At 44.3% G+C, this 57,009-nt stretch overlaps 1 protein-coding gene across 1 annotated transcript; it reads right to left on the bottom strand.

Annotated features, from left to right (window-relative positions):
- Positions 1 to 45,450: 45,450 nt before the first annotated feature.
- LOC143797389 (olfactory receptor 12D1-like) lies at positions 45,451 to 46,383 on the bottom strand. The gene has a single exon (XM_077281068.1). It carries the CDS (start codon positions 46,381 to 46,383, stop codon positions 45,451 to 45,453), a length of 933 nt encoding a protein of 310 aa, XP_077137183.1.
- Between the last annotated feature and the right edge of the window lie 10,626 nt (positions 46,384 to 57,009).

Raw genomic sequence — 57,009 nt, 5'->3', positions numbered from 1 at the left:
CGTTAGGAGTAGATATATGGTCAACCCAGTTACCACTGCCCTATGAGCTGGATTTTTGTATTCTGCAGACTTCCACGTACCTCTGAGACCCTCGCCATTGGGGTCATAACAGTTTGCCAGGCCAGTATTAAATGTTTAATGCGTTGCAGAAGAGGGATTATAAGAAAGAAGATTCTGAGTTTTTTTTTTTTCTTTCTTCTTCCCCTTTACCTCAGAGTGGCTATGCTTGCTGCAGACATGAATGTCCAGACCTTGATTACAAGTGTGGACCAGCTGGCTACTCGTGTGCAGGGCATACAAGACTATGTTATCAGAAATCCTAGGTCAGAACCTAAAATACCGATTCCTGAACTGTTTTCCGGAGACAGGTTTAAGTTTAGGAATTTTGTGAATAATTGTAAATTGTTTTTGTCCCTGAGACCCTGTTCATCTGGAGACTCTGCTCAGCAAGTAAAAATAGTTATTTCGTTCTTACGGGGCGACCCTCAGGATTGGGCTTTTTGGCTGGCGCCAGGAGATCCGGCATTGGCTGATATTGATGCGTTTTTTCTGGCGCTCGGTTTACTTTATGAGGAACCCAATCTTGAGATTCAGGCAGAAAAGGCCTTGCTGGCTATGTCTCAGGGGCAGGACGAGGCTGAAGTGTATTGCCAAAAATTTCGGAAATGGTCCGTGCTGACACATTGGAACGAGTGTGCACTGGCCGCTAATTTTAGAAATGGCCTATCTGAAGCCATTAAGAATGTTATGGTGGGTTTTCCCATTCCCACAGGTCTCAATGATACTATGGCACTGGCTATTCAAATTGACCGGCGGTTGCGGGAGCGCAAAACCGCAAATTCCCTCATGGTGTTGTCTGAACAGACACCTGATTTAATGCAATGTGATAGAATCCTGACTAGAAATGAGCGGAAAATTCATAGACGCCGGAATGGCTTGTGCTACTACTGTGGTGATTCTACACATGTTATCTCAGCATGCTCTAAACGTATAGCTAAGGTTGTTAGTCCTGTCACCGTTGGTAATTTGCAACCTAAATTTATTCTGTCTGTAACTTTGATTTGCTCACTGTCGTCTTATCCTGTCATGGCGTTTGTAGATTCAGGTGCTGCCCTGAGTCTTATGGATCTGTCATTTGCTAAGCACTGTGGTTTTACTCTTGAACCATTAGAAAATCCTATTCCTCTTAGGGGTATTGATGCTACGCCATTGGCAGCAAATAAACCGCAGTATTGGACACAGGTTATCATGTGCATGACTCCTGAACACCGCGAGGTGATACGTTTCCTGGTTTTACATAAAATGCATGATTTGGTTGTTTTAGGGCTGCCATGGTTACAGACCCATAATCCAGTCCTGGACTGGAAGGCTATGTCAGTCTCAAGTTGGGGCTGTCGTGGTATTCATGGGGATTCCCTGCCTGTGTCTATTGCTTCTTCTACGCCTTCGGAAGTTCCGGAGTATTTGTCTGATTATCAGGATGTCTTCAGTGAGTCTGAGTCCAGTGCACTGCCTCCTCATAGGGACTGTGACTATAGATTTGATCCCAGGCAGTAAGTTTCCTAAGGGAAGACTGTTTAATCTGTCGGTACCTGAACATACCGCTATGCGTTCATATATCAGGGAGTCTCTGGAGAAAGGACATATTCGTCCGTCTTCTTCCCCCCTTGGTGCGGGATTCTTTTTTGTGGCAAAAAAGGACGGATCTTTGAGACCTTGTATTGATTATCGGCTTTTAAATAAGATCACTGTCAAATTTCAGTATCCTTTACCGCTGTTGTCTGACTTGTTTGCCCGGATTAAAGGTGCCAAGTGGTTCACCAAGATAGACCTTCGTGGTGCGTACAACCTTGTGCGCATTAAGCAAGGTGATGAATGGAAAACCGCATTCAATACGCCCGAAGGTCATTTTGAGTACTTGGTGATGCCTTTTGGGCTCTCCAATGCGCCTTCAGTTTTTCAGTCCTTTATGCATGACATTTTCCGGAAGTATCTGGATAAATTTTTGATTGTTTATCTGGATGATATTTTGGTTTTTTCTGATGATTGGGATTCGCATGTGGAGCAGGTCAGGTTGGTCTTTAAAATTTTGCGTGAAAATTCTTTGTTTGTCAAGGGCTCAAAGTGTCTCTTTGGTGTACAGAAGGTTCCCTTTTTGGGGTTCATTTTTTCCCCTTCTGCTGTGGAGATGGACCCAGTCAAGGTCCGAGCTATTCTTGATTGGACTCAGCCCTCGTCGGTTAAGAGTCTTCAGAAGTTCTTGGGTTTCGCTAACTTCTACCGTCGTTTTATCGCTAATTTTTCTAGCATTGTGAAACCGTTGACGGATATGACCAAGAAGGGCTCCGATGTAGCTAACTGGGCTCCTGCTGCCGTGGAGGCTTTCCAGGAGTTGAAGCGCCGGTTTACTTCGGCGCCTGTTTTGTGCCAGCCCGATGTCTCACTTCCCTTTCAGGTTGAGGTGGATGCTTCAGAGATTGGAGCAGGGGCCGTTTTGTCACAGAGAGGCCCTGGTTGCTCTGTTATGAAACCTTGTGCCTTTTTCTCCAGGAAGTTTTCGCCTGCCGAGCGAAATTATGATGTGGGCAATCGGGAGTTGTTGGCCATGAAATGGGCATTTGAGGAGTGGCGTCATTGGCTCGAGGGTGCTAAGCATCGTGTGGTGGTCTTGACTGATCACAAAAATCTGATGTATCTCGAGTCTGCTAAACGCCTTAATCCGAGACAGGCCCGCTGGTCATTGTTTTTCTCCCGCTTTGATTTTGTTGTCTCGTATTTACCAGGTTCAAAGAATGTGAAGGCCGATGCTCTTTCTAGGAGCTTTGTGCCTGATGCTCCTGGAGTCGCTGATCCTGTTGGTATTCTTAAAGATGGAGTTATCTTGTCAGCTATTTCTCCGGATCTGCGACGTGTGTTGCAGAGATTTCAGGCTGATAGGCCTGAGTCTTGTCCACCTGACAGACTGTTTGTCCCGGATAAATGGACCAGCAGAGTCATTTCCGAGGTTCATTCCTCGGTGTTGGCAGGTCACCCGGGAATTTTTGGCACCAGAGATCTGGTGGCCAGGTCCTTTTGGTGGCCTTCCTTGTCAAGGGATGTGCGGTCATTTGTGCAGTCCTGTGGGACTTGTGCTCGAGCTAAGCCTTGCTGTTCTCGTGCCAGCGGTTTGCTCTTGCCCTTGCCTGTCCCGAAGAGACCTTGGACACATATCTCCATGGATTTCATTTCTGATCTTCCGCTATCTCAGGGCATGTCCGTTATCTGGGTGATATGTGATCGCTTCTCCAAGATGGTCCATTTGGTTCCTTTGCCTAAGCTGCCTTCCTCTTCCGATCTGGTTCCTGTGTTTTTCCAGAACGTGGTTCGTTTGCACGGCATCCCTGAGAATATTGTGTCAGACAGAGGATCCCAGTTCGTTTCTAGGTTCTGGCGATCCTTTTGTAGTAGGATGGGCATTGATTTGTCGTTTTCGTCTGCTTTCCATCCTCAGACTAATGGACAGACGGAGCGAACCAATCAGACTTTGGAGGCTTATTTGAGGTGTTTTGTCTCTGCTGATCAGGACGATTGGGTGACATTCTTGCCGTTGGCTGAGTTTGCCCTTAATAATCGGGCTAGTTCCGCCACCTTGGTTTCGCCTTTTTTCTGCAACTCTGGTTTCCATCCTCGCTTTTCTTCGGGTCATGTGGAGCCTTCTGACTGTCCTGGGGTGGATTCTGTGGTAGATAGGTTGCAGCGGATCTGGAATCATGTGGTGGACAACTTGAAGTTGTCACAGGAGAGGGCTCAGCGCTTTGCCAACCGCCGCCGCGGTGTGGGTCCCCGACTACGCGTTGGGGATTTGGTATGGCTTTCTTCCCGCTTTGTTCCTATGAAGGTCTCCTCTCCCAAATTTAAACCTTGTTTTATTGGGCCTTACAAGATATTGGAAATCCTTAATCCTGTATCTTTTCGTCTGGATCTTCCTGTGTCGTTTGCTATTCACAATGTATTTCATAGGTCCTTGTTGCGGCGGTACATTGTGCCTGTAGTTCCTTCTGCTGAGCCTCCTGCTCCGGTGTTGGTTGAGGGCGAGTTGGAGTACGTGGTGGAGAAGATCTTGGATTCTCGCCTCTCCAGGCGGAGGCTTCAGTACCTGGTCAAGTGGAAGGGCTATGGTCAGGAGGATAATTCCTGGGTGGTCGCCTCTGATGTTCATGCGGCCGATTTAGTTCGTGCCTTTCATGCCGCTCATCCTGATCGCCCTGGTGGTCGTGGTGAGGGTTCGGTGACCCCTCAATAAGGGGGGGGTACTGTTGTGAATTTGCTTTTTGCTCCCTCTAGTGGTTACTAGTTTTTTGACTCTGGTTTTTCTGTCATTCCTTTTATCCGCACCTGGGTCGTTAGTTAGGGGTGTTGCTATATAAGCTCCCTAGACCTTCAGTTCAATGCCTGGCAACGTAGTTATCAGAGCTAGTCTGCTGTGCTCTTGTCTACTGATCCTGGTTCCAGTTATATCAGCTAAGTCTGCCTTTTGCTTTTTGCTATTTGTTTTGGTTTTGTATTTTTGTCCAGCTTGTTCCAAATCTTTATCCTGACCTTTGCTGGAAGCTCTAGGGGGCTGGTGTTCTCCCCCCGGACCGTTAGACGGTTCGGGGGTTCTTGAATTTCCAGTGTGGATTTTGATAGGGTTTTTGTTGACCATATAAGTTACCTTTCTTTATTCTGCTATCAGTAAGCGGGCCTCTCTGTGCTAAACCTGGTTCATTTCTGTGTTTGTCATTTCCTCTTACCTCACCGTTATTATTTGTGGGGGGCTTCTATCCAGCTTTGGGGTCCCCTTCTCTGGAGGCAAGAAAGGTCTTTTGTTTTCCTCTACTAGGGGTAGCTAGATTCTCCGGCTGGAGCGTGTCATCTAGAATCAACGTAGGAATGATCCCCGGCTACTTCTAGTGTTGGCGTTAGGAGTAGATATACATTGCCTACAAGTAGTATTCAACCCCCTGCAGATTTAGCAGGTTTAATAAGATGCAAATAAGTTAGAGCCTTCAAACTTCAAACAAGAGCAGGATTTATTAATAGATGCATAAATCTTACAAACCAAAAAGTTTTGTTGCTCAGTTAAATTTTTATAAATTTTAAACATAAAAGTGTGGGTCAATTATTATTCAACCCCTAGGTTTAATAATTTGTGGAATAACCTTTGTTTGCAATTTCAGCAAATAATCATCTTTTCTAAGACCTGATCAGGCCGGCACAGGTCTCTGGAGTTATCTTGGCCCACTCCTCCATGCAGATCTTCTCCAAGTTATCTAGGTTCTTTGGGTGTCTCATGTGGACTTTAATCTTGAGCTCCTTCCACAAGTTTTCAATTGTGTTAAGGTCAGGAGACTGACTAGGCCACTGCAACACCTTGATTTTTTGCCTCTTGAACCAGGCCTTGGTTTTCTTGGCTGTGTGCTTTGGGTCGTTGTCTTGTTGGAAGATGAAATGACGACCCATCTTAAGATCCTTGATGGAGGAGCGGAGGTTCTTGGCCAAAATCTCCAGGTAGGCCGTGCTATCCATCTTCCCATGGATGCGGACCAGATGGCCAGGCCCCTTGGCTGAGAAACAGCCCCACAGCATGATGCTGCCACCACCATGCTTGACTGTAGGGATGGTATTCTTGGGGTCGTATGCAGTGCCATCCAGTCTCCAAACGTCACGTGTGTGGTTGGCACCAAAGATCTCAATCTTGGTCTCATCAGACCAGAGAACCTTGAACCAGTCAGTCTGAGTCCTCCAAGTGATCATGAGCAAACTGTAGACGAGCCTTGACATGACGCTTTGAAAGTAAAGGTACCTTACGGGCTCGTCTGGAACGGAGACCATTGCGGTGGAGTACGTTACTTATGGTATTGACTGAAACCAATGTCCCCACTGCCATGAGATCTTCCCGGAGCTCCTTCCTTGTTGTCCTTGGGTTAGCCTTGACTCTTCAGCCAAGCCTGGCCTCGGCACGGGAGGAAACTTTCAAAGGCTGTCCAGGCCGTGGAAGGCTAACAGTAGTTCCATAAGCCTTCCACTTCCGGATGATGCTCCCATCAGTGGAGACAGGTAGGCCCAACTCCTTGGAAAGGGTTTTGTACCCCTTGCCAGCCTTGTGACCCTCCACGATCTTGTCTCTGATGGCCTTGGAATGCTCCTTTGTCTTTCCCATGTTGACCATGTTTGAGTGCTGTTCACAAGTTTGGGGAGGGTCTTAAATAGTCAGAAAAGGCTGGAAAAAGAGATAATTAATCCAAACATGTGAAGCTCATTGTTCTTTGTGCCTGAACTACTTCTTAATACTTTAGGGGAACCAAACAGAATTCTGGTGGGTTGAGGGGTTGAATAATAAATGACCCTCTGAAAAGACTTTTCACAATTTAAAAAAAAAATAAACAAAGAAATAACATTCTTTTTTGCTGCAGTGCATTTCACACTTCCAGGCTGATCTACAGTCCAAATGTCACAATGCCAAGTTAATTCCAAATGTGTAAACCTGCTAAATCTGCAGGGGGTTGAATACTACTTGTAGGCACTGTATGGTCAACCCAGTTACCACTGCCCTATGAGCTGGATTTTTGTATTCTGCAGACTTCCACGTACCTCTGAGACCCTCGCCATTGGGGTCATAACAGAGTTCCTGCCTCTGCACAGAATCTCGAGCCATCTCCGCTGCGGTCTCCCATTCTTCTCCTGCCACAGTGGAGCCTGCTCAGCGGAGGCGTCGGTCCCAGCGTCATGCTCAGTCTGACACTGTGCGAAGGGTTACTGCTGCCTTTCCAGCTTCTGCCATTATAGCCAGTACTGGTCAACAGCGAGCAGACATCTTTGGGACTAAGTCCTACTTTTCCCCTTCTGAGCATGCCCAGGGTAAGATCTATCATTGGAGATCAAGGGTCACATGCTCAGGTACTGCAGCTATTCCCATTGGTACTCTAGGAAGGTCTTGAAGTTGCTCAAGTTCTGTGGTCTTGGTTCATTGGTCTTTTTCTGGAAGGTCCTGCAGTTGCTGCAGCTATAAAAGGTGCGCATGTCCGCACGGCCATGCTCTAGTATCTTTCTGAGTTATGTGCTTTGTGCCAGTGTGGTCATGTGAGATTGTATTCAGGGACCCGGCTGAAATAAGCCCCTAGAATACCGGCACCTCCGGTGAGGAGATTGTGTGCATGCATGACCACTGACTGCTCTCTGTTGGTCAGTTAGCCTGTGCTCCTGTGAAGTCTAACAGGGTGCAGTGCTTTCCTTTCACGGCTACTCTGTGAAGTAACAGAGCTAGGCTATACAGCCAAATAGTGCCACTATTTACTAGCAGCAGGTTCCCCTGCACGGTGGACCCCGGGCTGCGAACGCATCAATAATTAGCATCTATATTTACTCGGTGCATTCTGCTAGCCCAAACAGAATACTAGCGCCAGGGTCTGGCTAGTAAATGGCGGATAAACAGCAATCCTTGTGGTACATCCAGCAGCTGGAGGGTAGGTTGGCGGCTCTCAAGTTCTCAACCTCAGCTGTGGAAGTTACCGCAGTTGCTGTTCAGGCTGCTAGCGTGGCTGCATCTACCTTGTCCACTGCCACCCCTGCTCTGACTCTATCTCGCCTCCCGCTGCCATAGAAATTTTCTGGAGATAGTAAATCTTGTAGGGGTTTCATGAGCCAGTGCTCTATACATCTCGAGCTTCTGGCCGCACGTTTCCCCACAGAGCGGGAAAAGGTGGGATTTATTGTGTCTCTCCTGTCGGACAGGGCGTTGGAGTGGGCTACACCGCTGTGGGAGCATGACGATCATGTTTTGCAGAGTGCTCCGCTGTTCTTGAGCACTCTGAAACAGGTCTTTTTAGGGCCCTGAGTCACCCATGATAGGGCGCTCCAACTGTTGGCATTGACTCAGGGCTCATCCTTGGTCAGCCATTTTGCCATCCACTTCCGCACCCTAGCATCTGAGCTGGAGTGGTCGGATAAAGCCCTTATCCCTATATTTTGGAGGGAGCTGGCTGACCACATGAAGGACGCTATGGCAACAAGGGAGGTTCCCACCACACTGGAGGAGTTAATAGCTGTGTCTACCCGTATTGACCTCCATTTTCATGAGCGGAGGTTAGAGTGGGCCCAGTGTAGACAGAAGTTTCGGCTGGCTCCCACCTTCGCCAAACCTTTGGAATCTCCGGTCCTGGTTCCTGAGTCACATGATGCCAAGGAAGTGTCACGAGTGGGATCTAAGTCCCGGACCGCTCAGGCACTTAAGGTCTGCCATGTTTGCCAGCAGTCAGGACATCTTGCCACCAGATGTTCGCAGTGGTCGAGGAAACGTCAGCGTCTAGTGGTAGCAGGTGGAGGTACACTAGACATTGCGACGTTTGCCTCCAAATTGTCCTTTAAGGGGACAATTACAATAGGCTCATTCACTCACTCGGTAGAGCTCTGCGTGGATTCTGGGACGGAGGGCAATTTTATGTCTTCTGCCTTCACCCAACGTCATGCAATACGTCGCCATCTCATCAGGAGATTATATCTCTGCTCGTCATTTCTGAGGGAATTGATGAGGTCCTGTTAGGGATGCCTTGGCTACAGTACCACTCTCCTCATATTTAGTGGTCCACAGGCAGAATTTTGGGATGGGGTGAATCTTGTGGGGGTAGATGTCAGAGGGAGAGCGTTCAGATTGCTACAACAGAGGTACCCGCAGATCTTTCCTCTCTGCCCAAGCAGTATTGGCCCTATGCTGACGTGTCTCCCCAAAAGGGCTGCGGAGACCCTTCCACCTCACTGCCCCTATGACTGTCCTATTGACCTCTTGCCTGGTGCTAAGCCTCCCCGGGGTTGAGTCTATCTGTTATCTCTCCCAGAGACGGAGGCAATGTCTCAGTACATCTAGGAAAATCTGGCAAGAGGATTCATTAGAAAGTCAGTTTCACCTGCAGGGGCTGGGTTCTTCTTCATGCAGATGAAGAGTGGAGAACTATGTCCATGCATAGACTACAGGAGTCTTAACGCCATCACCATTAAGAATAAATATCCTCTGCCCCTGATATCTGAGCTTTTTGATAGGCTTCGGCGAGCAAGGGTGTTTACTAAACTAGATCTGCAGGGTGCTTACAACCTGATTCACATCCGTGAGGAGGACGAATGGAACATAGTAACATAGTTAGTAAGGCCGAAAAAAGACATTTGTCCATCCAGTTCAGCCTATATTCCTATATTCCATCATAATAAATCCCCAGATCTACATCCTTCTACAGAACCTAATAATTGTATGATACAAGATTGTTCTGCTCCAGGAAGACATCCAGGCCTCTCTTGAACCCCTCGACTGAGTTCGCCATCACCACCTCCTCAGGCAAGCAATTCCAGATTCTCACTGCCCTAACAGTAAAGAATCCTCTTCTATGTTGGTGGAAAAGCCTTCTCTCCTCCAGATGCAAAGAATGCCCCCTTGTGCCCGTCACCTTCCTTGGTATAAACAGATCCTCAGCGAGATATTTGTATTGTCCCCTTATATACTTATACATGGTTATTAGATCGCCCCTCAGTCGTCTTTTTTCTAGACTAAATAATCCTAATTTCGCTAATCTATCTGGGTATTGTAGTTCTCCCATCCCCTTTATTAACTTTGTTGCCCTCCTTTGTACTCTCTCTAGTTCCATTATATCCTTCCTGAGCACCGGTGCCCAAAACTGGACACAGTACTCCATGTGCAGTCTAACTAGGGATTTGTACAGAGGCAGTATAATGCTCTCATCATGTGTATCCAGACCTCTTTTAATGCACCCCATGATCCTGTTTGCCTTGGCAGCTGCTGCCTGGCACTGGCTGCTCCAGGTAAGTTTATCATTAACTAGGATCCCCAAGTCCTTCTCCCTGTCAGATTTACCCAGTGGTTTCCCGTTCAGTGTGTAATGGTGATATTGATTCCTTCTTCCCATGTGTATAACCTTACATTTATCATTGTTAAACCTCATCTGCCACCTTTCAGCCCAAGTTTCCAACTTATCCAGATCCATCTGTAGCAGAATACTATCTTCTCTTGTATTAACTGCTTTACATAGTTTTGTATCATCTGCAAATATCAATATTTTACTGTGTAAACCTTCTACCAGATCATTAATGAATATGTTGAAGAGAACAGGTCCCAATACCGACCCCTGCGGTACCCCACTGGTCACAGCGACCCAGTTAGAGACTATACCATTTATAACCACCCTCTGCTTTCTATCACTAAGCCAGTTACTAACCCATTTACACACATTTTCCCCCAGACCAAGCATTCTCATTTTGTATACCAACCTCTTGTGCGGCACGGTATCAAACGCTTTGGAAAAATCGAGATATACCATGTCCAATGACTCACTGTGGTCTAGCCTATAGCTTACCTCTTCATAAAAACTGATTAGATTGGTTTGACATGAGCGATTTCTCATAAACCCATGCTGATATGGAGTTAAACAGTTATTCTCAGTGAGATAATCCAGAATAACATCCTTCAGAAACCCTTCAAATATTTTACCAACAGTAGAGGTTAGACTTACTGGCCTATAATTTCCAGGTTCACTTTTAGAGCCCTTTTTGAATATTGGCACCACATTTGCTATGCGCCAGTCCTGCGGAACAGACCCCGTCGCTATAGAGTCCCTAAAAATAAGAAATAATGGTTTATCTATTACATTACTTAGTTCTCTTAGGGTACCGTCACACATTGAAATTTTCATCGCTGCGACGGCACGATTCGTGACGTCGCAGCGTCGTATAATCATCGCTCCAGCGTCGTAGACTGCGGTCACACGTTGCAATCACGGCGCTGGAGCGATGCCGAAGTCCTCGGGTAACCAGGGCTGTGCTCCGCTCTCACTGTACGGCTGCACTCAGAGCAGGAAGCAGACGGCAAGGGACCTGAAGGACACCGACGGGTGAGTATGTACTGTTTGTTTTTTTACGTTTACGCTTGTAACCAGGGTAAACATCGGGTTACTAAGCGCGGCCCTGCGCTTAGTTACCCGATGTTTACCCTGGTTACAAGCAAAGACATCGCTGGATCGCTGTCACACACAACGATCCAGCGATGTCAGCGGGTGATCAAGCGACGAAAGAAAGTTCCAAACGATCTGCTACGACGTACGATTCTCAGCAGGGTGTCTGATCGCAGTAGCGTGTCAGACACAGCGATATCGTAACGATATCGCTAGAACGTCACGAATCGTAACGTCGTAGCGATGGAAATTTCAATGTGTGACGGTACCCTTAGTACTCGTGGGTGTATGCCATCCGGACCCGGAGATTTATCTATTTTAATCTTATTTAGCCGGTTTCGCACCTCTTCTTGGGTTAGATTGGTGACCCTTAATATAGGGTTTTCATTGTTTCTTGGGATTTCACCTAGCATTTCATTTTCCACCGTGAATACCGTGGAGAAGAAGGTGTTTAATATGTTAGCCTTTTCCTCATCATCTACAACCATTCTTTCCTCACTATTTTTTAAGGGGCCTACATTTTCAGTTTTTATTCTTTTACTATTGATATAGTTGAAGAACAGTTTGGGATTAGTTTTACTCTCCTTAGCAATGTGCTTCTCTGTTTCCTTTTTTGCAGCTTTAATTAGTTTTTTAGATAAAGTATTTTTCTCCCTATAGTTTTTTAGAGCTTCAATGGTGCCATCCTGCTTTAGTAGTGCAAATGCTTTCTTTTTACTGTTAATTGCCTGTCTTACTTCTTTGTTTAGCCACATTGGGTTTTTCCTATTTCTAGTCCTTTTATTCCCACAAGGTATAAACCGCTTACAGTGCCTATTTAGGATGTTCTTAAACATTTTCCATTTATTATCTGTATTCTTATTTCTGAGGATATTGTCACAGTCTACCAGATTAAGGGCATCTCTAAGCTGGTCAAACTTTGCCTTCCTAAAGTTCAGTGTTTTTGTGATTCCCTGACAAGTCCCCCTAGTGAAAGACAGGTGAAACTGTACAATATTGTGGTCGCTATTTCCTAGATGCCCGACCACCTGCAGATTTGTTATTCTGTCAGGTCTATTAGATAGTATTAGGTCTAAAAGTGCTGCTCCTCTGGTTGGATTCTGCACCAATTGTGAAAGATAATTTTTCTTGGTTATTAGCAGAAACCTGTTGCCTTTATGGGATTCACAGGTTTCTGTTTCCCAGTTAATATCCGGGTAGTTAAAGTCCCCCATAACCAGGACCTCATTATGGGTTGCAGCTTCATCTATCTGCTTTAGAAGTAGACTTTCCATGATTTCTGTTATATTTGGCGGTTTGTAACAGACCCCAATGAGAATTTTGTTACCATTTTTCCCTCCATGAATTTCGACCCATATGGACTCGACATCCTCATTACCTTCGCTAATATCCTCCCTTAAAGTGGACTTTAGACAAGACTTTACATAGAGACAAACCCCTCCTCCTCTCCGATTTTTACGATCCTTTCTAAACAGACTGTAACCCTGTAAGTTAACTGCCCAGTCATAGCTTTCATCTAACCATGTCTCGGTTATTCCCACTATGTCAAAGTTACCTGTAGATATTTCTGCTTCTAGTTCTTCCATCTTGTTTGTCAGGCTTCTGGCATTTGCGAGCATGCAGTTTAGAGGATTTTGTTTTGTTCCAATCTCCTCACTGTGGATTGTTTTAGAAATGTTCTTACCTCCCTTCTGAGTATGTTTTCCTGGGTCTTCTTTGTTCGAGTCTAATGTTTTTCTTCCCGTCCCCTCTTCTTCTAGTTTAACGCCCTCCTGATGAGTGTAGCAAGTCTTCTGGCGAATGTGTGTTTCCCAGGTTTGTTGAGGTGTAGTCCATCTCTGGCGAGGAGTCCATCGTACAAGTGTACGAGTACGCTTGTCCAGTGTCGAGTGTCGAGTGTCCATCGTACCTGGTGTTAAAAGACTGCTTTTAACACCAGGGATGGGCACTATGAATCTCTAGTGATGCCCTTTGGGCTCTGTAATGCCCCAGCCATTTTCCAAGACTTTATAAACGATATCTTCCGGGATATGCTCTCCACCTCGGTCGTAGTCTATCTGGATGATATTCTCATCTACTCTACAGATATTGACTCCCACCGGAGAGATGTTTGCAGAGTCTTCGACCTCTTACGAACTAACTCCCTCTACGCCAAGTTGGAGAAATGTGTGTTTAAGCAGGAGTCTTTACCTTTCCTGGGCTATATCATCTCTGCCCAAGGATTGGCTATGGATCCTGCCAAACTACAGGCTATGATGGACTGGCAAGAACCCCATTCCCTTAAAGCGGTGCAGTGCTTTATGGGGTTCATTAACTATTATCGCCAGTTCATTCCTCATTTCTCAACTTTGGTAGCTCCCTTGGTAGCCCTCACCAAGAAGGGAGCAAATCCCAAATTGTGGTCTGTGGAGGTCTCCAAGGCTTTCACTTCTATTAAATCTCATTTTGCTAGCGCTCCCATTCTACATCGCCCGATGTAGATAAGCCATTTATAATGGAGGTGGATGCCTCTTCTGTTGGTGCTGGAGTAGTCCTCTTCCAAAAGGATGCTCAAGGTCGGAAGCATCCTTGCTTTTTCTTTTCCAAAACCTTCACACCAGCGGAGAGGAATTATTCCATCGGGGACAGGGAGTTGCTAGCAATGAAGTTGGCCTTCTCAGAGTGGAGACATCTCTTGGAGGGGGCTCGTTTTCTATTCCAAGTTTTCACAGACCACAAAAATTTGGTTTATTTACAGACCGCCCAGCGTCTAAATTCTCGCCAGGCCAGATGGTCCTTGTTCTTGTCTCTGTTCCACTTCACCCTCCATTTTCTTTCCGGGGAGAAGAACATTCGTGCCGACGCTCTCTCTTGCTCCGTTGTATCATCTGAGGAGGAGGAAGAGGAGCCTCGGCTTATTGTCCCATCCTAGAGCCTGAGAACTGTGGCCCCGGTTTTGCTAGAGTCTGTGCCTCTGGGCAAGACTTTTGTACCATCCAGTTCACGTCCAGAGTTTCTCTCTTGGGCTCACTCGTCTAGGGTGGGTGGACATTTTGGGACCAAAAGGACATCTGAGCTACTGGCGAGGACATATTGGTGGCTGCATATGGCCCGTGATGTCGCAGACTATGTTCGGGCATGTGTCTCCTGCGCCAGGAACAAGTCTCCTCGTCAATGGCCAGCTGGGTTGCTTCGTCCCCTGGGAGATGGTCGGGATGGATTTTGTGGTGGGCTTACCCAAGTCTCATAGCTGCACCATTATTTGGGTTATCACCGACCATTTTTCCAAAATGGTGCACTTGGTGCCTCTTCCACGGCTACCTTCTGCACAGGCTCTGGCGGCGTTGTTTATCAAACATATATTTCGCCTACATGGTATGCCGGACAAAATTGTCAGTGACTGGGGTCCCCAGTTTGCGTCTCGATTCTGGAGAGTGCTTGGTCGTCTACTCAGCATTGAGTTGAATCTCTCCTCAGCTTATCATCCCAAGACGAATGGGTTGGTAGAGAGGGCCAACCGGACCTTGGTCACATATCTGCAACATTTTGTCTCAGCCAGGCAGGATGACTGGGCATCCTTGCTTCCGTGGGCGTAGTTTGTGCTGAATAACACCATAGCCAACTCCACCGGACAGACCCCATTCCTCCTAAACTATGGTCAGCATTTGCGGGTACCTGTGCCTATGCCCGTGTCTTCCGCAGACTCCAGGGTGGCAGACTGGGCTGTGGAGGTGTGGGACATTTGGGACCGCACTCAGGATGCCATTCGGACCTCCAAGGAGAGAATGAGGTCCTCCGTCAATGCACATCGGCACCCCGCTCCGACTTTTGCTCCTGGCGACTTAGTGTGGCTCTCTGCCCGTAACATCAGGCTGCGAGTTGAGTCCACTTAGTTTGCTACTCGCTACTTGGGCCCCTTCAAGGTCCTCAAACAGGTTAATCCAGTGGTCTACCATCTGGCCCTTCCACCACATCTGGGTATCACCGACACCTTTCATGTGTCCCTCTTGAAGCCCGCATACATGTCCCAGTTTTCCAAGTCATCTGCCAGGACATCAAGTTCGTCTACGGACGATTTTGAGGTGACTGCTATTTTGGGGTGCAAGGGGTCCGTGGCAAAAAATTTTATTTGGTGGACTGGAAGGGTTATGGTCCTGAGGACAGGTCCTGGGAGCCTGCTGAGAATATTCAGGCTCCGCCGCTCATTGCTGCCTTCGAGCATGGCGAGGTCCAAGGACGGAGGGTAATGTTAGGGTTCGAGTTCCTGCCTCTGCACAGGGGGAATCTCGAGCCATCTCTGCTGCGGTCTCCCATTCTTCTTCTGCCACAGTGGAGCCTGCTCAGCGGAGGCGTCGGTCCCAGCGTCATGCTCAGTCTGACACTGTGCGAAGGGTTACTGCTGCTTTTCTAGCTTCTGCCATTATAGCCAGTACTGGTCAGCAGCGAACAGATGTCTTTGGGACTAAGTCCTACTTTTCCCCTTCTGAGCATGCCCAGGGTAAGATCTATCATTGGAGATCAAGGGTCACGTGCTCAGGTACTGCAGCTATTCCCAATGGTACTCTAGGAAGGTCCTGAAGTTGCGCAAATTCTGTAGCAGCTTCCCTTGGTCCTTTTTTGGAAGGTCTTGTAGTTGCTGCAGCTATAAAAGGTGCGCATGTCCACACGGCCATGTGCTAGTATCTTTCTGAGTTATGTGCTTTGCGCCAGTGTGGTCATGTGAGATTGTATTCAGGGACCCGGCTGAAATAAGCCCCTAGAATACCGGCACCTCCGGTGAGGAGATTGTGTGTTTGAGTGTATTCAGGGGCCTGGCTGAAATAATCCCTTAGAATACCGGCACCTCCAGTGAGGAGATTGTGTGCATGCATGACCACTGACTGCTCTCTGTTGGGCAGTTAGCCTGTGCTCCTGTGAAGTCTAACAGGGCGCAGTGCTTTCCTTTCACGGCTATTTTGTGAAGTAACAGAGCTAGTCTATACTGCCAAATAGTGCCACCATTTACTAGCAGCAGGTTCCCCTGCACGGTGGACCCCAGACTGCGAATGCATCAATAATAACAAACATCTATATTTACTCGGTGCGCTCCGCTAGCCCTAACACCAGCATACTCCCTAATTCATCTGCAACTTTTAACTATTGGGCCTCAAAGCTGTACACCTGGTATGAGCTGTCCCTCTATGCCTTGGTTGTGTTGTGCTGCCCTGCCTTTAAACACTTGTCTGAGCAGGTTTTTAGTGCCGCCAAGGGGTCATAACAAACATGCACTTTGATCTGTCAACAGAGAATGCAGACAGGCTCATTCTCACACAAAAGAACAAAGCCTTGATTATTCCACACTTTTCCACATCACCAGAAGACAGCAGCACATAAAGTGTTTTTAATCCTCAATATTTTAATGAGGCCTGTCAGTGTTTGCCTTTCAGGGGCCTATGGAAGACCCTCCTCATAATTTCTGTATGGCTTTGGACTTTCTGCAAACCCTTTATGACTGTAGCACATCAACTACACATTAAAAATATTTTTGTTCAAATTTTTTTTTATGGATTCAATGATTCATCCATACAGTTTAACACGGTTATTGTTGCATTACTGTGGTATGTAAAAATTACAGAAAGAATAGAAAAATATTTCAGGATTAGATTACTCATGCATGCAGTATTATGTGCAGTCTGTCATAGTTTGGTGGTGTATAACAGTACAAAAAATCTTTTGAAAATTTTGCTTCGTTGTTCACATTTCTTACCCATATACTATTCCGAGTTCTGGGGTACATGTTTGTGATATATAATACTTAAAAAAATTGTTTATAAATTTTCCATGGTTACGTTTCTCAGCCATACAGTATTACATGTTCTGGAGTAGATTTCCTTGGTATATAACCTTCAAAATCCTTTTTCCAAATTTATCGGTATTATATCTTCTTGGGTACATTTCATTGCTTTGAAAGCCTCAACAAAAATTGATTAAAACTTATTGGTATTTTATTGCTTACCTATAATGTATTACATCTTCTTCTGTACATTGTTTTGCTATAAAAGCTTCAAAAAACTTGTTAAAAAATGTATCGTTATGAAATATTGCTAATCCATAGGGTACTACATATTCTTGGGTACAGTTCGTTGCTAAACAACCCTCAAAAAAATTGTCCAAAAATTTAGGCTGTGTGTACAAATTGCAGATTTGGTGCATTTTGTTGAAGCAAAACCTGATGACAGCAAAGTGAATGAGAAACCTGAAGTGTCATGCACACGCCGAAAATTTTTATCTTGCAGATTTGATGCAGAAAATAATCTGCAACATGTCAATTCTTTGTGTGTTTTTGCTGCTGCATTTTTCAACATTCATGTAACTTCTATCAATCAAAAATTGCCTGGAAAGTGGATTGGTCATCATGGGCCAGTTGAATGGCCACCAAGGTCTCCCAATCTCAGCCTGAAGACTTTTATTTTTGGGGTCATTTTAAGGCAAATTTCAATGGTGTGAAGATACGAGATGTGCAGCATCTGAAACAGTGGATACTGGAAGCCTGTGCTAGCATTTTTTCTGCGGTCTTGCTATCAGTGTGTCAAGAGTGGGAGAAGAGGGTTGCGTTGACAATCCAAAACAATGGGCAGAACTTTGAACACATTTTATAACTGGTCATAACCTTGTAAATAACTCATGAAATAGTTAAGTTACGTTAAAACCAAGCACTCCATTGTTTTTCTTGTGAAATTCTCAATAAGTTTGATGTGTCACATGACCCTTGTGACGGGGTGTACGGCAGAGCAAGAAGGGACAACAGGTCAAGGGATGATTCCACAGATTTATTATCCAGAACGCTGGAACAACACATGCAGGTAGATCTACAGAGTCCACAATTAGTCCACCGGAACCGGTTCGGGGGCACTTCCCGATAATCCTTGTGCCAGCTAACAAAACAATAGTCCACACGAGTCCAAGGGATCCCAAAAAAATCCCACAAACGACGAGATATGTCCTCAGCTCAAGTCTCGCCCCATTCGCTTCCACAGTCACAGATGGACATGGGGTCTTGCCTCAGCTAAGAATCCCCACTCCTCCTTCAAAGATCAACTCACATCTGATCTCAAAAATAAGAATGGCTTGTCTGAGCTCCTGGGATCCGCCCATGAAGGGGGTAGGGGTCACACCTTCTATTCAATGGTTGGGTCCATCAGAAGATTCTATTCTGGTCGGCTCCGCTTAGTCTACATAGTATGTACATTTGACTAGCCACCTGCTGTGAGGAAGAATGGCTATTCCTTCACTAGTTGACAAAACTTAATTACATTAAGGCTGTGTGCACACGTAGCAGATTTTTTGCGTTTTTTTCGCGGTTTTTCGCTATAAAAACGCTATAAACCGCGAAAAAAACGCTAACATTAAGCATCCTATGTAACAGATTGCAATCCTCATTTTTTGTGCACATGCTGCATCTTTTTCCTGAGCGGAATCGCAATCCAGAAAAAAACGCAGCATGTCCATTAAAATTGCGGAATCGCGGCGATTCTGCACACATAGGAATGCATTGATCTGCTTACTTCCCGCACGGGGCTGTGCACACCATGCGGGAAGTAAGCAGATCAAGTGCTTTTGGTACCCAGGGTGGAGGAGAGGAGACTCTCCTCCATGGACTGGGCACCATATAAGTGGTAAAAAAAAAAAGAATTAAAATAAAAAATAGCGATATACTCACCTTCTGGCGGCCCGACCTTCTCAGAGGCTTCCGAGGTGTGTGTGAAGGACCTGCGATGACGTCCCAGTCACATGACCGCGATGACGTCGCGGTCACGTGACCGCTACGTCAATGGAAGGTCCTTAACACACAGCATTAGGAACGGAAGCCGCTGAGGTGAGTATAACCTTTTTTTTTATTTTTTTTATTATTTTTAACATTCTATCTTTTACTATAGATGCTGCATAGGCTGCATCTATAGTAAAAAGTTGGTCACACTTGTCAAACACTATGTTTAACAAGTGTGACCAACCTGTCAAACAGTTTTCCAAGCGATGCTACAGATCGCTTGGAAAACGCTAGCACTCTGCAAGCTAATTATGCTTGCAAACCGCTAGTTTTCTGCTGGTATATGCATGCAAATTCTGCATGCGATATACCCGCGGCAGGAGGCGCAGAATTGCCGCGGAAATTTCCGCGGCAATTCTGCTATGTGTGAACTCAGCCTTAAGCTTAGGGCTGCAAGTATTGGGGGAAGGAGACATTGTTACAGGTGACTCTCAGCACAAGAAAATACATAAATTACAGCTAATAGAAACCAGAGAACAGTTACAAACATCAAATGGTATATTTTCAAATACAGGACAGGGCAAAAGTACATATCATGACAACCCTCTTCCCATTGAAAAAAATAACGTTGGATCCAAAATGCCTGACTTCTAAGTGGCCGCCATGGTCACCACCCATCTTGAAAAGTTTTCCCCCTCCCATATACTAATGTGCCACAAACAGGAAGTTGATATCACCAACCATTCCCAATTTATTTAGGTGTATCCATATATATGGTCCACCCTGTATATTATTGCTTACACACTGTTTGAGATTTGAGCAAATCTGAGTTACATCACTCATTTCAAAACATCATAATTTCATCAGATGTACAGAGAAAGTAGGAGACAAGACAACATGACCGTTATCCTTTCACAATCACCCTTCCACATTTACACTGAGGGGTGTTTTGGTTTTCATGGAGACTCCAGTGACTCATTACTAGAGATGAGCGTACATGTTCGGAAAACGTTCGCCAATCTAAAATTCGGCACAAACATAGCACATTCTGATTCGTGTTCGCTTTAACAAGCATTTTTACTCAAAGTCGGCAAAAGTCGGTCACAGTTAGGTAAATCATCATGTTTCCACTAATGCTTTTGTTATTACTTTGCTTTGGCTAGGATAGTGATGCTGTATGATGAGCATTGAGGATGGGGACACGTGTTTGATGAGGGGAGGGTGTGCTGAGAGGTTAGATGAGCGTATGCAGAGGTTACAGGAGTGGCGCAAGTTTTTTTTCCCCTTAACTTTGTGTGCTGATTCCGGCAACCAATCAGGGTGCAGAAACCATCCACAATGTCATGACACAAGGTCTTCTGTGATTGACTGCCAAAGTCCCATGTCCCTAGCTATATAAAAAGCAGACATCTTACTTTGTTGACACATTTGCTCTGTGTGACGCATCGCAGAGAGGTTGCACCTGCGCTAGTGCTGGGGCTAAAAGTGAACTTGTCAGTGAAAAAGATAGTATCCTGTCCTCTGTGAAATCGATTTTCCAGCATCAAAATAGATTGTACAAATACTGCGTGGCAGTCGCCGGAACCCGCATTTGCATCTCCAAATTGTTTATGCTAAAACTGTTTCAGTAGCAAATCAGAAGGCCAGATTTCCACTTCAAAATCAATAGGCCTAAAACTGTGGTTCAGCCATGAGGCCCAATTAGCTGCTCCAAATGGTTTTACTTAAAACTGTATGTTAGAGACAAATAATAAGGCCAGATTTCTAAGTAAAACTCGTTAGGCCTTATATAGCGGTGCAGCCACGAGGCCCAATTACCTACTCCAAATCGTTTGTGCTGTAATTGTATTTCAGTGGCAAATCAGAAGGCCAGATTTCCACTTAAAAATCATTAGGACTAATATTGGTTGCAGCTTGGAGTGCCAGCTAGCTATTCCAAATAGTTTGTGCTGAAACAGTGTTTCAGTGGCAAATCAGAAGGCTAGATTTCAACTTAAAAATTGTTAAGCATGACAGTGTTGTTCAGGCATGCTACCTAAAAAAATAAATAGTGATTGGTCATTTAGTGACAGGTGACTGATGGTTGTGAGCCTAAGGTTGTGAAACAGCAGAGTGCAAGAGGAAAAGGTTACTTACAACATGAGTGGGAAAAAGTGATATCGTAGTGAAAGGGGGAATAAGCTTGGTGTTCGACGTGTACGTGGGTTAGGTGTTAAATGTGAATAACAGCTCAACTGAACAAACACTGTCTTGTCCTATCCAAAGACCACTGACCACAACTGTTACTGTCACGGTCCATGTTTGGATCTGTGGCAGATCTGGTTTCCCCTCAGATTAAGACCTTTTTCTTTTCAGGTCATTGGGGGTTAAGGCAGTTTTCCCCCGGTGGCCGCTGGTGTAACTACATTGCTGCCTAGTCTGCTGATGTGGTTGGTGACCACTCCCACCATCCTCCTTTAAAAGGTCGCCTGATGCATCAGCTGACTGTTGGTTATATAGGTCCTATTGGAGACCAACCTGGCTGGGGAAGGAGCTTGCTGAGTGCTGTGGTTCTTCAGCTGAATTCTCATATCTGATGCCTTACTCTGCTGTTCGGTGCATTGCAGCAGAGAAAGCTAAGTGTGGTGTTATTGTTTTTTTGTCCCTTTGTTGTCTTACCTTACCTTGTGTTGTATTAGTGCAGCGGTGAAATAAATGCTCTCACCTGTCAGTTCCCTATTTAGGGATATGTGCAGGGCAAGCGAGGGCTTAGGTATCCTGCTCGACGACAGGTTGGAAAAACCTATATAGGGACGTCAGGGATATCAGGGCACATCCTTAGGAGAATGCAGGTGGTGTCCATTTCCCCGTTCCTTATCACAGGGCCCACTGTTGTTATTGTGTCCCCGGTGTACCCTTGTGTGTTTCACCGTTTGGTGACCGTCCACTTGTCGGGTCATGTCACGCCAGGATAGTCGCTTCATGACAGTTACTGGCCGGGTTACTCAACTCCCTTTCACACAGTAGTACACTTTGTAGATGAGACTCAGAAAAAGCATGTGCTCCAGTTGATGGCAAGCACTGCCTCAAGTGGCCTCTCTTCCTCTTCCTCCACCTTAACATCACACATAGTATAATCCACAGAGGTGACACCCCAATTACCCTTGTTTCCTCCAGCATCAGAGATTTCCAAAAGCCAAACTTTCTGTGGGGAACCTCAGATGGGCTATTCTGAAGAGCTATTCACACATTCTATTCCATGGGCATCAGAGATCACAGAATCCAGAGGAGGAAAGCATCTGCACCGATGCTCAAAATTATTTATTGTTGTATCTGGGGCCAAATGAAGCAGGGTCCAAGCAGAATCCACACCTTCATCATCAGACTTTTGCCACCAAGGCTGGAGGTGATCCTGATAAGACTCAGATACTAGAGTCACACATGGACTGTACTGTGGTGTCTGGACAGGAAAAGGAGGAGGATGACTCTCAGGATGAGGTGTGAGAACAGAGAGGATGATGATGAGATTGTAGATCCCATGTGGTGTCAACACAGAGGTACGCAGCTGAGTAGCTCAGCAGAGGAGGTGGAGGAGGAGGAAGATAAGGAGGTTAAATTACAGATTACCACCCAGACACGAAGTGATGCAACGATGACAAGCACTGCATCCTCACCCCCCCAACTCTGGCTGTGGCCTGCACCAGTGGCAAGTGTGCAGTTCACCGGGGCAGCAGGGGTTGACTAGCCTGGGCGCTTTTTGAGACCACAAGGGATGATCCAACACATGTTAACTGTCAAATTTGCAGAGAAAACTCAGTAGAGGCAAGAATTGCAATAATTTGACAACTACATATATGAACCGGCACATGTGCTATTAACATGCCTTAGTGTTGGAATCTCACTGTGCTAAAAGGCAGATTAGCGGGCCTCACCATCCACCAGCAATCCCCTCAACCCCATCTGTTAGGTTCTTTCTCCTCAATCACCATTCCAAGTCTTCACACATATGTCTCTGGCCACAGAAACTAAAACTGTTTACCCACCACTGTCGGACTGAGTGAGAGCCGGTCAGCTGCTATGGAAGTAGACATGACTGCTGCTTTTGTGTCACATAGCACAACATATAATTCTCAATCCACAATAACATCTCTGCCTGCACCTCACTCACAGTCCAGCAGTTTGTTCTGTTTTCAGAATTTCACCCTCTCTCAGCATAGCAGTCAGCCCTCGGTCCCGCAGTTGTGATCATGTAAAAGAATGTTTCTTCCTACACATGGCAAAGCTGAGAGCTTGAACTCCGCCATCTCCAATCTGTTGGTCACAGAAGTGTTGCTTTTCCGCCTGGTAGATACAGACAGTTTCCAAAAGTTGACGGCCCTGGCAGTCCCCCAGTTCCAATTGCCCAGTCACCCTTACTGATCTAAGAAAGTTGTGCCTGTGCTACACCAGTATGCCACCGAAAATATCACCCATTGCCTGAAAAAATCTGTGTCTGCCAGGGTGCATTTCACCACTGACACCTGGACGAGCAAACATGGGCATTGAGTTACATCTTGCTGATTGGGCACTGGGTAACTCTGGTGGCTATGAGGGCAAGCAGTCTTTTTGCTGATTCACAAGTCTTGGAATCCTCAAGACTTGTGGGAAAAACCTCTGTATCTATCAGTTCCTCCATTTCTTCTGCTTCATCCACCTCTAGGGCTTCCACCTGTGCCCTCAAACTCTCTCTTAAACAGGCACGCCTTTAAACAGTGCAGATAGATTTTTCCCACCTCTGTACTGCGCAGCCATGGCTCACCGCAATCAGGCAGTGTTTAACTTTTTATGCCTTGGAGATTGCAATCACGCAGCTCAAGAGTTGTGGACAGGTATCCAGGCCAAGTTAGAGCAATGGCTGTCTCCACTAAACCTGAAGCTAGGGGAGGCTGTGTGCTATAACGGTGCAAACATGGTGGTGGCCCTACACCATATCAACCTCAAAAACGTGCCTTGCATGGCTGAAGTCCTCAACCTGGTGGTACAGCAATTTCTCTGTCACTATCCAGGCCTGGATGCTCTGATGCAGAAACCACAGTCTCTGTGTGTTCACTTCCGATGACCTCACCCTACAGGTCATCGACTTTCATCACTACAGAAGTCTTTCAGCCTACTGGCTAACCATTTGGTTGGCGATGTTCCAACGTGGTGGAATTCCACTCTGCACATGTTGCAGCAGCTGTGGCTGCATCAATAAGCCCTGGTTCACTATGTACTGTTGCATAGTCTGGGACAGCGCAGTGGTGCAAATCACGTTTGCAGAGTGGGCACAGGTGAAGGACCTCTGCACCCTTGTGCACAGTTTTGAAATGACTACTAAGATGGTTAGCGCTGACAATGCCATCATCAGCATCATTATTCTGGTCATCTACATGCTGGAGCACACTTTGAATAGTCTCCATGAGGAGGTGAATTGGAAGCAGAGGAGGATGCGGAAGGGATAACAATATATCAAATATCCAGACTGTCATCGCACAGACAGGTTCCATGGGAGGGTGGCTTACAGTGATCAAAGAGGGCTCATTGTACCGGACAAACTGTTAGTGAAGATGCAGATGCCAAGGAACAAATGGAGCAGGCTGAGGTGATGGATGCAAAACAGTCAGGAGATGAAGAGGATAATGATCCACTCTCTGTTGTCTGTGGTTGGTGAGGGGGGGGATGGAGGAAGCAACCTTGAGTGTTACCCCATCACCAACACAGCATGGACTTGGACCTCATGGAAGAGCCCGACATATGAGTGTTTTCTTGCTGCTCTATATTCAACATGCTGCCCGTATTTTTAGGGTTAGAAATAGTGCTGAATACTGGGTTGTGTCAGGACTCTGAAATTTTTTTATTACGTTTTGTGCATTACTGCCCTTTTCCAAGATCGCGTCTTTGGTCTCATGTTCACTGTGTCTTCCTGCTATAAACTCCACCCCAGCCTTCAGTCTGTGCTAGAGTATTCTGCCTTGCATCCAGCTTCTGACTCTGGTGGCTCCCTGACTATATACCTGCTCTTGTGAACCTGTGTGGTGACCCTGCTACTCTGCTCTGAGTTCCTGCTGCATACACCAGTTTCCAGTAATCTTCCTTCATCTGCTGCTTGTGTTTTCTTTCATCTGCATTTGTTGGACATGTAAGCTGTTGCTGCTCTTCAAAAACCTGAGACTATTACCCAGGCCTTCCTGGTTGAGCTAAGATATTATTTGAACTGCCTTTAAGCATATCTATCTGTGTTTGGACTAATCAAGGACTTATTCGTGTCAAGTATCCTCAAGAATAATTGAGCTTCATAGACTTACTGCGTGATTGCATTTTCCTCTGAAGTTCCCTATAGACTGTTAAGCTGCATTTAATACTTACACCAAGTGTTGTGGACTTGAGTTTCTCTCTGCACCTGTTTGAATCACCATGTGATAATATAGACTTTACCACTTATAAGACTGTGTCCTGTAGTTGTCTTGTTCCACGCAAAGAGTCTCCTGAGTTATCCCCTATAATTATTACAGGATACTCTAGCCACAAAGGAGGAGACTGCTGGAACAATGACTTGAGAAAGCAGATTAGAGCAGGTGTTTTCCATAATTAGATCACTGCAGAAAGATGTGGAAGGTCTGCAAAAGAAGTTTGGAAGCATTGAACACAATCAACAAGTGTTTGGACAAACTTTGCAGGACTTAAGCACCCGCATGGCAGCCCAGGAAAACAAACTTGCTGGCATAGAGTCCCAGTATGGATGGGCGTTTCAGGACATAAGCAAGCAAATAGCTGCACAAGCGACTTTACCCTCTGGGCAACCGCCACCAGCTAGCCCACCTAAGTTGCCCCCATTCAGATTTAATGGTGATTGCGACATATTTTGTGGCTTTGTGAATCAATGTATGCTATATTTTGATGTGCATGTTGACCGTTTTCCTAGTGATAGATCCAAAGCATTATTTGTGTGTAATAATGCTGCTGACCGCACGAGCGCTCGCCTGGGCAAATCCAATGATTGAGTCTCGTGACCCACGGTTAAATAACTTGTATGATTTCTTGGCCGCTATGGCATTAATGTTTGATGATCCTAATCGTCGTGCAACCGCTGAATCTGCTTTATTGTCTTTACGCCAGGCTAAACGTTCTGTTATTGAGTATGCCACTGAATTCAGGAGATTAGCGGTAGATACTAATTGGGACAGATATGCACAATTGCCTATTTTTAAAAAGGGGTCTGTCTAGTATTGTAAAAGATGAATTAGCTCACTCTGAGTCACCACAAGAGCTAGAAATGTTTATACAGCATTGTGTGCGCATAGATATTCACCTTACTGAGCGTAGGCAGGAGAAGTTTGCTGCCTGTAACCGTATCTCTAACTTTTCCCTTCCTTCCAAAGAGCCTGCAGGAAAAACATCTCGGAAGGTGGAGGAGGTGCCCATGCAAATTGATTCCGTTCAGAGGCGCAAGATTAATGAGCGCCGGGAGCATCGCCTTCGTGAAAGTCTATGTTTCTACTGCGGTCAGTCTGATCACTTTTTAATCAACTGTCCCAAGTGTCCCAAGCGGCCTCACAAGGTGCTAGCAGCGGTAGGGGAGTATGACAACTGTGATGATGAATCTGACATCTCTGAATGTAGCCTGCCTTTAAACGCTGTATTCCATTCACTTTCTATGACTTCACCCCCCAAAGAGCTTAAGGAAAAAAACTCTCACTGTTCTCTCCCTATTAAGATCCTGTGTTCAGGACAGTGGATTTCCAGTGCAGCTATGATTGACTCTGGTGCAGGTGGCAATTTCATGGATATCGCATTTGCCAAGGAACATGGTATTGAAATTCAGCAAAGAGCCTCTCCAATTACCATGGAAACAGTGGATGGGTCACCTTTAATCTCTGGGCCTATGCATCAGGAGACCGTACCCCTTGAAATTTTGTTGGAGCCTAATCATCAGGAGCAACTTTCTTTCTTGCTAATTCTTCTCCTCATTTTCCTGTGATTTTAGGCATTCCTTGGTTGCGTTCTCAGAACCCAATTATCAACTGGGAGACCAAGGAGATTATCTTTCCAACAAGGAGCAACTCAGCATTAACAGAAGCTGTCCCTGAATCCACGGCTACGGAACCACATGTACAGGTATTTACTTTACCTTCAGCATATAAAGAGTTCGCTGACATCTGTGACAAGAAGAATGCAGATCAGCTTCCTCCACACAGGCATTATGACTGTCCTATTGAGCTGCTTCCTGGGGCAGCTATTCCTTTTGGTAACGTATACCCTTTGGCGGCACCTGAGCTTCAAGCCTTAAAGGAGTATATTGATGAAAATCTGGCCAAAGGCTTCATACGTCCTTCTTCCTCACCAGCAGAGACACCTATATTTTTTGTAAAAAAGAAGGATGGGACCCTGAGACCCTGTGTTGACTATCGGGAACTCAATAAGGTAACCATACAAAACCGTTACCCTTTGCCTCTGATTCCCGAATTACTGGAAAGAGTCCGCCATGCTAAGGTGTTCTCTAAACTGGATCTTCGTGGGGCTTATAATTTGGTGCGTATTCGTCCAGGGGATGAGTGGAAGACAGCATTCAGATGCTGGTATGGACACTTTGAATATCTTGTGATGCTCTTCGGGATTGGTAACGCCCCTGCAACGTTTCAACACCTTGCTAATGACTTTTTCAGAGATTTGTTGGACCAGTTTGTGGTGATCTATTTGGACGATATACTAATCTTTTCTGACTCTCTACAGGAACATGAAGAACATGTCAAAACTGTTTTAAGACGTCTGAAAGAGAACCATCTGTATATTAAGCCGGAGAAATGCGAGTTCCATCGCTCTGAGATACAGTTCTTAGGTTATATCATCTCTCCCCAGGGGTTGAACATGGAATCTGGTAAAATTCAGGCTATCCTTGACTGGCCGGTACCCAAGAACGTTAAGGAGGTCCAACATTTTAATGGTTTTGCAAATTTCTACAGACACTTCATTCGAAATTTTCCTGATATTGTCCGTCCCTTTACTTCCTTGACAAAGAAGGAAAAGCCCTTTAAGTGGTAATTACAGGCTCAAGAAGCTTTTGAGCGGCTTAAGATCTGTTTCACCTCAGCACCGCTGTTGATACACCCAGATCCAACACTTTCTTTCATTGTGGAGGTGGAGACTTCTGATAATGCTTTGGGGGCTATTCTCTCCCAAAGCACTGGAGAGAAGGGTCTGCTACATCCTTGTGCTTTCTTTTCCCGTAGACTAATCTCAGCAGAGATGAACTACGATGTGGGAGACAAGGAATTGCTGGCTATTATTATAACTTTCAAAGAATGGAGGCATCATCTGCAAGAAGCTGCACAACAGATCATAGTCCTAACTGACCATCGCAATTTAGAGTTCCTTGGATCCGCTAGATGCCTTTCTCCTCGTCAGGCTTGTTAGAACTTATTTATAAATCAATTTAACTTTGTTATCTGGTACCGTCCAGGTTCTCGTAATGGGAAGGCTGATGCTTTATCCCGAATCCATTCTGCGGATTCCGCACCTGGAGCACCGTCCAAGACCATTCTATCTGATGCCAATTTCATCTGAGTTATCCTCGATCAGGACTTGTGGAAGGAGTGCAGGGAGGCTTATGATGGTGATGTATTTCTGGCCAACCCACCTGTGAATATTAATCTTGTCTTTAAGGGTGGCATGTGGTTCAGAGATCGACGTATCTATGTCCCTGACATCATCCGTCTGCAGTTCCTCAAGTTGGTACATGACTCCAAGTTGGCTGGTCACAGGGGGGTACAGAAGACACAAGAGTTCCTGAGCCGATTCTTCTGGTGGCCAACTTGCCTGAAGGATACCAAGGACTATGTTCTCTCTTGCGAGGTATGTGCTTGTTACAAGACTCCTCATGTGGCACCTACGGGTCTTCTACAACCATTATCTGTTCCGTCCCGCCCTTGGGGTCTATATCAATGGACTTTATTGTGGAGCTGCCTATATCGGGGGGCATGAATACAATCATGGTGGTAGTTGATTGCCTAACTAAAGCTGCTCATTTCGTTCCGTGCACCGGCCTCCCCTCAGCGAAAGATACAGTGAACTTGGTTATACAGAATGTCTTTTGGTTGCATGGGGTCCCGGATGAGATCATCTCTGACCGTGGAGTACAGTTCACTTCAAGATTCTGGAAAGGGTTTTGCTCTTCACTCAATATTAATGTCTGTCTCTCTTCCGCTTACCATCCCCAGACAAATGGTCAGACTGAGCGGACCAACCAGACACTGGAACAATATCTAAGATGCTATGTCAGCCATCTCCAGGATGATTGGTTGGAGTTGCTGCCGTTAGCCGAATTTTCATATAACAATTCTCAGAGCGCCTCCACTAAATTTACACCTTTTTTTGCCAATCTGGGTTATCATCCTTGTATCTTACCTAGGTCTCCAATTAATTCTCCCGTTCAGGCAGTGGAGGAAAGGCTGACTGCGATGAAGCAAAATCTGGACGTTCTGAAGGAATCCCTGACCACAGCTCCAGAACGTTATAAGAGATCGGCTGATAGATTCCGTAAACCTGCACCCATGTTCAAGGTAGGAGATTCCGTGTGGTTAGCAACTAAGAATCTGAAGTTAAACGTTCCTTCACAAAAACTTGGACAGAAATTCATTGGCCCTTTCAAGATCAATGGTATTGTGAGCTCTGTGGCCTGCCGGCTGAAGCTGCCTAGGACTATGAAGGTACACCCAGTTTTTCATGTATCTTTACTAAAGCCTGTATCTCCAAATACCTTCCAGGGACGTGTTGTGCCACCTCCGCAGCCTGTGGTGATTGATGGGCAAGAACAATTTGTGGTGGAGGAAATTATTGATTCAAGGATTCGCAGGAATTGGCTCCAATATCTGATAAGATGGCAGGGATATTCCCCTGAGGAAGACTCTTGGGAACGTGTGTAAAATATCAATGCCCAACAGAAGATTTCTCGTTTTCATCAGAGATTCCCTGAGAAACCAGGTCCAGGATCGTCCTGAGGCCGCTTCTAAGGAGGGAGTAATGTCAGGACTCTGAACATTTTTTTATTACGTTTTGTGCATTACTGCCCTTTTCCAAGATGGCATCTTTGGTCTCATGTGCACTGTGTCTTCCTGCTATAAAACTCCACCCCAGCCTTCAGTCTGTGCTAGAGTATTCAGTATATACAGGATTATATACCTGCTCCTGTGAACCTGTGTGGTGATCCTGCTACTCTGCTCTGAGTTCCTGCTGCATACACCAGTTTCCAGTAATCCTCCTTCATCTGCTGCTTGTGCTTTCTTTCATCTGCATGTGTTGGACATGCAAGCTGTTGCTGTTCTGCAAAAACCTGAGACTTTTACCCAGGCCTTCCTGGTTGAGCTAAGATATTATTTGAACTGCCTTATAAGCATATCTATCTGTGTTTGGACTAATCAAGGACTTATTTGTGTCAAGTATCCTTAAGAATAATTGTGCATCATAGACTTACTGTGTGATTGCATTTTCCTCTGAAGTTCCCTATAGACTATAAAGCTGCGTTTAATACTTACACCAAGTGTTGTGGACTTGAGTTTCTCTCTGCACCTGTTTGAATCACCGTGTGATAATTTAGACTTTACCACTTATAAGACTGTGTCCTGTAGTTGTCTTGTTCCACGCAAAGAGTGTCCTGAGTTATCCCCTATAATTATTACAGGTTGTCATCCACGGTACCAGAATAAATTTAGCCAGATGCTTTGAAAGGATCGTGCTGGAGTATCTGGAGCACAATATCAATACCGTCGGGGGGGTTGGACATCATGATATGGCAATTACAACAATAGGGAATGATTATCCCTTTAGAGAGCTCTTGATAGAAACTGACATAATTTGCATTTATCTGCATGATCTGAACTGTGATAGATGCTGTGACTGATAGCCTTGTCTATGGCTATACAATGAATGTGGAGGTTTCTGTCCTGCCACATATTTGTCCTGTACTGTAGTGGTATCTTCTACAATCACATCTATTGACCACCTACTGTGTGTATTGCCATCTGTGATAGGAGCTGTGTTATTACACCATTGAAACCAACTCCTTCACAGAAGGATAGCAGCTCCATTAAAGGTACCTTCACACTAAGCGACTTTGCAGCGAGAACGACGACGATCCGTGACGTTGCAGCGTCCTGGATAGTGATCTCATTGTGTTTGACACGCAGCAGTGATCTGGATCCCGCTGTGATATCGCTGGTCGGAGCTAGAAGTCCAGAACTTTATTTCGTCGCTTGATCACTGGCTGTCATGGCTGTATCGGCGTGTGTGACGCTGATACAGCGATGTGTTCACTTGTAACCAGGGTAAACATCAGGTTACTAAGTGCAGGGCCGTGCTTAGCAACCCGATATTTACCCTGGTTACTTTTGTAAAAGTAAAAAAAAACCAGTACATACTCACCTTCTGATATCTGTCATGTCCCCCGGCGTCCACAGGGTTACGCGCTGCTGCAGAGAACTTCCTGCACTGAATGTGTCAGCGCCGGCAGTAAAGCAGAGCACAGCGGTGACGTCACCGCTGCTGCCGGTGCTGACACATTCAGTCAGTGCAGGAAGACTCTCGGCAGCAGCGCGTAACCCTGTGGACGCCGGGGGACGTGACAGACATCAGAAGGTGAGTATGTAGTGTTTTTTTTTAACTTTTACAATGGTAACCAGGGTAAATATCGGGTTACTAAGCGCGGCCCTGCGCTTAGTAACCTGATATTTACCCTGGTTACCCGGGTGCTGCAGGGGGACTTTGGCATCGTTGAAGACAGTTTCAACGATGCCGAAGTCGTTCCCCTGATCGTTGGTCGCTGGAGAGAGCTGTCTGTGTGACAGCTCCCCAGTGACCTAAACAGCGACGCTGCAGCATTCGGCTCGTTGTCTATATCGCTGCAGCGTCGCTGAGTGTGACGGTACCCTAACACATGGGATGCCAGGCACTTAGCTATGCATTCAGCATCTGCCTTAGTGCCTCAGCCATATGTTCTTTCACCCAAGAGGTTACGACTCCATTAACACTTGGGGTGCCACCTATTCTTTCCCTTATATACAGCATCATTATCTCTTCAGTGCTTTAATCTTGTGCTTCATTGACAGTCTCTGTAATTATTTTTGATGACACCTAATTGTGCTTACTGTTATCGACTATAAGAGCTGCGCTGTTGTATACTGCACATGTTTATACTTATAAACACAATGACTTCATTACTATGTGGGATGCAGTCATGTACACACTTCTCAGCATATGACATAGAGCGTGCCAGCATTGTTTAATTTATCTCCTCTCACTTATTCCAGTGCTCAATTTTTGTTTTAGGCAATAAAGTGGGCAATAAAGAGAGCAAAAATCTCACCCCGACACATTTAGCACACCCAAATTTCCTAACACGCTGCCAACACTCATAAAACACACAGGGTAATGAGTCCCCAAAATATTTTACTGTCAAACAATCAAAAGGTCGCACTCTCTGAAGGCTATAGATTCTTTTAGAGCATACACGGGTCAAACTTCTTAACTCTAGAATGCATGACGTTAAAAATATACATATTAACGTATTGGGGGCCTTTTAGGCCCCCATGCACATAATGTAAAAAAACACACTTAAATAACTTTCACAAGTTTATCTAAAAATTGCTCAATAAAATATGAATAGTAGACAAAATTTTAATTATAATTTTTCACAGAAAACTAGTGTTGAGCGATACCGTCCGATACTTGAAAGTATAGGTATCGGATAGTATCGGCCGATACCCGAAAAGTATCGGATATCGCCGATACCGATACCCGATACCAATACAAGTCAATGGGACACCAAGTATCGGAAGGTATCCTGATGGTTCCCAGGGTCTGAAGGAGAGGAAACTCTCCTTCAGGCCCTGGGATCCATATTACTGTGTAAAATAAAGAATGAAAATAAAAAATATTGATATACTCACCTCTCCGGAGGCCCCTGGACATCACCGCTGGTAACCGGCAGCCTTCTTTGCTTAAAATGAGCGCGTTTAGGGCCTTCCATGACGTCACGGCTTCTGATTGGTCGCGTGCCGCTCATGTGACCACCACGCGACCAATCACAAGCCGCGACGTCATTCTCAGGTCCTAAATTCCTAGAATGAGGAGTTTAGGGCCTGAGAATGAAGTCACGGCTTGTGATTGGTCGCATGGCGGTCACATGAGCGACCAATCAGAAGCCGTGACGTCATGGAAGGCCCTAAACGCGCTCATTTTAAGCAAAGAAGGCTGCCGGTTACCAGCGGTGATGTCCAGGGGCCTCCGGAGAGGTGAGTATATCAATATTTTTTATTATAATTCTTTATTTTACACAGTAATATGGATCCAATACCGATTCCCGATACCACAAAAGTATCGGAATTCCGATACCGCAAGTATTGGCCGATACCCGATACTTGCGGTATCGGAATGCTCAACACTACAGAAAACACCAAAAAATCTTTTTTTTCCCAAATTTCACACAAAGACATGAAAACACACAAAAATGCATAGAAATCTATAGCAAACTAGCTGCAGCTACATTTTTATTCTAACTTTCTTTTCTATTATATTAGGCTACGTTCACATTTGCGTTGTGCGCCGCAGCGTCGGCGCCGCAGCGCACAACGCAAACGAAAACGCGGCAAAACGCACGCTAAAACGCTGCGTTTTGCGCCGCATGCGTCCTTTTTGGCCGAAAGTTGTACGCAAAAAAAATGCAACTTGAAGCGTTTCTTGCGTCCAACGCTTGCGGCCATGCGGCGCAAAACGCAGCACAACGCATGTCCATGCGCCCCCATGTTAAATATAGGGGCGCATGATGCATGCGGCGCCGCTGCGGCGCCCGACGCTGCGGCGCTGGCCGCAAATGTGAACGTAGCCTTAGTCTTCCAAACAATTGTGACGTGTTATTTTTTCAGAAGAGTGTTCTTTGCAAACAGTTTCCTTACAAGTGGAACAATATCGCTCAGTTTTCCTCTCTATGTTTCTTGGACACATGAAACAACGCTTTCGTTTTCTTTCTCCTGGCTCTGGAATAATCTGAAACTGTACGCCACACCGTTTCATTGCTTCTTTAGTTTGCTTTGGCAAGCATTTCAAGTCGCTTCGCTCTATCATGTGAGGCATTACAAGTTCAAGAATATGCGTCTCCTGTCCTTCCTCTGCATGAAATTCTGGATGAGTTTCTGTATAAATAATGAATGAATTTAGGGCTGCTACATCAAGCATATTTGAAAATAGTACTACAGGCCATCGTTTTGTTTGCCTCTTACACGAATATTCTCCCACCATCTCATCCATTTTACCTACACCTCCTTTTGTTGTATTGTAATGCAGGATGATTTCTGGTTTCAATTTTTTGTCATTGCTGTCAACACTGCCATCGTGATGCATGGTATTGAGTAAAATTACAGATTTCTCCTTCTTCGCCTTGTAAGATACCAAAGTCGCTTTGTTATTGAATCCAAAGACACTCTCATAAAGTGCTCGCTGACGATTGTGTTTCAGTGCTGCTGGAATTTCTCGTCTGTTTTTCTTTATAGTACCAACAAGTGTAATAGCTTTTGCAAGCAGAAAATTGCCTAGTTCAACATTGGTGAAATATTTGTCCATGGTAATGTTTCTACCTGAATTGAATATTGGAACAGCAAGAGTTTTGACTATTTCAGACCCCAGATCCTTCTGTACTGGTGCACCAACCTCTTTGCCACAGTAGATTATGCCATTTATGCCATAATAATTTGCAGAATCACACATCCAGAAGATTTTTATTCCGTACTTGGCTGGCTTGCTGGGCATGTATTGTATGAACTTGCAGCGTCCTCTGAACGGTACAAGTTGCTCATCTACAGTAACATTAGTACTAGGATTGTAAAGTTTTGTGCAAGTTTTGATAAATGTGTTCCAGATATAACTGATAGGGGCTAATTTGTCTGTTTCAAACCTGGCTGCACCAGTTCGCTTATCATCAAAGCGAATGATTCTTCTAATTTCCTCATATCTGCCCACTGACATTGTCGCCTCTAGCCGTTGCAAGCTTCTTAGAAACAGAAACTGAAAATGAATCAGATTTCCTCTCAAAAGCTTATCTTATCACAGGTCCTTCAGCAATTAGCTCACAGTGTATACTGTCCTCAGTACTCTATACACAGCTCACTACTGTGTTCCGAAGGACCTGAGGTGATGTCATGGCCTTATCACTCCCTCCAAAAATCACATGACATTCTCACATGTTATTATCCACACCCTGGCCCCTCCACCAGCATTACTGAGTACAAATAAAGTAACTTGAGACACAAACACTACTGAGAACATGATAAAAATAGCGGGGGCCTAAAAGGCCCCCAATTCGTACAGATGTAGTTTTCACCAAACAAGCATTGTTACACCATAATGCCTATGAAAAAAATTATATGAACAACTGGATATTATCAACAACGATATACTTGAGGAATACATGGAGTTTCAAAATTCTAACTAATGTAATTTTGCAGATAATAGCAAAAATGTAAGCATGGGGGCCTAAAAGGCCCCCAATATGTGTTCTAGGGTTAAAGATTTTAAGTTTAATATAAAAATATTCAGTACTTACAAAAAATGTATAAAAATGAAAAAATAAAACAACACTCAAATACGCAAAACAGTTATAAAATAAAAACGGAGAAACAACAGGAAAACCTAAACATTTTCATCTGCAGTTATCTTCTGTTTTCCTTGAGAGAAGGAGAAAGGAATTATGGATTGCATAAGGCTTTCATGCAGCCCTCACATGTGAACCCTCTCTCTTTGTGTCACCTGGTTTTTTATAGTCCTGATCATAGGCTCATATTTCCAGAATTACCTGGATTTGCCTCTTTAAAAGACAGCTTTTGTGAGTAGAGGATGGGCAAAGCTGTGGCATTTAAAATATCCTGTGTCTCTGTCTCCCTATACAGACAATAGGAAATATTCTTTCCTATCTACAAACAATCCACATCTCTTTGAAGCTCAGGATCCAGGAGCTAAGGTGCCATGTTTAACACCTCCAGCAAAAGTTCCTGTGTGCTTACAATACTGGTATATCCAGTTTCAACCTTTAATCAACTAAATGTAACTCTACTGTTGTTATGCTTTCCCTTGTTGATTATATATTTCCTTCACAGATGCTGTCTGCACTTAGTACTGTGCAAAGTCCTTAGTTAGCAGGTCAGACTAATAGCACCATTTGAGAACACTTCAAGTGACTTTTATTGAGTGGAAGGAGCATTAGATCTTATTTATACCTATAAGTGCACTGACCCTGCCGCCAGGTGATCTCAAACTAATGGATCACTATTTTATTTAATTATAGTCATTGTCAGCTTAATCTTCTATAAATTTAATAGAAATATCAATCCATATTTGTTTGGTTTAGTTTACAACAATCTAATCTAACTGGCTGGCTATCGGTTAATTTATGGCTTATGTATCCACTTTACATTAATGTGACAGTGGCTTGTACCACGTGTAGATTGACAAAACATTTGTATAGTCATCTATGAGATTATACTGAGAATTTGTGTAATTAATACGGCAGTTTGAGTAAGCCAATGATTGTATATATTAAACAAATTCAGCAACCTGTTTTATTAATCATATTATGTAATTAATAAGTTATATTTGAATTCACATTCTTTTTCCTCATTTCCCTTTTTCCTCACTTTATACAGTACCTTGCGAAAGTATTCGGCCCCTTGAACTTTTCAACCTTTTTCCACATATCATGCTTCAAACATAAAGATACCACATGTAAATTTTTGGTGAAGAATCAATATCAAGTGGAACACAATTGTGAAGTTGAATGAAATTTATTGGTTATTTTAAATTTTTGTGGAAATTAAAAAACTGAAAATTGGGGCGTGCAATATTATTCAGCCCCTTTAACTTAATACTTTGTTGTGCCACCTTTTGATGCGATTACAGCTGCAAGTCGCTTGTGGTATGTCTATCAGTTTTGTACATCGAGAGACTGAAATTCTTGCCCATTTTTTCTCGGCAAACAGCTCCACCTTAGTGAGGTTTGATGGAGATCGTTTGTGAACAGCAGTTTTCAGCTCTTTCCACAGATTCTCGATTGGATTGAGGTCTGGACTTTCACTTGGCCATTCTAACACCTAGATACGTTTATTTGTGAACCATTCCATTGTAGATTTTGCTTTATGTTTGGGATCATTGTCTTGTTGGAAGACAAATCTCCGTCCCACTCTTAGGTCTTTTGCAGACTCCAATAGGTTTTCTTCAAGAATGGTCCTTTATTTGGCTCCATCCATCTTCCCATCAAATTTAACCATCTTCCCTGTACCTGCTGAAGAAAAGCAGGCCCAAACCATGATGCTGCCACCACCATGTTTGAGAGTGGGGATGGTGTGTTCAGGGTGATGAGCTGTGTTGCCTTTACATCAAACATATTGTTTGGCATTGTTGCTAAAATTTTTGATTTTGGTTTCATCTGACCAGAGCATCTTCTTACACATGTTTGGTGTGTCTCCCAGGTGACTTGTTGCAAACTTTAAATTACACTTTTTATGGATATCTTTGAGAAATGGCTTTCTTCTTGCCACTCTGTTATAAAGGCCAGATTTGTGCAGTATACGACTGATTGTTGTCCTATGGACTGACTGTCCAACCTCAGCTGTAGATCTCTGCAGTTCATCCAGAGTGATCATGAGCCTCTTGGCTGCATCTCTGATCAGTCTTCTCCTTGTTTGAGATGAAAGTTTAGAGGGATGGCCGGGTCTTGGTAGATTTGCAGTGGTATGATACTCCTTCCATTTCAATATGATCGCTTTCACAGTGCTCCTTGGGATGTTTAAAGTTTTGGAAATCATTTTGTATCCAAATCCGGCTTTAAACTTCTCCACAACAGTATCACGGACCTGTCTGTTGTGTTCCTTGGTCTTCACTATGCTCTCTTTGCTTCATACAGAACCCTGAGACTATCACAGAGCAGGTGCATTTATACGGAGACTTGATTACACACAGGTGGATTTTATTTACATCAAACATATCGTTTGGCATTGTTGCTAAAAATTTTGATTTTGGTTTCATCTGACCAGAGCACCTTCTTCCACATGTTTGGTGTGTCTCCCAGGTGACTTGTTGCAAACTTTAACCCCTTCATGACCCAGCCTAGTTTGACCTTAATTACCTGGCCATTTTTTGCAATTCTGACCAGTGTCCCTTTATGAGGTAATAACTCAGGAAAGCTTCAACGGATCCTAGCAGTTCTGAGATTGTATTTTCGTGACATATTGGGCTTCATGTTAGTGGTAATTTTAGGTCGATAATTTCTGTGTTTAATTGTGAAAAAAATTGAAATTTGGCGAAAATTTTGAAAATTTTGCAATTTTCACATTTTTAATTTATATTCTGTTAAACCAGAGAGTTATGTGACACAAAATAGTTAATAAATAACATTACCCACATGTCTACTTTACATCAGCACAATTTTGGAAACAAAATTTTTTTTTGCTAGGAAGTTATAAGGGTTAAAATTTGACCAGTAATTTTTCATTTTTACAACAAAATTTACAAAACCATTTTTTTAGGGACCACCTCATATTTGAAGTCAGTTTGAGTGGTCTATATGAAAATACCCAAAAGTGACACCAATCTAAAAACTGCACCCCTGAAGGTGCTCAAAACCACATTAAAGAAGTTTATTAACCCTTCAGGTGTTTCACAGCAGCAGAAGCAACATGGAAGGAAAAAATGAACATTTAGCTTTTTAGTCACAAAAATGATTTTTAGCAACAATTTTTTATTTTCCCAAGGGTAAAAGGAGAAACTGGACCATGAACGTTGTTGTACAGTTTGTCCTGAGTACGCTGATACCTCATATGTGGGGGTAAACAACTGTTTGGGCGCACAGCAGGGCTTGGAAGGGAAGGAGCGCCATTTGACTTTTTGAATGAAAAATTATCTCCATCGTTAGCGGACACCATGTCGCGTTTTGAGAGCCCCTGTGTGCCTAAACATTGGGGCTCCCCCACAAGTGACCCCATTTTGGAAACTAGACCCCCCAAGGAACTTATCTAGATGCATAGTGAGCACTTTAACCCCTCAGGTGCTTCACAAATTGATCCGTAAAAATGAAAAAGTACTTTTTTTCACAAAAAATTTTTTTAGCCTCAATTTTTTCATTTTCACATGGGCAACAGGATAAAACGGATCCTAAAATTTGTTGGGAAATTTCTCCTGAGTACGTCGATACCTCACATGTGGGGGTAAACCACTGTTTGGGCGCACGGCAAGGCTCGGAAGGGAAGGTGCGCAATTTGACTTTTTGAATGGAAAATTAGCTCCAATCATTAGCGGACACCATGTCGCGTTTGGAGAGCAATTTGACTTTTTGAATGGAAAATTAGCTCCAATCATTAGCGGACACCATGTCGCGTTTGGAGAGCCCCTGTGTGCCTAAACATTGGAGCTCCCCCACAAGTGACCCCATTTTGGAAACTAGACCACCCAAGGAACTTATCTAGATGCATAGTAAGCACTTTAAACCCCCAGGTGCTTCACAGAAGTTTATAACGCAGAGCCATGAAAATAAAAAATAATTTTTCTTTCCTCAAAAATGATTTTTTAGCCCGGAATTTTTTATTTTCCCAAGGGTAACAGGAGAAATTGGACCCCAAATGTTATTGTCCAGTTTGTCCTGAGTACGATGATACTCCATATGTGAGGGTAAACCACTGTTTGGGCGCAAGGCAGGGCTCGGAAGGGAAGGCACACCATTTGGCTTTTTGCATGAAAAATTAGCTCCAATCATTAGCGGACACCATGTCGCGTTTGGAGAGCCCCTGTGTGCCTAAACATTGGAGCTCCCCCACAAGTGACCCTATTTTGGAAACTACACCTCCCAAGGAACTAATCTAGATGTGTGTTGAGCACTTTAAACCCCCAAGTGCTTCACAGAAGTTTATGACGCAGAGCCATGAAAATAAAAAATAATTTTTATTTTCTCAAAAATGATTTTTTTAGCCCGCAATTTTTTATTTTCCCAAGGGTTCAGTTTCTCCTGAGTATGCTGATACCCCATATGTGGGGGGTAAACCCCTGTTTGGGCACACGTGGGGGTTTGGAAGTGAAGTAGTGACGTTTTGAAATGCAGACTTTGATGGAATGCTCTGCGGGCGTCACGTTGCGTTTGCAGAGCCCCTGATGTGCCTAAACAGTAGAAACTCCCCACAAGTGACCCAAATTTGGAAACTAGACCCCCAACGGAACTTATCTAGATGTGTGGTGAGCACTTTGAACCCCCAAGTGCTTCACAGAAGTTTATAACGCAGAGCCATGAAAATAAAAAATAATTTTTATTTTCTCAAAAATGATTTTTAGCCCGCAATTTTTTATTTTCCCAAGGGTAACAGGAGAAATTTGACCCCAAAAGTTGTTGTTCAGTTTCTCCTGAGCATGGTGGTACCCCATATGTGGGGATAAACCACTGTTTGGGCACAAGTCGGGGTTCGGAAGTGAAGTAGTGACGATTTGAAATGCAGACTTTGATGGAATGCTCTGCGGGCGTCACGTTGCGTTTGCAAAGCCCCTGATGTGCCTAAACAGTAGAAACTCCCCACAAATGACCCCATTTTGGAAACTAGACCCCCAAAGGAACGTATTTAGATGTGTGGTGAGCACTTTGAACCCCCAAGTGCTTCACAGAAGTTTATAACGCAGAGCCATGAAAATAAAAAATAATTTTTCTTTCCTCAAAAATAATTTTTTAGCACGCTATTATTTATTTTCCCAAGGGTTACAGGAGAAATTTGACCCCAAGAGTTGTTGTCCAGTTTCTCCTGAGTACGCTGATACCCCAAATGTGGGGGTGTGGGGGTAAACCACTGTTTGGGCACACGTCGGGGTTCGGAAGGGAAGTAGTGACGTTTTGAAATGCAGACTTTGATGGAATGCTCTGCGGGCATCACGTTGCGTTTGCAGAGCCCCTGATCTGCCTAAACAGTAGAAACCCCCACAAGTGACCCCATTTTGGAAACTAGACCCCCAAAGGAACTTATCTAGATGTGTGGTGAGCACTTTGAACCCCCAAGTGCTTCACAGAAGCTTATAACGCAGAGCTGTGAAAATAAAAAATAATTTTTCTTTCCTCAAAAATAATTTTTTAGCCCACAATTTTTTATTTTCCCAAGGGTTACAGGAGAAATTGGACCCCAAAAGTTGTTGTCCAGTTTCTCTTGAGTATGCTGGTACCCCATATGTTGGGGTAAACCACTGTTTGGGCACACGTCGAGACTCGGAAGGGAGAGAGCACCATTTGACTTTTTCAAAGCAAGATTGGCTGGAATTAATGGTGGCGCCATGTCGCATTTGGAGACCCCCTGATGTGCCTAAACAGTGGAAACCCCTCAATTCTAACTCCAACACTAACCCCAACACACCCCTAACCCTAATCCCAACTCTAACCCCAACACACCCCTAACCCTAGTCTTAACCCTAATTCCAACCCTAACTCTACTTCCAACCCTAACCCTAAGGCTATGTGCCCATGTTGCGCTTTACCTGCGGATTTACCGTGGATTTCCAGTGTTTTTTGTGTGGATTTCACCTGCAGAGTCCTATTATGGAGCAGGTGTAAAACGCTGCGGAATCCGCACAAAGAATTGACATGCTGCGGAAAATACAACGCAGCGTTTCCGCGCTGTATTTTCCGCACCATGGGCACAGCAGATTTGGTTTTCCATAGGTTTACGTGGTACTGTAAACATGATGGAAAACTGCTACGAATCCGCAGCGACCAATCCGCTGCGGATCCGCAGCCAAATCCGCACCGTGTGCACATAGCCTAATTCTAACCCTAATTCCAACCCTAGCCCTAATTGTAACCCTAACCCTAATTGCAACACTAACCCTAATTCTAACCCTAATTCTAACCCTAATTCTAACTCTAGCCCTAAGTGCAACCGTAGCCCTAAGTGCAACCCTAGCCCTAAGTGCAACCTTAGCCCTAAGTGCAACCCTAACCCTAAGTGCAACCCTAACCCTAAGTGCAACCCTATCCCTAAGTGCAACCCTAAGTGCAACCCTATCCCTAAGTGCAACCCTTAACCCTAAGTGCAACCCTAAGTGCAACCCTAGCCCTAAGTGCAACCCTAACCCTAAGTGCAACCCTAGCCCTAAGTGCAACCTTAGCCCTAAGTGCAACCCTAACCCTAAGTGCAACCCTAACCCTAAGTGCAACCCTAAGTGCAACCCTAACCCTAAGTGCAACCCTAACCCTAAGTGCAACCCTAACCCTACCCCTAACCCTACCCCTAACCCTAATGGAAAAACAAAAATAAATATAATTTCTGTATTTTATTATTGTCCCTACCGATGGGGGTGATAAAGGGGGGGTTTATTTACTATTTTTTTTTATTTTGATCGCTGTGATAGGTTCTATCACAGCGATCAAAATGTACCTGGAAAGAATCTGCCGGCCGGCAGATTCGGCGAGCGCACTGCGCATGCGCCCGCCATTTTGGAAGATGGCGGCGCCCATGGAGAAGACCGAGGACACCGGGAGGGACATCGGAGCTCGGTAAGTATGGGGGGTGCGATCGGAGCACGGGGGGCAATTGGAGCACGGGGGAGCAGACAGGAGGACGGGGGAGCGGACAGGAGGATAGAGGGGAGCATGGGACATGACAGGACGGAGAGAAGGAGATCGGTGGCAGTGGGGGGGGGCAGATCGGGGTCTCCAGCCATGGCAGATGCTATTGCAGCATCGGCCATGGGTGGATTGTAATATTTCCCCAATTTTCATAGGTGAAATATTACAGATTGCTCTGATTGGCTGTTTCACTTTCAACAGCCAATCAGAGCGATCGTAGCCACGGGGGGGGGGGGGTGAAGCCACCCCCCCTGGGCTGAAGTACCACTCCCCCTGTCCCTGTAGGTCAGGTGAAATTGGAGTTTAGCCTTTCACCCGGCCTGCAGGGACGCGATCATTCTGTGATACAGCATATGCGTCACAGGTCGGATTGGCACCGACTTTCATGACGCATACGCTGTGTCACAGGTCGGGAAGGGGTTTAAATTACACTTTTTATGGATATCTTTGAGAAATGGCTTTCTTCTTGCCACTCTTTTATAAAGGCCAGATTTGTGCAGTATACGACTGATTGTTGTCCTATGGACTGACTGTCCCACCTCAGCTGTAGATCTCTGCAGTTCATCCGGAGTAATCATGAGCCTCTTGGCTGCATCTCTGATCAGTCTTTTCCTTGTTTGAGATGAAAGTTTAGTGGGACGGCTGGGTCTTGGTAGATTTGTAGTGGTATGATACTCCTTCCATTTCAATATGATCGCTTTCACAGTGCTCCTTGGGATGTTTAAAGTTTTGGAAATCATTTTGTATCCAAATCCGGCTTTAGACTTCTCCACAACAGTATCACGGACCTGTCTGTTGTGTTCCTTGGTCTTCACTATGCTCTCTTTGCTTCATACAGAACCCTGAGACTATCACAGAGCAGGTGCATTTATACGGAGACTTGATTACACACAGGTGGATTTTATTTATCATCATTAGGCATTTAGGACAATATTGGATCATTCAGAGATCCACAATGAACTTCTGGAGTGAGTTTGATGCACTGAAAGTAAAGGGGCCGAATAATATTGCACGCCTCACTTTTCAGTTTTTGAATTTCCACAAAAATTTAAAATAACCAATAAATTTTGTTAAACTTCTCAATTGTGTTCCACTTTTGATTCTTCATCAAAATTTACATTCAGTATCTTTTTGCTTGAAGCATGATATGTGGGAAAAGGTTGAAAACCTTGTCGTCTGTTTTTCTGTTTTGTTGCTTGGTCCTTTCATATTTTTTTATTTTCCTTTTGTTCATTGTAAAAGTTAGATGCATCTACCCACAAACAATTAATGATTTTCGAGAATGTTCATGTCTAGTTTTCCCATTCAGCAGGTTAGCATGCCCCTATGTGCATGAGTATCTGCATAAGCAAGAGCCAGCATCTCACACATTTGTGGGATTTTCTTTCCTACATGTTATTGTGCTTCTGAAGCTGGATGTATGCCTTCCGGCTTCAGGGGCACACTGCGCATGTCTGGGAGCAAAGAAGAAGCCAGATGTCAGAAGAACAAAGCTGACAGTGAATCTGTGACTGATATTTGACTCCTCCATGGACGCCAGGCAATGTCTATTTGCAGTGTATTCTGTGTATTACCTCTATCTCTGTGATTGAGTTCTTGTCCTCTCTGTTATTCACATTCTTCACAACATGACAGCATCTCTCCTGCTTGTGCTTTTATAGTGGCGATGAGTATTTGAAATGCCCGCCAGGGCCATGGGGTACTCGCTACCAGGTCCGGTACTTTAAGGGATGTGTCACAGCAGCTTCGACCCGGTCCGTGGCCCTGGGCACCCATGTTAAAGTGACAGTCTTTAAAGAGATTTGAGAGATAATAAGAGTTCGTGATGCCATCTGTGGTATTCGGTCAGGGATGACCGACACTGCTTTAAGGGGTCCACTGGGGTGATGTTATGGCAGCTGGGATGGTGTAGCTTCCCACAGGTGAATCTGGGTCCCCAGGTCTCCTGGTGTAGTAGATGAAGATGGTGAGTGGTGCGATAAAGAACGGAGGACACAGATTTGCAGTCTCTTTACCTGATTTACTGATGGCAGCAGGAAGCTCCAGTACAGGGCACCAGATCACAGGTACAGGCAGGGTCTGGCCGGCTTGGAAGCGAGTTCAGTGTCCCCTTTAACCAGGTGGAGTTAAAAGCCTTCCTTTTAGGGCAGTGGTATTGTTGTCCCTTGCTGCCTAAGGCTTCTGGCAAGGTCCTCTCAGTTCTCTCTGTCCCCCTTTAGGTAGGACTCAAACCCGTATGACAGGTGACTCGAGCCTTTTTACAGGGTCTCTATCATGACCTGGGCTCTATGTGTCACTTTTTCTACTGGGTGTTAGGGTGGGCAAGTTATATGTAGTCTAGTTGTCCTACCGGTTTCTGCTGTGCCTCCTAGAGTATGACACAACCTCGGTCTTCCGGTTACTGGTTATTTGCACTCTGTCAGGGAGGTAGCCCAGTCGCTGCTATTCTCCCTTGTTGTCACTGTCCTGTGCTTCACTCTCCGACACGTTTGCTAGAAGCTGTTCTTCCTTCTGTATCTTGCTATCTAGGGGCTGCAGCATTTCAGGCTACATGGCCCCTCACTCGTCCTTCTGCCTCAGACTGCTTCCATCTGCTGTCTGGCACCAACTGTCAACTCTTCCTAACTGCCTAGCAACTGCCTAGCAACTAACTCCTCCTCCCGACCAGAGAGAGCAGCTCCCCTAAAGTAGGGAATAGAGCTCCCCCTTCTGGCCTGGAGTCAGAACAGTGTTGCATATGCTAAATACCTGTGAAAAGGAATCCTTCATCGCTTCCAAGCATGATATCACTCTCCCCATGAGGAAAGCAATTCCACTGTGACAACCAGGACCCTGGGGCATCACATTTTCATTGTAAATTCTGACCCAAATTCCCTTTGGTTGGCTGTTACAGGAGTTAGCTAATTTAAAGCTCGATGGGCTAGGCCTGAGTTCATATGATACAATTTCTCAGCATTTTAAGGTGTAAAATTGATTCTTTCATCTTTAATAGCAACAACATTTTTTTGAAATGTAAGATATTTAAAAATCTTCAAAATGAAAAGACGAGTCCCAACTTTTACTCTTATTTAGCCAAAATCAGTAGTTATAAGATATATCTGTTAAAAATAAATGATAAAATAACACTCTTCTTATGGTCAAAGAGATAGGTTATTAAGAATTTTCTTCATGGCTTTTTTCATATCTTTGTTCCTTAGGGTATATATTATTGGATTTAAGGCTGGAGTTATAACAGTGAATAGAACAGCAGCTGCTCGATCTTGATCTAAAGAGTCTTGTGTTGACGGTCGAATATAAGTAAAAATAGCTGTTCCATAAAATAAAAAGACAACAATAAGATGGGCGCTACAAGTAGAGAATGCACTTTTTCGACCTTCCGTAGTCCGTATCTTCAGCAGAAATTTGCTGATAAAAACATATGAGAGGAGAGTTAGTAGTAAAGTCGATGTGGCCAATGTTCCTGTAACTCTTGCTAGAAGTTTGAGATTGAGAGAAGTATCGGTACAGGCCAATTTAAGCACTGGTTTAATATCACAGAAAAAATGGTTTACCAAATTTGGTCCACAAAATGGTAGCTTTGCTGTCATCAAAGTATGCAACAGGGAATGAAAATATCCAGTAATCCAAGAGCTGAATGACAAACACCGACAAACTCTAGTATTCATGATTGTAGAATAACGCAATGGATTACCAATTGCAACATATCGATCATATGACATTGCTGTTAAGAGCATCACTTCAGTGCTTCCCAAAAAATGGAAGAAATGCATCTGGGAAATGCAGCCAGCAAAGTAAATCGTCTTTTCCAATGCCAACAAGTCTCTTAACATCCTGGGAACAACCACTGAAGAATAGGAGATATCTATAAATGACAAATTCCATAAAAAGTAATACATAGGGGTATGGAGGCTAGTGTCTAGAACAGTAATAAACATAATCAAGAGGTTGCCTATAAAATTGATTATGTAAAACATCAAGAAAAATATGAAAAAAATCACTTGAAGCTCTGCTAGATCAGTCAATCCAAGTAAGACAAAGTCAGAGATGGAGGTGTAATTCACCAAGTCCATTTCAGCATTTATATAGGATAATACTGGAGGAAGAAAATGTCAACAAATGTAATCAAGAAACTTATCAAATGTAATCAAAATATGGACCTACCTAAGATTGCAAATTTAAATTCTAATTTTCCTTGAGATGAATACATTAAATTTGTCAATGTTTTCAAAATTTCTAGCAGTTGTTGTTGTTGTGTTTATCACCTGCTAAATCTCTCATTAATTTTAGATTTCTGCTTTCTTCCCTATTTACAATGAAATAAAAGATTTAGATGTTATTATTCCATAGGTTTACCTGCCAAGGACAGGATTAGAAAAATTAACTATAAGATACATTTTATTTTAGGCAATATTTAGCAAATTTGATGACATTTATTTTGGGCTTAATTTATTTTGCTAGCGAATTTGTTTAATACCAAATTGATTTTGTATAAATGGAACATGCTTTAAAGCTTCAACCTGCCAAGAATAGACCTATATGAAACTCTGAGATCTCTATCTTTATTGCAAAGACAACCTTAGTAAAGTAACAATAATATCTAAGATTGATTCACCAGATTCCTCTTCATTGGGGCTATCTGGCGGCTGGATGGGAGGATAGCAAATCTCTTAAAATCCTTGATAACTGACACAACTTCAGATTAGCCATGATGGCACAAAGTTACCATTGTAGCATGATGCTTATTTAAATTGAACTTGTCACCCCAAAATCAAAGGTGAGCTAAGCCCACTGGCATCGGGGCTTATCTACAGCATTCTGTAATGCTGTAGATAAGCCCCCAATCTATCCTGAAAGATGAGAAAAAGAGGTTAGACTATACTCACCCAGGGGCGTTCCCGCTGCGGTCCGGGTCCGATGGGCGTCGCGGTCCGGTCCGGGGCCTCCTATCTTCATAGGATGAAGTCCTCTTCTTGTCTTCACACTGCGGCTCCGGCGTACTTTGTCTGCCCTGTTGAGGGCAGAGCAAAGTACTGTAGTGCGCAGGCACCGGGCCTCTCTGACCTTTCCCGGCACCTGCGCTGGGAAAGCCAGAATGCTGTAGATAAGCCCCTGATGCCGGTGGGCTTAGCTCACCTTCGATTTTGGGGGTGACAGGTTCCCTTTAATATTGCACCACAGTTTAACAGACAAACTCTGCTGACTTGACCGCTGGACCGGATTCCCGCAAATTAGTACTCCCATTTCTCTTAAACATATATGGATATTGGTAAATGGATGGCAACACACTGCACTGTTTTACTTTTGGATAATTTTAAAATCTCTTTTGGTGGGCGTATTCCTGCAGGTGTTTATACATGAGGTGTATACAGAAGTATATACAGAAGAAGCAATGGCTTTATAGCAAAGCATTTGAAAAATTACTATGTGGTGTTTGGAAATTGAAGAAGAAATGGCTTCTTTTAATTAGCCAAAAATTATCCTTTTTGGAAGCAGTTTCAGGATTTTTGCTATATGGACCTTTTCCCCAACAACACCAGCACTGTATGAATATAATAACTAGCAGGAAATGTTAATCTGTATAATGGTAGTGATAACAGCAGCAGCACAAAATGGAAGATAATAGACAAGTAGGAGATGCTAGGCTGTGTAGTGGCACAGACAATTGTAATGGTGAGAGCAGTACATTATGAAACAAAAGATATCCAGATGTGTAAAGAAATTGATAGCTGAGTTGTAGCAGGGCAATATGAAACATAATTGACAGATGAGAAATTTCTGGTTGTGTAGGGGTAGTGCTAACAGGAGCGTTACTGTATTGAACATAACGGACATACAGGAGATGTCTGGTTGTGTAGGGATGACGGTAGTATCAGCAATGCATTATAGAGTAAAATAACACAGGTCTGCAAAAAAAATTTTTCAAGAGCTGTTTTGGTTATTCCACGTAATCTTTATGTTTTTAAGTGCGCTTAATCTGAAAATGACCTCCGTTTTGTCATAGGACATCACATTTTCTGACAATTTAAGTAATTATGTTAAATAAGAACACACCTCAAAATAAATGAAAATAGACTCATAAAATTAATTTTTTTATTACAAATGTTTCATGAAAATCATTTTTTAACTGCAATGAGCTCACTAACACACACTAAAATCGATTCTTCTTCCCTGTGAGGCTTCTCTTGGTTCATTTACGCTTGTGAGTAGCATCTGGAATGTCTCTCTGAAGCGTCCAACAGTAGTCTGCCATCATTGTAATGCTCCATCTTCCCTGGTATCTTCTTTCCATCTCTTTAATGTCCTGGTGGAATCGTTCACCTTGCTCTTCACTCACAGCTCCCAAATTTTCAGGAAAGTTGTCAAGGTGGGAATGGAGGAAATGCACTTTCAAACTCATCAGGCAAGATTGAAATGCTTTCAGCATTCGTTCGACAATTTTTTTGTAGTCAGGGTCTTGTATATCTTCAATGCATTGATGTGAATTAATTAATAGTAAGTTTGACTTTCAAAACCCTAAGATAAAAAAACACCAAAAATTGAGAAAAATATACTAAATTTGAAGAGAATTTTGCATTTTGTGGCAAATCCTGACGTCCAGGATTTTTTTCAATACATAACACCAAACACCAAAATACATGGAAATTAGATGAAAATAATCAAACAGCTTTTTAGTCGCAGACCTGTGTAATCAGCCAGGGGATGTATGAAAGCCGTCTGCCACTAGATATGGTGACTAGTGTTGAGCGATACCGTCCGATACTTGAAAGTATCGGTATCGGAAAGTATCGGCCGATACCGGCAAAGTATCGGATCCAATCCGATACCGATACCCGATACCAATACAAGTCAATGGGACTCAGGTATCGGACGGTATTCCTGATGGTTCCCAGGGTCTGAAGGAGAGGAAACTCTCCTTCAGGCCCTGAGAACCATATTAATGTGTAAAAGAAAGAATTAAAATAAAAAATATTGCTATACTCACCTGTCCGACGCAGCCGGGACCTCAGCGAGGGAACCGGCAGCGTTGTTTGTTTAAAATTCGCGCTTTTACTTGGTTACGTGAGGTCCCGGCTTGTGATTGGTCAGGGCGGCCATGTTGCCGGGACGCGGACCAATCACAGCAAGCCGTGACGAAATTACGTCACGGCTTGCTGTGATTGGTCCGCGTCCCGGCAACATGGCCGCCATTAACCAATCACAAGCCGTGACGTCACGGGAGGCTGGACATGCGCGTGTTTTGAAAAGCGCGCGTGTCCAGCCTCCAGTGACGTCCCGGCTTATGATTGGTCACGGCGCCATGTTGCCGGGACGCGGACCAATCACAGCAAGCCGTGACGAAATTACGTCACGGCTTGCTGTGATTGGTCCGCGTCCCGGCAACATGGCCGCCATTAACCAATCACAAGCCGTGACGTCACGGGAGGCTGGACACGCGCGCTTTTCAAAATACGCGCATGTCCAGCCTCCCGTGACGTCCCGGCTTGTGATTGGTTAATGGCGGCCATGTTGCCGGGACGTCACTGGAGGCTGGACACGCGCGCTTTTCAAAATACGCGCATGTCCAGCCTCCCGTGACGTCACGGCTTGTGATTGGTTAATGGCGGCCATGTTGCCGGGACGCGGACCAATCACAGCAAGCCGTGACGTAATTTCGTCACGGCTTGCTGTGATTGGTCCGCGTCCCGGCAACATGGCCGCCCTGACCAATCACAAGCCGGGACTTCACGTAACCAAGTAAAAGCGCAAAATTTAAACAAACAACGCTGCCGGTTCCCTCGCTGAGGTCCCGGCTGCGTCGGACAGGTGAGTATAGCGATATTTTTTATTTTAATTCTCTTTTTTACACATTATTACATTAATGTTGTTGCGATACCCGATACCCGATACCACAAAAATATCGGATCTCGGTATCGGAAATTCCGATACAGCAAGTATCGGCCGATACCCGATACTTGCAGTATCGGAATGCTCAACACTAATGGTGACATCAACAATATATTGGGGAACATAAATGTTAACATTTGCAGAGGCAACAACACTTAAAGCAATAGCAGCAGGTGCAGTATAACATTGGACATGATAAACAGACAGGTGTGGCATTATTGGACCGGTGATAAATAGCCAATGCCCACTGTCAGCAATGGTAGATCTAATAATTGGCTTCAGTAGAGGTGTGTGAAAATGCTCACAGATAAATGCCTTTTTACATTTGTAAAAATTACTATTTTCCACACTTGTGGAAGACAGTCTTGTCTGCTTGAGTATGATGACACCACCAGCTGTGCTGAATACTCTTTCTTATACTGGAAGCTGAAGAAGACAGCACTTTGATGGAAAACTTGACCAATTTCTGCTAAATGGTCCCATCTGTGAATACAGAAGACCAAGAGGTCATGGCTTAGAGTATATTCAAAGAAAGGACACAGTCCAAGTACAATTAAATCTAGTTGACTAGGCATCTCTGTGTGAGGATGTGAGGCAGATTGGGACAACTGTTAACACATTGAGTCCATTATGTCATATACCGTATATACTCGAGTATAAGCCGACCCGAGTATAAGCCGACCCCCCTAATTTTGCCACAAAAAACTGGGAAAACTTATTGACTCGAGTATAAGCCTAGGGTGAAAAATACAGCAGCTACCGGTGAATTTCAAAAATAAAAATAGATGCTCCATACCGTTCATTATTGCCCCAAAGGAGGTTCCATATAAAGCTGTGCCATATATAATGCTCCATACCGTTGATTATTGCCCCATAGATGCTCCATATATAGCTGTGCCATATAGAATGCTCTGCACCGTTCATTATGGCCCCATAGATGCTCCTTATAAAGCTGTGCCATATAGAATGCTCTGCACCGTTCATTATGGCCCCATAGATGCTCCATATAAAGCAGTGCCATATATGCTCTGCACTGTTCATTGTTGCCCCATAGATGTGCCATATAAATCTGTGCCATATATAATGCTCTGCACCGTTGCCCCATAGATGTGCCATATAAATCTGTGCCATATATAGTGCTCTGCACCGTTGCCCCATAGATGTGCCATATAAATCTGTGCCATATATAACACTGCTGCTGCTGCAATAAAAAAAAAAACATACTCACCTCTCTTGCTTGCAGCTCCCCAGCATCCCGTCCCGGCGTCTCTCTGCACTGACTGATCAGGCAGAGGGCGGCGCGCACACTATATGCGTCATCGCGCCCTCTGACCTGCACAGTCAGAACAAGAGGACGCGAAGACAGAGCGGCGCCCGGCGTGTGGAACGCGGACAGGTGAATATAAAATACTCACCTAGTCCCGGCGATCCTGACGCTCCCCCTGCCTGTCACACTGTCTTCGGGTGCCGCAGCCTCTTCCTCTGTCAGCGGTCACCGGCACCACTGATTAGAGAAATGAATATGCGGCTCCACCCCTATGGGAGTGGAGTCCATAATCATTTCTCTAATGAGCGGTCCCACGTGACCGCTGTACAGGGGAAGAGCTGCAGCACCCGGAGACCGTGTGACGGGCAGGGGGAGCGTCAGGATCGCCGGGACTAGGTGAGTATGCCTCAGCGCCCTCTCCCCCTCACCCACCGACCCTGCCACAGACCGTGACTCGAGTATAAGCCAAGAGGGGCACTTTCAGCCAAAAATTTGGGCTGAAAATCTCGGCTTATACTCGAGTATATACGGTATACTGTAATCGCAGTTTCGCTTCATCTATTTGTTGTAGTGGTTGTGCTGGTGTTACAGAAGAGAAGGGTCTCCTAGTCACACCGTGGTCAGCTGGTGTGTGTTTGGCAAAAGCTTTGCTGATCAAGGAACAAGGCTTATCGTGTTGATATTCAAATTTTGCCTTTTTTTTGCAATTAAAAAGATGACTATCCAATAGTTATCCTTTTGCCTGAGGCTAACAATCACCTGTTAGTCCACAAGCAACCTAACAGCTTGCCATGCTCATCATCATTACCAAGGTCTCATTTGGGTCCTTTCCAATGCCACTTTACTGGTCACTGCCACCTGACACTTTTGCCAATGCCACCTTATTGGTCATTATTTTTAGCTTAGAAACCCAAAGTCCAGTTTTCCTGTTACATGATATGAGTCAGTATTTTATGCTGCTTATAGAGACACTCCAACATATACACTCACCGGCCACTTTATTAGGTATACCATGCTAGTAACGGGTTGGACCCCCTTTTGCCTTCAGAACTGCCTCAATTCTTCGTGGCATAGATTCAACAAGGTGCTGGAAGCATTCCTCAGAGATTTTGGTCCATATTGACATGATGGCATCACACAGTTGCCGCAGATTTGTCGGCTGCACATCCCAAAGATGCTCCATACAAGGCAGGATGGATCCATGCTTTCATGTTGTTTACGCCAAATTCTGACCCTACCATCCGAATGTCGCAGCAGAAATCGAGACTCATCAGACCAAGCAACGTTTTTCCAATCTTCTACTGTCCAATTTCGATGAGCTTGTACAAATTGTAGCCTCAGTTTCCTGTTCTTAGCTGAAAGGAGTGGTACCCGGTGTGGTCTTCTGCTGCTGTAGCCCATCTGCCTCAAAGTTCGACGCACTGTGCGTTCAGAGATGCTCTTAGGCCTACCTTGGTTGTAACGGGTGGCGATTTGAGTCACTGTTGCCTTTCTATCAGCTCGAACCAGTCTGCCCATTCTCCTCTTACCTCTGGCATCAACAAGGCATTTCCGCCCACAGAACTGCCGCTCACTGGATTTTTTTTCTTTTTCGGACCATTCTCTGTAAACCCTAGAGATGGTTGTGCGTGAAAATCCCAGTAGATCAGCAGTTTCTGAAATACTCAGACCAGCCCTTCTGGCACCAACAACCATGCCACGTTCAAAGGCACTCAAATCACCTTTCTTCCCCATACTGATGCTCGATTTGAACTGCAGGAGATTGTCTTGACCATGTCTACATGCCTAAATGCACTGAGTTGCCGCCATGTGATTGGCTGATTAGAAATTAAGTGTTAACAAGAAGTTGGACAGGTGTACCTAATAAAGTGGCCGGTGAGTGTACATGTTTTAATTTGAACATGTTGCAATTTTGCAGATCATGCATTGCTTATGCATTTATTTTTTGATTATCCCTACTATTCTTTTCTGACTGTAAAATTTCACCAGCACCTTCCATTTTTCACGATTCCCACCTCTAGATTTTACCAAAGTGTTGGTTTTACCAACACAGCTGGCACTGATTTATTGCATTTTCCAAGAATAAACTAAAGTAACTGTGTTTCTAGATTTGTTAGTTTGATGTAAAAAAAAGTAAATCTTAGGTGCGGCAGTCAGGCACTACACATGTGCAACAAAATTAGTGCCATAACGCAACGATTGGGTAGAGAGAACCACCGGTCAGTCTGTAACAAGGGCGACCAGGGGAGGGTAGCTAGAGCCAGGTTCTTAAAGGCACAGTACAGGAATAGAGTCCCCTGAGCCAACTGTCAATGAGCACTGCCTTGGTCCCATGCAAATAGACAGTTGGGACCAGCAGAATCTTCCTTACGACGTACCTTGTTCTTGCTCCAATCACAGCAGTCCAGGAAATAAAGGATACAGGAAGGCAGCAGCTTTCCAATGGGGAAAAATAACTTTTAATAAAACAGGATGGTGGACATAAGATGACAAAAAGTGCACAACTGGATTACTATTCTCTCCCTGATGCTGGCTGTAACCGTACCCACAATGGTCGCAGAAGCCGACAGTTACAACAATCCACACGCTAGAATCTGGGAGCTTGTAACTCCTTCAATGTGGGGCCCTCCTATTGTCCTGGAGACTTGTAGTGCAGGCTATTAGTTTTTCCTTATTCCTTGGAAATCCAGGGCAACAGTCCCCTCCGGTCCTAGAGGCCTGGCAATGCCCTGTGTCCATGTACATCTGCTCTGTTCAGCGTCTCAAGCAGCTCTGGAGCGAAACATCAGTTTCCTGTGGCCTTACTGCTGCTGGCCCAGCCCACTAAAAACTGTTACTGTCTCTAACTAGACAGTCTTAAGGGGCAATACATATATTACAATAAAAATACAGCGGGTACATTACATTACATTAAGAACAGACAAACACAACTCAACATAATAAGGTATAAAACATATATAAGGTAGATAAGAAGTGCAAAGAGGTCACATGGCAGAAAGAGAGGGCGCAACTGAGGGGACCGGCTACCTCCTTACAAGTCAATGCACAGTGTTCCCATCTCACTTCGCTTTTTATGGCCGTCTGACTGCAACCTAAATCTGCTTGTTTGATGCAGAAAATCCAAAAGACAATATATTCCAAGTAGTCCTGGAAATACTGATATAGCACTTCCCACAAAGCCTTGATCTCAACATCATCGAGTCTGTGTGGGATTACATTGTTAAATGAGACAGGATAGTTTGCAAAAATGTACATCCACACAAGATCTGTGGTTAGTTTTACAAGATGTTTTGAACAACCTCACTGCCAAGTTCCCTCAAGAACTTTGTATAAGTACCTAGAAGACTTCATGATTTGATGCTGTCTTCAAGACAAAGGACGATCACACCAAATATTGATTTGATTACATTTCTCTTTTGCTTGTTCACTTTGCATTTTGTGAATTGGTAAAAGCAAAATGTTATCACTTCTATTTTTGTAAAGCATTCTTACAGTGCAGCAGTATTTTTCACACCTAAGCTACCGTTCAAAAGTTTAGGGTCACTTCGAATTAATTTTTTAATGAAAAGCACAGTTTTTTCCAATGAAGCTAACATTAAATGATTCAGAAGTCCATGTGAAGAGAGCAGACAAGCACTCACTGTTCCATGCTAAATAATCCTTTATTGTGGATACATAAAAGCCACAGCAGGCGGGTAAAACAGTGGAGCTCGTGTGAAACGATCGTCGTCTCACATGAACTCCACTGGTTTACCCGCCTGCTGTGGCTTTTATGTATCCACAATAAAATATTAATTTGCATGGAACTGTGAGTGCCTGTCTGCTCTCTTCACATGGATTTATGATTTTTTTGGATGCCTTTTGGATAACGGCACCCATGTCCTTTGGGGTGTGTGTTTATGGCCTCTTTATCCCAAAGTTTAACAGCTGTGCCGGCCTTTCATTTTCTGTTGTGGTGCATGTCAAATGATTCAGAAATACACTCTATACATTGTTAATGTGGTAAATGACTATTCTAGCTGCAAATGTCTGGTTTGTAATGCAATATCTTCATAGGTGTAAAGAGGCCCATTTCCAGCAACCATCATTTCAGTGTTCTTATGGTACTTTGTGTTTGCTAACTGTGTAAGAAGTCTAATGGATGGTTAGAATACCCTTGAAAACTCTTGTGCAAGTATGTTAGCACAGCTGAAAACAGTTCGGCTGATTAGAGAACCTATAAACCTGACCTTCCTTTGAGCTAGTTGAGAATCTGGACCATTACATTTGTTAGTTCCATTAAACTCTCAAAATGGCCAGAAAAAAACTTTCATGTGAAACTCGATAGTCTATTGCCAAGAAACTGAAGATTTCCCACATCGTTGTGTACTAGTCCCTTCAGAGGAGAGCACAAACAGGCTCTAACCAGAGTAGAAAGAGAAGCAGAAGGCCCCGCCTCACAACTGAGCAACAAGACAAGTACATTAGATTCTGTAGTTTGAGAAATCGATGTCTCGCAGGTCCTCAACTAGGCAGCCTCATTAAATAGTGCATGCAATCCGCCAGTGTCAACGTCTACAGTGAAGAGGCGACTCCGGGATGCTGGCCTTCAGGGCAGAGTGGCAAAGAAAAAGCCATATCTGAGACTGGCTTTTAAAAGGAAAAGATTAATATGGGCAAAAGAACACAAACATTGGACAGAGGAAGATTGGAAGAAAGTGTTATGGACAGACGAATCCAAGTTTGAGGTGTTTGGATCACACAGAAGAACATTTGTGAGACACAGAACAACGGAAAAGAAGATGGAAGAGTGCCTGATGCCATCTGTCAAGCATGGTGGAGGTAATGTGATGGTCTGAGGTTGCTTTGGTGCTGGTAAAGTGGGAGATTTGTACAAGATAAAAGGGAGTTTGAATAAGGAAGGTTATCTCTCCATTTTGCAGCGCCATGTCATACCCTGTGGACAGCACTTGATTGGAGCCAATTTCATCCTACAACAGGACAATGACTCAAAGCACACCTCCAAATTATGCAAGAACTATTTAGGGAAGAAGCAGGCAGCTGGTATTCTATCTGTAATGGAGTGGCCAGCACAGTCACCAGATCTCAGCCCCATTAAACTGTTGTGGGAACAGCTTGACCGTATGGTACGCAAAAAGTGCCCATCAAGCCAAACCAACTTGTGGGAGGGGCTTCTGGAAGCATGGGGTTAAATTTCTCCAGATTACCTCAGCAAATTAACTGCTAGAATGTCAAAGGTCTGCAATGCTGTAATTGCTGCAAAGGGAACATTCCTTGATGAAAGCAAAGTTTGAAGATGAAAATTATTATTTCAAATAAAAATCTTTTTTTAGAACCTTGTCAATGTCTGGACTAGATTTTCTATTCATTTGGCAACTCATTTGATTAATAAAAGTATGAGTTTTCATGGAAAATACAAAATTGTCTGGGTGACCCTAAACTTTTTAACGGTAGTGTACATAAACTCGTTGCCTGGTCCTGTATATTGCCAGACTTTAACATCACAATTATTTTTATGAGCCAGAGTTTGAAAATGCTATGCTAA

This window comes from Ranitomeya variabilis, chromosome 1 (assembly GCF_051348905.1).
Source record: "Ranitomeya variabilis isolate aRanVar5 chromosome 1, aRanVar5.hap1, whole genome shotgun sequence".
NCBI lineage: Eukaryota > Metazoa > Chordata > Amphibia > Anura > Dendrobatidae > Ranitomeya > Ranitomeya variabilis.
Note: the sequence above shows the minus strand (reverse complement) of the source record. Positions and strands in the feature narration are given on the sequence as shown.

What these genes read in the sequence shown, in the direction of transcription:
- LOC143797389 (XM_077281068.1), bottom strand. Translation starts at nt 46,383, where the DNA reads ATGGACTTGGTGAATTACACCTCCATCTCTGACTTTGTCTTACTTGGA.